Source organism: Pecten maximus, unplaced genomic scaffold (genome assembly GCF_902652985.1).
Source record: "Pecten maximus unplaced genomic scaffold, xPecMax1.1, whole genome shotgun sequence".
NCBI classification, from domain to species: Eukaryota; Metazoa; Mollusca; class Bivalvia; order Pectinida; family Pectinidae; genus Pecten; species Pecten maximus.
In genome coordinates, this window is record NW_022979523.1 from 138,322 (window position 1) to 200,533 (window position 62,212).

The 62,212-nt window shown below is 36.1% G+C and overlaps 1 protein-coding gene across 1 annotated transcript; it reads right to left on the bottom strand.

The window, feature by feature from the left end:
• Positions 1–8,769: 8,769 nt before the first annotated feature.
• Positions 8,770–52,807, bottom strand: LOC117318806 (multiple epidermal growth factor-like domains protein 10). The gene is made up of 13 exons (XM_033873762.1): positions 52,710–52,807; positions 36,580–36,786; positions 23,513–23,758; positions 22,104–22,202; positions 17,420–17,515; positions 14,673–14,768; positions 13,793–13,927; positions 12,533–12,628; positions 12,312–12,413; positions 11,636–11,662; positions 11,255–11,351; positions 10,904–10,944; positions 8,770–9,787 (listed from the first exon to the last, which is right to left on the bottom strand). Exons 1-13 carry the CDS (start codon positions 52,786–52,788, stop codon positions 9,702–9,704), a joined length of 1,407 nt encoding a protein of 468 aa, XP_033729653.1. The 5' UTR covers positions 52,789–52,807; the 3' UTR covers positions 8,770–9,701.
• Positions 52,808–62,212: the final 9,405 nt, after the last annotated feature.

Genomic DNA, 62,212 nt, shown 5'->3' on the forward strand with positions numbered 1-62,212 from the left:
GAGACATTAGGAAGAAAGTTGTTCAGAAAGAAGAGAAAAGATAAGATCCCAAATTTAGTCGCCTCTTACGATCATGCAATAGGGCAGCATGCACAATTCTTACGCCCTACCTGCAGGGTATTTATTTGTATCACCATGGAAATGTACCATCAATTCGCTTATGGTTGCGTAATGCATATCTTCCGTTATATCATTGAATGGGGGGGGGGGGGGGGGGGGGGGGGGGGGGGGGGGGGGGGGGGGGGGGGGGCGACCAAGTGCAATATTATTAGTTAACACAATATGTTTGATCTAAAATATCACCCGTAATCCGTTGCTCACTTATAAAATCTCTTTTTAGCGATACAAGCAAGTTGTTTGCCATTCTGATTCATTTACAAGCCATACATAACACACACATACTAACCAATCCATTTCAACAAAGTGATACAAATGCTACATTATATACTTATTACTTACTGGCACTGACACGGCATTAATGGCGACCAAGTGCAATATTATTAGTTAACACAATATGTTTGATCTAAAATATCACCCGTAATCCGTTGCTCACTTATAAAATCTCTTTTTAGCGATACAAGCAAGTTGTTTGCCATTCTGATTCATTTACAAGCCATACATAACACACACATACTAACCAATCCATTTCAACAAAGTGATACAAATGCTACATTATATACTTATTATTATATACTTATTACTTACTGGCACTGACACGGCATTAATGGCGACCAAGTGCAATATTATTAGTTAACACAATATGTTTGATCTAAAATATCACCCGTAATCCGTTGCTCACTTATAAAATCTCTTTTTAGCGATACAAGCAAGTTGTTTGCCATTCTGATTCATTTACAAGCCATACATAACACACACATACTAACCAATCCATTTCAACAAAGTGATACAAATGCTACATTATATACTTATTACTTACTGGCACTGACACGGCATTAATGTACTCCATTCTACCATCAGTATATGATCGTAGGTACGCCCTGAACTTGTCAACTAAACAGAACCAGAGGAAAACATCAATTGCAATATTTCCCTTCCATTAACAATGTTTCTGATTATTCATATCCAGTTAGGCAGTCGAATTATAATTATGCATGGTAGTCTATGACAGGTTGTGTAATGTAGTGTTTTTTATTTTAAAACAAAATGCAATTCATCACTACAATCGTTTAATGTTCGATAAAATCGCAAAGATAAATTATTGTCCTTTTCCATTGAAATTATCAGAAAAAGTATACTCTGTTTCACAAAACTCGTTTAAATTTGCTTCAGATAACGAAAAACACGAAAAAATGAACTACCGTCAAATACTGTAATTTCCTTGATGATTATACAAGGAAGGTTTCGTTTGACGGAAGAACTTGGTGAGTTGGAATACGTTTTGAATGTTTTGCGCGGTTTTGTTTTGTAACTGATTGTATTGAAATTTTACAGACTTTTAGAACATTATGTAATTTTCTTCTGGAAAATCTTGCATACTTTTCAGTACCCTACGTCAAAAAAATATTGCAAGTTTCATTTATACAATCAAGGCGCATTTATTACATGTCACTACGTAGGCAACAAAGCCACACAAGGTGATTGGTTCGTCGATTTCTGGAGAGCCAAAACAGGAAAAATAATGTAAAAGAGCAAATTATATTCCACCAGTGTATGGAATATCTAAAAAAAACTGAAAAGCTTTGCCGTGAAAATTCATTGATTAATCATGAATTCTGTCTGAATATCAAATTAGTCTGCATTCAACCATTTGTCTTTTCCCGAGCGTAAGTTATTATTGTGTGCAGTAGCGATCCTCTACGTATTGCCGTATTAAGTAACGATCTTCTTCCGATACATTTGTAAGTGACCATATCAGCATACAGTAGATGTGAATTGTGTACATGTATGTGCTATAGGAATATGATCATCATGTGTACATGTGGCAATTATCATGTTTATTCAGAAACACGTGTAAAAATAGTTTGCGTGAAATACACTGAAGATGAAATAACAGTATAAAATGTTTTACGTGTTTTGCGTATAAAGAGTTCCATCTCTGGTTGCGAAGATGTAGTTTAGAACGGCGGACGAACTAGTTCTTATGATGGTTTTGAATATTAGTAGAAGCTAAATTTTATTGTTTTATGGGCGAGACTTAACGTCCTTCTTCCGTTTAAAAGCCAAGTACAGAATTGTTCAAACTTGATTACACTGATCAAGGTTAGCGCCGACTCTAATTGGTTGATGGGCGGAGTCTGAATGTATTGATAAAAAGTGATTGGGTGTAGCATTGCCTCGGGCATTGTAATCGATGGCTTTTGCAGACTTTTTAACTTGTCAAGAAACTGAGCGTGCATCGAATTTCCGTAATTGATATGCAAAGATAAAGAGACACTGATACGAAAACTATCTGACGAACATTCAGAATACATTTTGAAATAAAGATATGACAAATATATTTGTATAAATTAAGAACGCTCCTGCAATCATCGATATAAAAAGGATAAAAAAAACCTTTATTATGGAAAGCCGTATGGGACCCCCGACTCCGTTCAAGATTTTAAACTAAGAAATAATAACACATGCGCGGAAAATGAAAAGCCGTGCAAGATTGGCGTACCGTTGAAGATAAGCCGTTGAAGATTTTACCGTTAAAGATTTGTGCCGCGTAAGATTTGCCGCGGAAGATATGCTGTAGCTGTAGAATTGCCGCAGAAGATTTACCGTTGAAGATTTACCGTTGAGTTAGATATATATCACTCGGCCATACTCGGCAGTTAAAGATTTTTGCCGTGTATGATTTACCGTTAACGTTTGTATTACCATTGAAGATCTTGCCGTTAAAGTTTTTACCGTTGAAGATTAAGCCGTTAAAGATTTTTGCCGAGTAAGATTTACTGTTGAAGTTATTAACGCTGAAGATTTTAGCCGTGTAAGATCTGCCGCAGAAGATATGCTGTAGCTGTAGAATTGCCGCAGAAGATTTACCGTAGAAGATTTACAGTTGAGTTAGATATATATCACTCTGCCATACTCGACAGTTAAAGATAAAGTTTGTATTACCGTTGAAGTTTTTTCCATGTAAGATTTGCCGTTAAAGGTTTTTCTTTTACATTTGAAGATTTTGCCGCAGAAGATTTTTGCCGTGTAAGATTGTCCGTTGAAGATTTTTGCCTTGTAAGATTTGCCGTTGAAGATTTAGTTCACACAGAAGGTACGTATCATGCGCATGCGCAATGACCTTGTATTAATGACTTAGATAATACAAAATAACAGAGACCTATATGTTTATAACTGCCTATTATAGGTCTCTGATAGTAATAACACTGGGAGTGATTTATCAAACACGAATATAATTGATTTAGGTAATTATGAATCGAACATAACATAGAATAAGTTGATGAGTTCATGAGATTATACATGTAAACATTTCCCTTTGTTGTGATGGTCACGTGCAGGTCGATATATCACACATAATTGCATTTTTTCCTTGACCAATCGCTAACTGCAGTACACATCGATTTTTATACCCCCGCAACGAAGTTAGGGGGGTATACTGGAATCAGATTGTCTGTCCGTCCGTCTGTAGACACATTTTGTCCGGACAACTCCTCCTAAACCGATGGACCGATTCCAATGAAACTTCACACACATATATATGATCATGTGTAGATGTGCATGCCACTTTCGTTTTCTCAAAATGATGGTTGCTATGGCAACTGGTCACTATAAACAGGTTTTCCGATAAGAACCATAACTTTAAGTTTGTCCGGACAACTCCTCCTAAACGGAAGGGCCAATTTCAATGAAACTTCACACAAATAAAGAGGACCATGTGTAGATGTGCATGCCACTTTCTTTTTCTCAAAATTATGGTTACTATGGCAAGTGGTCACTATAAACAGGTTTTCTGATAAGAACCATAACTTTTAGTTTGTCCGGACAACTCCTCCTAAACCGAAGGGCCGATTTCAATTAAACTTCACTCAAATATAGAGGACCATGTGAAGATGTACATGCCACTTTTTTTTTCTCAAAATTATGGTTGCTATGGCAACTGGTCACTATAAACAGGTTTTCTGGTAAGAACCATAACTATAAGTTTGTCCGGACAACTCCTCCTAAACCGAAGGCCCAATTTCAATGAAACTTCACACAAATATAGAGGACAATGTATAGATGTGCATGCCACTTTCTTTTTCTCAAAATTATGGTTGCTATGGCAACTGGTCACTATAAACAGGTTTTCCGATAAGAACTATAACTTTTAAGATTGTCCGGACAACTCCTCCTAAACGGAAGGGCCAATTTCAATGAAACTTCACACAAATATAGAGGACCATATGCAGATGTGCATCTCACTTTCTTTTCCTCAAAATTATGGTTGCTATGGCAACTGGTCACTATATTACTGGGTTATCTTAGTTAGCCTCTAATTAGGGTTCCAATCTACCATTGACTCGTGCAGATTGCGGGGGTATTAGTCAGCCATCTTGGCGACAGTTCTAGTTAATATTGCATGTCGATAATGAGAATTTGGTAAAGAAAAATACTTGTAAATCCTTCGAAAACGATATTAAAGGCCGAGATTAGGTCAATTTGTGTATGTTGGTGTTATCCGGGCCATTGTCAGTATCAATTAATTTTGTCCAGGCATGGCTTCAACAGCTAGCTCCCTAAGGTCTAATTTACACTGTAGGGGAAACACACACGTGTGCCTGTGGTCTACAGTATAGTGAAGGGACAAGTCCTGTCTGTGTTTGTGGACAAACCTCTGTCTTTATAGATGTGAATGCAAGAAACTAAAAACCATTAATCTTATTTATCTATTTCATCAAATGACATAATACTGTGGGTTATGATCTCACTAAGGCTGTTTAAAGTACTTTAAACTGACCTCAAGTGACCTAAATTATCTCCTTACTATGCCCTAGTGTTGACAGACACATACCAGCCAGGATACTGGAACTGGGCTAGCCTGGTTTGCTTTCAGATTAAACAATACGGCATTAAAACTGATTTATTTCCAATTTTGCACTCTGTCACTCTCACAATTGTATCACACTTTACAAAGTATAATATGAACTGTATTCAAAAATAAAATGATTTTGGAGTATAGCATAGTATAATTTCTTTACAATAGTTTTTGTTTATAATACGTCTTTACTACAAGTTGTGAGTGAAATTTCAGAAGATAATTATGTACACCACATAAATCTTTATTTTCTTAGACATAATACGCATTCAAATGATTTCCTCCCTTAGTGTTACATCAATAAATCCTAAAGAATAATATTGAACTATATGACATGTTGTTTGGTAATGTAAGCACACTTTTAATTCACAGTTATCATGGGGGGGGGGGGGGGGGGGGGTCATGTTGTAAATTACTGTACAGACCTGCGCCCCTCCTCACACCAGCCAGCTTTGGGTTGCTGACCTGTCACATAAATTTGGCTGTGTAGATTCTGCCCTGCAGGTAGGGCGTAAGAATTGTACTTGCTGCCCCCATTGCATGTCGTAAGAGGCGACTAAATTTGGGATATTATCTTTTCTCTTCTTTCTTAACAACTTTCTTCTTCCTAACGTCTCCCTTGACAATGCCTCACTTTTGGCCTTTAGTTGAGCGTTCGCCCTTGTCAGGAAGGCTTTGGGTTCTGTCCCCTGGCCGAGACATACCAGAGTCTTTAAAAATGGTAGTTGCTACTCCTGCTTAGCGCTGAGCATACAAGGAGTGGGACGACTGGTTCGCCCATTGTCAGTATAATGTGACCGGTTGAGGTGTCCTGCTGGGTGTCTTCGGCAGTATGCTTTAGTGAGGTAGCACTATAAATCGGCAAAAGTTCCGGCCTATCACAAGGAGACTTAACACGAACATACCGCAGCCTCCCAAAACATACATACGCACTCACCACAGGCATGCATGTCGCACGCACGGCGGCCGTCCTTAAATGACCTTAGCTGTTAATAAGACGTTAAACAAAATAAACCAAACCAAAGTGTAGATTAGATAGCCAATGTTTTGCCTGAACAACCAAATGACTACTTGTGATTGGTCAGTCAGCTTTTGTAAAAGTTATGATACGATGTGTAACGAATTATGCATCCTATCATATTACACACCCCACTCCTCCTTTATTTCCTGTACTATCAAAGGTTTAAGATCACCCCTTTTCCGGGGGGGGGGGGGGGGGGGGGGGGGGTCCGTCCTTTGGACGAGACGCACAGTTCTGAAAACTTTATCTATCTTTATTTGAACTTTTGGAGTGATTTATGGGGCGAAGCAGACTTTGAAACATGTACACTACGGTTCAATAGTATAATCAAGCAAATAAATCTAATGTATCTTTATGTAGGTATTATTTATCAATTATGGATCATGCACCTATTGTTTTGGTCGATATGGTCTTATTCCCGGTATAAAATAGCAATCAAAATATAATTTATTTTGAATTGATTTTCACACATTGAGACAAATAAATAACATTCATCAAATATGTTACATTTACTAGCGCGGTTCAGACCATCTGGAAATTATTGCATTTTGACCCCTCCTGCTAGTGTTTTAATTAATATACAGTGATAAATATGACCGCAAACAAGAAAATATTCTTCGTATAGTATTTATAATGTTTCAATTGGGTACAATATCCTTCAAATAATCCATCTTGATATATTGAAATAATAGAACAGTTCGAAGTCAAGGGATAAATATGAATCTATCTGCTACCGATTTAAAAATCGATGTGTACTACAGTTAGCGATTGGTCAAGGAAGAAATGGAATTATGTGTTATATATCGACCTGCACGTGACCATCACAACAAAGGGAAATGTTTACATGTATAATCTCATGAACTCATAAACTTATTTTATGTTATTTTCGATTCATAATTACCTAAATCAATTATATTTGTGTTTGATAAATCACTCTCAGTGTTATTATTACCTATAATAGGCAGTTATAAACATATATGTCTGTTATTTTGTATTGTCCAAGTCATTAATAAAAGGTCATTGCGCATGCGCATGATACGTACCTTCTGTGTGAATTAAATCTTCAACGGTAAATCTTCTACGGCAAAAATCTTCAACGGTTTATATCTTACACGGCAAAAATCTTTAGCGGCAAAATCTTCAACGGTAAAAGAAAAACACCTTTAACGGCAAATCTTACATGGAAAAATCTTCAACGGTAATACAAACTTTATCTTTAACTGTCGAGTATGGCCGAGTGATATATATCTAACTCAACTGTAAATCTTCTACGGTAAATCTTCTGCGGCAATTCTACAGCTACAGCATATCTTCCGCGGCATATCTTACGCGGCACAAATCTTTAACGGTAAAATCTTCAACGGCTTATCTTCAACGGTACGCCATCTTGCACGGCTTTTCATTTTCCGCGCAAGTGTTATTATTTCTTAGTTAAAAAATCTTGAACGGAGTCGGGGATCCCATACTGCTTTCCATACTTTATACATCGTAGTTAGTAAAGCACTAGAGGAAATGGTAGTCGTCTTCGCTGGTTATTTTCTATGAAACACTGTACTAGCACTGTGCCAAAAGTGTAATTTTCTTTTGTTTATGCATTTTCGTCCTTTTATTTAGTATAAACTTTTTTTATTCATACAGACAAGACAAAATACAAGAAATATCGCTTCAAGACTGAGCAGGATCTGGAAACAACCTGTAAAGCTTATGTTAAACCACTTCAAATTGAAATGTACAATATTGGGATGGGCAAGATCAGGAATGCCACAAATGTGCAAAAAGATTTTTTCCTTTTATTTCTCAATAGATTTTAAAAAATAAAAAAATTATATATTGTGCTCTGAAGGTACTCATTATGTCCCTGCTTGATAATACCACAGATAAATTAACGCTTGACACCTTCTGATATTGGCTACAGACAATTATACAAATATCATATTATTAGGAACATGTGTGAAATTGCTTGTGTACTCATCACTGTTTGTCAACATGTCATCCGATCACAGGTAAGTTGTAAATTGTGAAGTTATCACAGGTAATCTGTAGGGTTCCTTTGAACTGTAGCCAGGATACTTTAAAGTGTACCGCCGGAACGATTTGCTATATTAAGCTTGACAAATGTAATTTAGAATAAAGCTGTAAATGGCGACTTTAGTTTTAGAGTAATTGCGATTTCGAGAAAAACAAGAGGCCCATGGGCCTTAACGGTCACCTAAGATTTGAAATATTTCAGTTAATCTAATTTACCCTTTTTTGCCCCACCCATCAGTCCAAGGGGTCTGTCAGGGCCAACATGTGCATGCAATTAAGCTTTCATCCCATGCTGATAATTCTAAGAAAGTTGGAATGAATACTTACGGAAATCAAACAAATGACTGTCAAAAATGCGATTTCTCTATATAAACTATAGCAAAGTGAGACCCCAGGGTCATGGAATTCACAATTTTGCTAAAGCACTATAAGACCCTTCCATCTATGAAAAGTATTTGATTCTATCTTATATGGGTATTGAGAGGAAGAGTTTTGAAATTTCAGTCAATTTGACCTTTATTTAGCCCCACCCATCAGCCCCTGGGGGTCAGGGCCAACATGTGCATACCATCAAACTGTTATCCCATGCTGATAATGTTAACCAGGTTAGAATGAATTATAATACAAATCCAACAAATAATTGTCAAAAATGTGATTTCCCTATATAAACTATAGTAAAGTTTACCCCTTTCCTAGGGGCAAACGTGAGGCTCCACGGTCATTAAATTCACAATTTAAGTGAAGTTTTAGTCAATCTGACCCTTTTAAGCCCCACCCCTCAGGCCCCTGGGGGGTGGGGACCATATAATTCACAATCTTAGTTGACCTTCCGCCATAGAAGCTTTCTGGCAAATTTCATTGAATTTTATTAAGCGGATTTGGAGAAGAAGTCGAAAATGTAAATTGTTTACGGACGCACGACGACGGACAAAGGGCGATCAGAATAGGTCACTTGATACTTTGTTCACCCTATATCCTTCAGTCTTAAGTAAGCAACAACAAATTAAAATATCAGTTTACAAGAATATACGTATATGCAAGTCTGAATATTCTACTGTGTACATATAAACATATCAATATAACATATAAATACAATATGAGGATGAGAGGAAACATTTCACCCGGTCACTGTCCGTGGTTCTAATCATCTAATCATTAGTATACAAGAAGAATATTATATTACAAAAAAATGTATCTAAATTCAGACAAACGGGAGTGAACATACTTACATGTACACGCACTATATCGCTTACATACATCTAAACCAAAACTTGCAAACACTCTTGCACACACAAAAATGAAAAGTCACGCATGAACCGCTATGTATCGATATTGATTGTACAATGTAATAATATTATAAAACAGACACTATACAATATCGAAGGTTATTCATCAACTTTCTAACTTATGTGCGTACAATATTATTTTATTTTAAGACTGTTTTCCTGTTTAAAAAATGTACGTCTGATCAATTCATACAGAGCCAATATGAACTAACACCCCTCCCCGAAACTCCCACACAATGCACACGTAGAAATGCTGTTGAAATGTGCCTTCGGGTATCTTTTGTTTAAATGCAATTGTAAGGTCTGTATTTCTTTCTGTTATTATAATTGATCTGCTGTACACTAGCGATATTAAATGATTGGAATTCACTTGATGAATTCTGTCTGTGTATTAGGTGACCACCATTTCATAGACGTGGGGAGTCTCCTCTGGACGATGAGTAATAGATGTGTATCCAGTGTCCGGGACGGATTGTTCTAAGAGGGAAAACATAGATCAAAAGAGATACAGAATGTACAAATATATAATGAGCATAAAACATTTACCGAAAGAAATTAATAAAAATGCTATATAATTACCAGGATGATCAACATTGTTTAAAGTTATCCAAAAATAAGATAAGGAATATTCTGCATAAGTTACTTAATTTCCAATTGTTCTGTATCTTTTTAAATGCTTTATCTTGTGATTGTTTTTGGGATCATAAATTGTGATTAATATCCTTCAAACAACTAGAATTTTAAGCAAATGACTAACTAATATACACTTGCTACCTCTAATTTGTGGCCAGTTTACAGAGACAAAGTCTTTTAATTTTGGCCAATTTGAAGTCGCCATTGTTTCCATTGTGACGGTTGTTTAAAAACATGATGTCTTAGATAACAGGCCATCTTTGAATAAAATTGGTTTTAAAACCGATTATTTCTTAGCCATTACACAAAACCTGTTTACAGTGACCTGGTTACCATGGCAACAAAAAAAATTTACAAAATATAAGAACACCTTTACAAGGTCCCTAATATTCCTGTGTAAATTTATTAAGATTATTCAAACATAGTTTGAGAAGTCCAGACAAAATATCTCTTAGAAATAAAATAGTGTGTTTTCGAAAATATGATCATTGTATTTGCCATCCTCAAATCCCATTGATACTAATTTTGTAGTTGAAATTGATTAAACAGTGTTTGGAGAAGTAGTCTGGACATATCTCAGTCTGCGGCATCAAGGTCACTAAGTCCGGTATAAATTTATGAAACTTAATGGCTTTTGGTGAGATACAAGACACATTTTGCAAGGAATATGCGGTATACTTCTTTGCATATAAAAATTCCAAACATTGGTAGCAATTAAGTAGAGTATCGTCAAACGTAAACAGTTTCTGTTATGAAGTGTCCTTCGTTAAAATTTGATAATTTTTAGTCAGTAGTTCATTAGATATTAAATGATTTGATTTGGTGGATGCAAAATAAATAAATAAATAATATCGAAATCACAGAAATGTTTGCAATCGACCGAAAGAAATATAATAAACTGTGTAGTATTTGTCCTTGTGCTTCAAAAACATGTTTATTTTAACACTTTCCCCTTCTCACCTGTTCCCTTATCTGACGACTTCTTTCTGTTTTGTCTTTTTCTAAAAATAGAAATTATAACTGTGTATAAAGCTTAATCGACCCCTGAACAGCCAGAGGCAGTTCGAAGCTTGCATATCTTTATTACTTTACAGATAAGCAGAAAATTAAATATTGTATATTTTGGGAGAACTAGTATTTAACTCAAATATTACAACATTTAGGTTTCACACAATTTAGCTGACTTAATATCAAAAGTACTTGCTGTTTCGGAATATATACCGATGTGACAACAAATATTTATGTTTGATATATTTGTCGTATCCTATATAAAGAAAGTGTTTATGCCTTAAACTAAACTTAAATTCTTACCGAAGATGACATATCACCACTGCTGAGGCGATCAATGCAGCTACAAGCAGTCCACAAATAACAGCCAAAACAACTATTATAGTCATTTTAGAATCGTCTGTAATGCAGTAAAAGTCGCATTCGGTTAGCGCATATAAATACAACTGTACTAACATTGTTTTTATACTAACATGTCAACGATACAGTTTTTCTATATTGTAAACATACATTATACATTTTCTTATCTGTGTATAATGAAATACTAGATTCTATATGGAAGAAAATATGCAAATTTGGTACCGCGTCTTTCTGTTTTGAAAATATAGAATATCGGCGTTTATCACATGTTTGATTGCTTCAGTAATCGTAGGTGTTAAAGTCAACCGTACACTCGCTGTTTACCTGAGGACTCGCTTGTGTTAGGTGATTCTGGAAAAGAGATAAACGAAGAGTTGTTAAAGACTGTTATTAAAATAGGTTATTTTTTTTAACAAGCCTTTCATACGAAAACAGTCGAAACATATTAAAACAGCAAATACATAGATAAATAAAAAATATCAAAAATCGGCGATCTGTAAAGAACCTGTTATATAGGTTTGATAATTATATGACATATGTGTATAAAAAATGTGAAAGATATAGTTTCCTGAAAGAGTAGGTATATTTGGCGCAACGATGTTCTGTTTTGATATCGTTAATGATCGATCGAGGTTAATTACACGTGTGTTTGAAAAGGGAGACAGGTGCCCAAATGATGATTTATGTCAACCGAACAAAGGCTCTTAGCTATTTTCACTGAAAGAGCATCATGGTATGGAAAAAAACATTGATAAATATGTATATCTGCTTGATACATTGTACCGTTTTTCCAAAAAAAAATAAAAAAATTACTGTAAATGCAATAGCTATCTGTTTGTCTTCAATGTTCTTTCATTACTGCTAATATCGATGTTTCATACATCTTTAATTGTCATGTACATATTTCTTCTTGATTTAAACCCTTTTATATCATATATTACTAAAAGCGTGACCACGAGGAGGGACACAATACACGATGGACATCTACTCATGTACCCACCAGTGGATAGACATTGTCCATCGTCCTTTCTACAGATGTTGTCCGTACATGTGTCTGGACAATCAGCCCCACACACCACTCCGTACTTTCCAGGATAGCAATCTACATAGAAAACATATTACTATGGTTAAATGTTGACAGATGTCTTAATCTTTTGTAATACAGTACAATATACAAATTTGTTAGAGAAAAAACGTCATTATAATACTGTTACCGATTACCTTGGCAATGACCGGTTTCATGATGACACACGAAGTCTTTACACGTCACGGGACAAGCCAGGGAACATGTTTCACCAAAACTCCCTGTACCACAACCTACAGAAAAAGTAACGTTCAGATATGAGCTTTTTGGACACTATTTTTTATTCGATCAAATGACGTTTGTTTTGTAGATAATTGAGACATTTCCAAAGCTGTAAAAAGCAAGTCTGTTAGGTTGTACCATTCTATATTACATAAAAACAAATGATTTGTTAATTTCTAGCTCAAACGAAAATATTTCAGCAGAGTGGATTTCACTTTTTTCTAATAAAGCTCTTCGGAGGAAGGTTTGTGTCAAAAACAGACACATTCATATATACAGAAAGGGAACATATACTGTCATCCATAGGTCGCGATCAATCATCGGAAAATTGAATTTATGAAAAGACAACATCAACGAATGAAACACTTTCTTGATGACTATTAATCAAAACATGCTAAAGGCCAAATATTATGACTTATTGTCAGCCTTGTCAAAAACAAAATAAGTAGATGGCTGTTGTAAATTAGTAAAAGGCCTCAGACTACAATCCATTTCCCTCCATATTCTACCAAAGAAAAATCAAAATTGAAATATTTCAAAAGTTTGGTTTTTAAATCATGTTGTAGATCTATTCAAGCTGAACCTACGGTGAGCTGGACAGTATCTCATGACCGGCATTTAAGATAGATATTTCAGGTTCGCATGGTTTTTTGTTTTTGTATTTTTTTGTTGTTGTCTTTTTGTTCTTTTCTTTTTTTTGAATTTATACAAAACGTGTTACTTCTGCCGGAACCGTTAAAAAGGAAAAGTTTTTTTGGAAAAAATCCTTTGTAAGTTTACAAAGATATCGAAGAATAAGTGCATGAGACACATCATTCAAATTTTTTCAATTATAATTTTAAAAACGGGAATAACTTCATTCACTATGTTTTCAAAATTTTCAGCAAAATCAAAAGAAATATTGGAAAACTGCTCTCCGACATGTAAATGAAAAAAAATCTTGGATCTATTTGACAAAAAAAAAAATATTGTCAGCATTTTAAAAAGATAAGAAAATCATTAACAGCGACCATTGCAAGTGATAAATGGCGTATTAAAAAAACAACAAAAAGTATCAGGTTTAATTCGATCAAATACAGAAAGATTTCGCCTGGTGTCTACTATCACATATTGTATATCCTGTCTAAGTTTACTCACGCCCACCACACATATCCCCTCTCCAGCATGATACTCACTCTCGCTACATGTATTTCCTCTCCAGCCCGGCAAACATCCTGATGGCGAGCAGTTTCCTGTCATATAGTTACAGCCAGCATCCTTGCAATGACAATGTTTCGAACAATTAGCTTCGAAAAATCCTGGTTTGCATTCTTCATGAATAAAATAGATTAGAGATATTATGTCACAAAGATAAAAGAATATTGAGACAAAAATGGGTTTGTTATGATATAATTAATTTCGATATATTAACACATTGATCTTCGGACTGTATAATATCAACAAAACACACTGTAGTCCGCTTGTCAAAGTTATGTGTGTTTAGATTAAAAGATAAAAAGAAACCACCTATTACGTTTGCTCTCTGGTAACTTCTACTGACACAAAGCATTGTAGGCTATAACCGTTAGATATCACCATTAGTCACGCGGCAGTACATTTGTAAAGTTTTACGTAAAAAGTTGTCATAAGTTTTTATTACATTATTTTTTTTCTATTTTATGCTGGTATGAACAAAAAAAAAAGACTACGCCAATACGCTTAGGGTGCAATTCAGTTTTCCTTACATACAAGTATGATATTTCTATCAGAACTTAAATAAGACAAAAAAAGCGAAATACATGTATCTCTCATACATAAAACAAAGAATAGCAGACAGAATGTCCCCCTGGAAGAGTCCTCCCTCGTTATTAAAGATATCGGAGAGGTCTCATTACTCGTGATGTTTCTCCGCCATAGTAGTCATTCAAGTTCTTTATTTGTCTTTATTTTGCTTATTTTGATACATTGAACCACAAAATAATACGATAGATATAGTCAAACGCTTTTTTGAAACTGATGAAGCAACGGTGTAAACATTTATCGTTACTGGATTTTTTTTATTAAACAATAGCTCACCTTTACAGGATCCTGTATCCCGTTCACACAGCATGTCCTTACAATTATCGGGACAGTTCTGATCACAGTTAGGACCGTACTTTCCAGGAAAACAATCTGTTAAATGTAATGTCTCTCAATAGGAAATGTTTCTTTTTTATTGCATCTTATCGTTTGTTGTCACAGTATTTCCATCTTTATCGTTCCAATTGGTATAATACGACGACAAATAAGATCTCCAACCAAACTTAGTTTTAATTTTGATTTGATAATTTCTTGTACTTCATCACTCGTAATGCTGTGATTTGTTACGGTTGTCTATGATGTCATGTGCTATAAAAGTGAAGAGGGGGAGGCGTGGATAAATATGTGCGAATGCACAGCGTCAGCGTTTTACTGACGTTTCTTTAAGAATATGCTAATTGTTCCATTAAATTTAGTCACATGTGCGTAAAGTCCTTTATACAGTAACTATTTAAATCATATTTGCCGTATGAACGAAGTTTGACCCCTTAATGACTCATGTGGCCACAAACCACTCTTGATTTTCCTCTTTATTCTACCAAAGCGATAATAGATTTAAAACAAGATGCCCATGGGCCTTAATGGTCACCTGAATTTTGATATAATTTGGTGGATTTGATTCCTGTGACATTGGATATGAGGTCAATGTGTTCACTCCAGCAAGCTATAGGCAAATATATCGTTTCAATGTGTGTTGGTTCTCCAGAAGACGTTTAGAATATTTTAGCATATTAAAGCCTGGTGGCCGTAAATTAAGATCAAGGACATGCATATGCATCTGAACAATCGTTAAAGCCCTTTACCCCAGCATGAATTAGACCCAATATCAGGTTTCTAGGCTTTTTGATTATGAGAAGAAGTCGCTCTAAAGTTTTAGCATATTTGACCTCTATGACCATAAATGAAGGTAAAGGTCATTCATTGGCATTGATTTGAACACTCTTGATAGCTCTTTATTCTAGCATGATATAGACGTAATACCAGGTATCTAGGCATCTTGGTTATTGAGAAGTCATTTACATGTTGTGTTATATTTGACCCCTGTGACCTTGAATGAAGGTCAAGGTCATTCATTTTAACAATCTTGATAGCCCCTTACCGACGCTTGCTATACGCCAGATATAAGGTCTCTAGGCTTCTTGGTTATTGAGAAGACATTTTTGAAGATTTAAGCATATTTGACCCCTGTGACTTTACATGAAGGTCAAGGTAATTTATTTTAACAATTTTGATAGTCCTTAACCCCAGCATCCCACATTCTCAATATCAACTCCCTGTGTCTCTTAGTTATTTCGAAGATGTCGTTTAAAGATTCTAGCCACGGGGGTCAAACAGGCTAAAATCTTGAAATGAATTATTCTGAATAGCCCAGAGGATATTTGGTCCATGCTTGAATGAATGTCTAACAAGTTTGTTTGAATTAAATACCTTGGCCTACATTCAATGTCATGAAGGTAAATGCTTTCTAAAGTTTGTCAAAGGCGTGAAAAGCCCGTCAAATTGTCCATGACAATTTTTAGTTATATTAAGATGTTTCATTATTATCATGAAAGTATTACTGCTATTAAAATTGAACATTGGATACACGTCTTGAAAAAATTCTTAACCTACTAAATACTGTCTCAATTTCAGATAGACATATCATATATTGAAAACAGTTGTTGCTCATCGAAACAGTAATCGTTGACATTCCCACATAGACTATTCAGGCAATGTGCAGAACAAGTATGTTCACATCGAACTCCGTGCGTCTTAGGAACGCAATCTAAAGACAAATGCACGGGAATACTGATTAGTAATATATGTATTATCAGCCAAAGAGTGAACTTAGTCTTACCAACATGGCAACGCCCTAAAAATAAGCAGTGCATTTATATTTCCAATAATTTAGTAGAAATAGAGATAGGATCCTTTTCTAATTACATCTCCTAATGTATACAAACACGTACATTCAATGTTTGAATAACTGATTGGCTGAAAATCACATGCCATGAATCCGTAATCTGTAGCCCTTAAGAGCTTTCTTTTTCCTTATGTCTTCCTTGGCCATGCTTCACTTTTGGCCTTTAGTTGAGCGTTCGCCGCTGTGAGGAAGGCCTTGGGTTTTGTCCCCTGGCCAAGACATACCCGAGTCTTTAAAAATGGTAGTTGCTACTCCTGCTTAGCGCTCAGTATATTTGGAATGAGACGACTGGTTCGCCCATTGTCAGTATAATGTGACCGGGTGGGGTGTGTCTGCGGTAGTATGCTTCAGTGAGGTAGCACTATAAATCGGCAAAAGTTCCGGCCTATTACAAGGAGACTTAACACAAACATATTGCAGCCTCCCAAAACACACATACGCACTCACCACACGCATGCATTTCGCACGCACGAGAGGCCGACCTTAAATGTCAAGGTCTGCGTAGAATAATCAATTGATTAGATTGCTTTCTTAAACAAATTATATCTTCTGTTGACCCATTAACAAATATGCAATAAACCGAATCTCACCAATTTAAGTGTTTTTTTCTTCAAGTATTTTGTGCTTAGTCGGAAACATACCAGATCGTACCGTTATTTATTCCAAGCCTACTGCGTTAGACAGATCCATAATCAACGGGTTCATGGAAAAAAATTACATGGTAACTGTATTTTGTTATGAAATGAGAAAGTGGCATGTTCATTGACATTGTGGTATTTTCCAATGATGATTTGAAAAGTACATCATTAACAAGGATTCGTAATGTCTAACTGACTCATACCTAAACAGGACCCAGTGTCCTTCGTACAAAAACTGTCTTTACAATTCGCAGGACAATCCGAGTTACAGGAGATGCCATATTTTCCTGCAACGCAATCTGAAAGGAATAAATAACATTTTATAGAGTATGAAATGATTTATGGTAAACATTTACAATACATGTAATAGAGTTAAATTACATGTAATAGATGTAAGAGATTGGTGGTGTGCTACCTAAAACTATACCAAAGGAGTAATCTCCCCTTCATCACAACACCCTTTTACAACAAGCCAGAGACAGCGGTCTTTGTGTTGCAGCAGGCAGGTTTTTGAGAGCAATTTACCACCACCACCCCGCCACCGCCATTTTTTGCCTTAAAATTATAACCTAATATGTAATTAACATTTTTATGCTAGAAATGTTTTCCTTGATGTTTACCTTCATTGTACTTGATGATAAATGATGATTAATCAGAACTTTGGAATAATAGGTGCTATTGCACCAACCTTTTTGGTTTTAAATGTACTGTGACGGCTTAGAACCCCTCCTTTGTGGCAAATCAGAATTATTCAATATTAATATGTTCATTACTCATACTTATGATTCTAATTGTAACTCAATTTTGAGGTAATTGGCCTGAGAGGTTTGATGACTCATGCATATGATTGAAGTAGTAATTCACACTTGGGGTAATTTGGTTTGTTTTTGTTTAACGTCCTATTAACAGCTTGGGGTAATTGGCCTCAAGGGGCGTCCTTGGGCGAAAGGGTTTTGATGACACGCGAGTGGTGCGAGAACATGTTCTTGCTAAGTATCGCCCAAGCAACGAGAACACGGTCGAGAACAACAAAATGGCGTTCACCATAACAAACGAAGGAACAACAAACTTGAAAACACTGGCAATCTACCAAATCATGGACGATTTAATTGAAGTTGACGACGAAAACAGAGAAGAAACACCGTTGCCATTAATGACTATAATGGGCTCACTTGTCAGCAAAGAAGAAAGACCTAAAGTAGCTGGATTTGTTGAACACGTTGTCACGGGTATGTCCAATGCCGAATTTCGTAGACATTTTCGTATCAGTCGTGACGTTTACATGCATTTAAAGACGATTTACATGACCAATTACTAAAGAACTATCGTGAGGGGTATCTACCAATTGTACCTGATACACAGCTGCTTATATTCCTATGGTATTGTGCAAATCAATATAGTCAAAGGGAAATAGCGGTGCTGTTTGGAATCGGTGAATGGGCCGTCAATATGACATTAAGACGTGTGTCTGATTTGTTGTGTGAACATAAAACTAAATACATCAGTTGGCCAAATGCAGAACGTGAAGTTGAAATTGCGGAAAGTTTTGAAGACATGTCGGGAATTGGCAACATTGTGGGTGCGCTAGACGGTACACATGTTCCCATTGTCAATTGCCCAAGAGGCGACAACGATTATATCAATCGCAAAGGGTTTCCATCTGTACAGCTGCAGCTGATAGTGGATGACAGATTACTGATAAACGATGCATACGTTGGTTGGTCATTTTATAAAGAGGCTGAAGCTGGCAGGAATATTACTGCAGGGAAACTAGTTATTGGTGATGGTGCTTACCCTCTACGTAACTGGCTGATAACACCTTACAGAGACAATGGTAACTTAATACCCCCACAGAAGAAATTCAACAAAGCGTTGTCTTCAGCAAGACAGTTTGTCGAAAGAGCTAATGCACATTTGAAAGGACGGTTCCGCAGGCTACATAAGTGTAATGCAAAGACGTTGAAGATATATGCAAACTCACAATGTCATGCTGTGTGCTACACAATCTGTGTATTATTTGTGCAGATGAAATCAATGAATTTGTTGACATAAAAATGGTGCAAAATGTCAACAATTACATGAACATTTTTCAAAACCTGCAAAATGGTAAAAATGTCAGAGCCCAAATAACTGCTAATTTGTCATTATGAACTGTAAACTCTGTAATACAACAATGTATTGTATTGTGTCACATTGTGTAACAGTTTCCAAGAACAAGATCATTAAACAATTCTGCTATTATTGTGTAATTAGTCCTTTTAGTATTAGCCAGCAAAATGCTGAATGTCAGAATCATTCACCTCCAATGGCTTTGGCGTTGAACTTTAACCCTATGGTCAACTTGCATTGACTTCTTGGTTGATTCCAATCCACTGTCATCAGTTTCTTAACAATTGTTTGCCAATTAAGATACAAAACATACATCGACATTTGAATTGATGACCTTGACCTTTGACCTTGGGTCAGTTGACTTCTTGTTCGATTCTGATCCACTTTGCCTGATGTCATAACAAATTTGTTTTAGCTAAAATATACAAAACCTTGACTTTTGACCTTGACCTTATCCTGATGAACTTTGATCAGTTGACTTCTTGTTTCATTCCGATCCATTTTTCCTGACTTCTTGTTTGTTTTCCTCCAATGCTGATTAAGATATATGTGTGGAGTTTGAACGTTTGGCTTGCCAGAACTCATTTATCACAGAGTAAAGAATTTGTGGACAGACAGACACTTTTATAATCGGGGGAAAATAGCGAGGGAATACTCATAAATGATTTGGAAAAGTGACATGAAACTGGTAAGCTTTTAAATTTTATTTATTGAAATGATTCAACAATAACATGTACAAAACAAAACAAAAAATGAAAAAATAAACAAAATATATTGATGGACGGTCAGTAACACTACTGCTTTATCAATTGAAATATATGTATGCAACTTATTTAATATATTAGGCCAATGTGTATCTGAATGCAAATATTAAGTGTTTACTCCAAAAATACAAAAATGCTGGAATGCCAGGAAAGAGTGCAATGTATACAGCTATACATCCCATGATACTGTCATGTCCTGCCTCAGCGACACAAAACAAAAACGAAACTCGTATACTGTATCTGGTAATTATAATTTCACCACTATATCACAGTCATTACTTTTATTTAAAGCGACAAAATCATATCACACTTTTATCTCTCTGACATCACAGATCTACAAAAAAGGTATATCTGATTGCCATATATCATAATGTTACCACTATAACAGTCACTATGCTTTATTTAAAGCCATAAAATCATATATCACAGTTTTATCACTCCTACATATTGAGAAAAAAATTGTACATGGTCATCAGAACACCATACATCATTGTTGGCCAAAAAAGAATACACCCCACCCGTACAGGAATAAGATCTTCCCCCACCAAAAGTGAAAATGCTTCCGCCGGCCAGGTACACAGGTCTGTGCCAGTGTTGGTTACCGGACCGGTCCGTACACGTGTATTGTTCGGAAATAGGTTTAAAGCTAGTTTGGGGAAATGAACAAGGTGTAGAAATCTGCTAAATCATTACATATATCTTAGTTATCACACGGACGTTGTTTTCTAAACGTGATTTCAAGTTTTATAACAGTCAATAAACAACATGTAATCGCCGGTTCTCACCTCACCTCATAGTTCCGCCATCTTTGTTCTGCTTACTCCCGCTCCAAAGGTGGTGTGAAAATTTGTACCGAGAACAGTGTTCCGGGTTGATGTTCTCGGCGTTTGGGCGAGATTTCGATACGGGAACATTGTTCTCGTTACAACAACATCTCGCCCAAGGACGCCCAAGGTGTTTAATCACTCATACCTATGATTGTAATGGTAACTCAATTTTTGGGTAATTGGCCTCAGGGGGTTTAATGACTCATACATATGATTGTAGTAGTAATTCACTCTCGGGGTAATTGGCCTCAGGGTGAAGCAACCATTGATAATATGTTGTTAATTGTTGACGTCGTTAAAATTGAATAAGCGACATTTACATTCATTGCAGTGTCTTAGTATCATTTGTCTACTTATTCTAGCCACAAACAGAGCAGATTTTGGGATTTAACATAACATTGTTTAAAATGCATTCACTTTTGTGATATGTTCGTTCATATGATAGAAGTTGCTGCACCAGGAATGATTTTATCAGGAATGTAAGAATATGATTATTTTGTGTCTCTGCGTATATAACTAATTATAATTGTTCATATTCGGACATGCATTAAATATAAATGCGAGGTTGGTCTTTTAATTATTCATTAAATTACAACACTAATATCCCGTTTATCACATTACCAGATCACATCTTTTTATGTGATATTAAGTGTGACGTGTTCTAAGATCGTTGATTTGCCTGATGTTAGCAAAATATTACGGTAACTCTACCCAGAAAAGACAGTAATAAGATAAAGCGTTATTTCTTGTGTATTGCATTAATTATGTTAAACATTAAAAATGTCTTCTGAGGGTTATCTGTTGAAACAATCGTTCTGACAAAATGTTTCCAAAAAAAAAAAAAAAAAAAAAATGGACTATACTATACATGTCAAATCCAAGTTAAGTTTTTGTGTTTTCCTGTGTACGCAGCGGTGCCGACATTTTGTTCAAATGCGAAATATGAATGGTGCATTATTCTACGCATGGACAAGTAAAAATAATTCACTACCAAATCCAGAAATATGTATCTACATATGTTTGCGTTCGATAAATTGAGTGTTCCATTAAACGCTCTTGTCGCATTAATTACAAGTCAATGGTATCAGTAGCCCTGTTTAAATTGGTTCACTCGTTATCTTATTATATTACAGGTATATCTATATTTTCTTTTTAAACTTGTATATGTGCATATAATGGTAACTTACAGAAACAGTCACCTGTTGTTGTGTTACAGTTACCACCATAACACGCCCCTGGACACTGATTGTTACAGTGTCCGTCACCGTATCTCCCTACTTGACATCCTGTTTGAAAGACAAATTAAAGCGCGTTAGTACATACATTTACAAGCGAGTTTATTTCCTTTTCCAACCAAATTGTTTTTGAATTAATCATCATCTACAATACTCCGATAACCTTATTCTATAAGAAACGTAGTATAATGTAATCCTGCCTCAATATATAATAGCTTAAATCAGGTACCGCTAGGGAACAAATAATTATGACATTGTTGTTAACATCTGTAGTGGATGGACAGATGACCTGATAATATGATTTGGAATTCTATGGTCCTCTCAGGTAATGAAGGAGGTTTTTTTTTGTGGCACTTTAGCCCTATATTGATTTTGAAATATTGATCAAATAATTTGGATTACATTATAATTAGTTTAGATTGTAAATGTTCAGTCAGATTTGACAAGCAAAGAAGGGGAGATGAATGTTTGAATGTTAAAAGAATGTATCAACTAATCTTAATTAGACTATGGTCTCTTGATTGTTAATAATTTTGTTCTCCTTTTCCATAATTTGTTCTCAAAGAAGTGTAGCTTATTTATAAGAATGATCCCTACCAGTGAAACTTTGGAGAGTGTAGTTTTCTGTCTGCCCATCTTGTACATACATGCAAACGCATTCAACTGTATATGTCATAATGCCAAAGTCAGTCAGCACTCTAGTGACTTCACTCCTTAAGGGATTTTGATCGAATTTCTCAAACTGATTTTGAATTATTGATGAAAAAATTTGGATTAATTAGTTTAGATTGTAAATTTTCAGTCTGATTGACAAACAAAGAAAGGTATTGTATTATTATCATACTCATGAATATATGGAATAAAGTGAAAATCCAACACAATTTCCACCATGTAGAAGGTTTACGGACTTTGAGGGCGCAGGATTTGCGTCCCCTGTACTAGGTGGCGCGGCGACGCACTTGGAGGGAGCGCGAAGCGTGGATATGGCGAGAGATATGAGCATGAACTTGTTCTATCCAATCACGGATACAGATATTAATAGCTAATTTATTTTTGCATGTTCAGCAATAACTCATCAATCGGTGTATGGTGCTGATATCAGCGAAGAGTTCGGGATTTGTTCGAGCTAAGGCACATTAATGACCCGATGTATACGAAAAGACATTTTCTGGAAAAACAGATAGATTTTTCCCGAAACCTTTGTCGATGCATTTTCTTTCTTAGCATGTTTAGCAGTTTAAGGCTAGGAAAAAACGTTATATTATATTTGAAATATGAAATTGAAGAACGGAGAGTTTTTATATAGCATTACTTCACCAAATCATTTTATTTCAGCCAATATTAAACAGAATCATACTCACCAAACACCTGCACCTCACACAACATCAGAATAGCGTCATCACTATACCAGCTGTATCGTTTTTGGTTGTTTCTATAGTTGTACACAGTCACATACCGCCCTACATACGGACACTGGTGTGTCACCACCAATTGTACAGCATCTCTAGTACTACTAGTGTCCTCATAGCACAGGTCACCGTCTTTTAACGTGTTGGTGGTATTGGATACATAAAGCTGATATCCTGCCAATGTGTGCTGGAAATCATCTGGAAAGTAAAACAAAATCAGCAGGTAGACAACCACTTTAAAAGGCATGGATGATGATGTCAATGTAAAGGTCGAATGTTATCAATCCAAATCTTACATTTTAATTGGGTTTTTGATATTTGGTATTCTTCGTGGGTTCACGAATAGCAATTTGCTAAGCATCACAAAGATAACTTTCTGTGAGGTGATTTTTTATTTTCGATACATCACGTTCCCATCACGCCATTCTCTGCTGGTTGTGACAGGAAGTTGTTACTGGTTCTGGTACAATTAATCAGTGGAAATGAAAGAGTTATGTTGGGAACTTCCCCGCGACACAATGAATACGTATATGGTACCCAGGACTTATTGAAACTTTGATAAACGAGCGGGTGGTCAGGTGTGAACCCACTTAACGACGGACGAGGGTAGAGAAATCGAGCCGACAAAACTGACATCTTGGAAGTACATTTTTATATTCAGTACCCATCGCTTTTACAATGTAGCACCTTTAGATACACTTTTAGGGTTTTAAAGTATCAGATTATGTTAAATCTGTCAAACATTGTCGATTCATACTCAAGTTCAAACGATACTCATCAAAATTATCAAAATTATACATATATATTCCATATTGGATAAAAACACAAAATATAAGATAAGTATATAATCTTTACAACAGTAAGGAACTTGTCTATTTGTCAGTCAGTCTCCCTTTTTGTCTGCCTGTCTCGTTAGTATTCCTTATTGCAGAAGGAAAAGTGTGTAGTTAAGTATGTCCTTAAAGAAAATGTTCGTCTAACCGCTCTAAAATATGATCATTAATATAAAATTTCTTCCGGGAAGAAGATATTGTTAACTCAATGTCTTGAATTTCAAATTATGTTCAGTATAGATAGAATGAAATGATATACTTTATGAAATACTACTATAAGAATTAACAAAAAAAATGTATCAGGACAAAGGGAAATATTGGTACTATGGTCAACTTCACATTTCACTTGCTTTCAAATATTCTAAACAAGTATGAAAAAGTCACAATCAAACAGAAAATCCGATAGCGGAAAATACCCTGGCGCATTACATTGTTTGATACATTCTACTGCACTATACAATACACTGTTGGTACGATTTCTAGCATATTTTGTATGTGTGTATTGAGTGATGTATAACATTGATGTTTTCAGCATATTGTGCGTTTGTATGGAGGGATGTTTGAAACATTGATGTTTTCTTACATATTTTGTATGTGTTTATGGAGTGATGTGTATAACATTGATATGATTTCAAGCAAATGTTGTATGTATGTATGGAGTGATGTGTATAAGATTGATATGATTTCTAGCATATTTTGTATGTGTGTATGGAGTGATGTGTAAAACAGTGAGTGGCATATATAGCTATAAGTGGATTATAAAAATGACATATATAATACATAAATTAGAAAACATGAATGTTTTTCAAGCAAAGTGTTTGAAGGTGGATTGGTGCATATGTGATGCAGTTTGTGATTGATTATGCAGTAACTGATTTGGTTTAGATGTGTAGGAGTGAACAGTTTATATGAGCAAATCATATATATAATGTATGTTTATTGTATTGTTGAAAAATTGAATATAAAGTAAACTATAAAAAATATATACTGTTGGATACATTATAGTTACCTTAAAAAAGACCGTTAATCACATTCTATTTCACAATAAATACGCTTTGATGATCCGGAAAATATCTAGGGGCTTATCAAAACAGGTACCATATACCTTGCAAACATCATCATCTTATTCTACAGATTGTAAGAAATTAAATTGAATTAAACATTTTAAAGACATTTTTAAATACATAAGAATCACACACACAAACACACATCGATTCCAATATGTATGGTTTGCTATCATCATAATCATTATATCATCTTCACTGTCATCATAACCTATATTTTTCATCATCATAATCTCATCATCCTACTTAAACATTAAAATCATCATCATAAAAATAATCATCATCATAATATCATCATCCTACTAATCATCATCATTAACATACTCATCACCATCATCATCATCATAAACATCATAATCATCCTCATCATCATCATAATCTCATCATCATCATCATCATCCTACTAATCATTATCATCATAATCATCATACTCATAAACATCATAATCTCATCATCATCATCAGTCATCATCATAATAAAGTTCATCATCATCATGATATCATCATCATCATAGTCATCATCATCATCATCATCATCAACATCATTATCATCATCATCATAATAAACTTCATCATCATCATCATCATCATCATCATCATCATAATCTTATCATAATATAATCATCATCATAGTCATCATCATCATCATATCATCATCATCATCATACTCATCATCATCATCAATTTAACTACAAGGATAAATACATACAAACCATACATACTCCTATACCTGTATACATATTCTAATAAACATACAGCCATCCCACACATACATACATATGCAGTTTCCTGGTAGCCTGATCAATCCTGTCGAGGGCTCAGCTTCTGTGTTGGTCATATCAACTCTTGCCACATCAACTGAGTCATCGGCACCATTGACCAGGCCCCACACTGATTGCACCGTTTAGATATAGCATATAACACACAAAACATACATACACATTCAAAACAATATACGTATACCCACATTAGAGGCTACCAGGAAACTGAATATGTATGTATGTGGGATGGATGTATGTTTATCAGAATATGTATACAGGAATAGGAGATTGTAAGGTTTGTATGTACTTATCCTTGTAGTTAAATTGATGTTGATGATGAGTATGATGATGATTATGGTTTTATGATGATTAGTATGATGATGAGTAAAATAATGATGATGATGATTATGATGATGACTATATATACATGATGATGATATCATGATGAGATTATGATGATGATGCTGATGATGTAAGGTTTATTATTATCATAATGATGATGAAGAAGATAAGATTATGATGATGATGACTATGATGATGATGATATCATGATGAGATTATAATGATGACTAATGATGATGATGATGATGTTATGATGGTTATGAGTATGACGATTATGATGATAATGATTGCTAGGATGATTAATGTGACTATGATTGTGAAGATGAGATTATGATGAAGATGACTTTGATGATGATGAGATTATGATGATGACATGATGATGATGATGATTTTATGATGGTTATGATCAAGTATGATGATTATGATGATAATGATTCGTAGGATGATTAGTATGATTATGATGATGATGATGATGAGATTATGATGAGGATGACTTTGAGGATGATTATGATGTTTATGATGATGATGATGGTGATGAGTATGTTGATGATGATGATTAGTAGGATGATGATTATTATTATAATGATGATTTTAATGTTTAAGTAGGATGATGAGACTATGATGATGAAAAATATAGGTTATGATGACAGTGAAGATGATATGACTATGATGATAGCAAATCATACATATTGGAATCAATGTGTGTTTGTGTGTGTGATTCTTATGTATTTGTGTATTAACTGATCTTTTAGCGGGAGGGGCTAAGGCCAAGGTTGTGAAGCGTGAATCGATCCCTGATCTTTCTCAGTTGTTACAAGAAGATCAAGGTCAAGGTCATCGAGATAATACAGTACCACCAAGCACACCTAATACTTCATATTATGTGCCAAAGATTTCCCTATTTTCAGGATCTCCACAAGTTCCCCATGGAGAGGTACCGTTTGAGCAATGGATCTATGAGTTTGCGATGTTACATCGAGATGGAATTTACAAAGATCAGGCTATTTGCCAAGCCGTGAGAAGATCTTTAAGAGGTGAAGCAGCAAGTACAGCTAGAAGAATGGGATCTTCAGTTACATTACAACAGGTGTTGGATAAAATGACTGGAAACTATGGAAACATTGCTGCTGCAGAGGATTTGCTTGCCAAATTTTATTCTGCTAAACAAGAAGATTCGGAGAGTGTGACATCTTGGGCCAGTAGACTTGAAGATATTTTGGATAAAGCTAGAACCCGATGTGAGCTTACCCAGTCTCAGGTCACAGAGATGTTACGGACTAAGTTTTGGCGTGGACTTAGGAAGTCGCTGCGTGATGTTACTGGTCACAAGTTTGATACCATTCAGGACTATGACAAACTTCGCATTGCTGTTAGGCAGATAGAGCAGGCCGACGCCTCACCAGAGAAGCCTAAACCTGGTATGGTTGCCATACCACACAACGAGGACATTAAATAAATGAAGGCTTTGGTAAAGGACCTTACGACTGAGATGTCCAATCTGAAATAGGATTTAGTATCATTACAGAAGAATAGGGAGTCAGGCCATGGTCGTCCACCTGCACGTGGATCTTATAAGGTACCTCAGGACTATAGAAGGCAGGACAAACCTTATAGAGGAGATAGTGATAGACCAGTATGCTGGAGATGCGGACAGCCAGGACACATCAAACGAGATTGTCGAGTGAATTTAAACCATAGCAGAAAGTCTTTAAACGCTCGGACGCCTACAAGCCTTGGGCACCAGTAGGCAGGATTGGACAACAGAGCCCTATCATGCAAGATGCTTATGATGGTACAGGTACAGCACTGGTTCGATATTGCAGTGAGGAACAGTTAAAGATTTCTGGGGTGGATACTACCGCATTGTTGGACACTGGTTCCGCGGTCAGCACTGTAAGTCGTAACTTCTACGACAGTCACTTGATGATTTGGATATATCGCCCAGTCTTATTCAGTACCATTATAGAGGAAATGGCGTTGTTCCTGTGACCATATCTAACATCACAGCCAGGAATGTTACCATACAGCCTCGTCCGGTGCTGTGTGAGATTCAGCCAGTGAAAGTCGAAGGATGTTTGCATGATGTGGACACATCTTGTGATACTGATGATTCTGTAGGCACGTATATGGAAGCCTTGATACGACAGATGAAGTTTGATGATAGATTGTCTGAAGAGGAGTTTAAAATTAGTAAACAGGTGATTTCCAGTTTCCCCGATATATTTTCTAAAGGGGATATGGATCTTGGACACTCTAATGCTATTCATCACCGTATTGAGCTCACAGATGAAGTGCCATTTAAATAAAGTAACGTTGCTGTTACACTACAAGCTAGTTACCTCGCTGTTGGTCACGCTATCTGGTTCACAATGGAGGTCGAAACTATATCACCACGGGTCGCTGGACAGGTCAGGATAGGGTGATGATACAGCAGTCAAATACGTATCCAATAGAATGTACTGGCTTAGTGTCCTAGCTAAAAGCCCGGAGCACTAAGATAACTGGCACTACTTACGTAGAGATATACTGACTCCGTTAAAAACAGAGATGGTCTAACACACGTGTTGTCTGATTGCCGGTCAGGTGTGAAGAGACGCTTACACGGTTCACGGGGTTGATCTTTACCTGACACGGGCCAGTTGACCGTCACGCACTTCCGGCGGCGTAAACAATCTGGTCAACTCGGCCCGAGACACTACATTCCTCCCAACTTTATAATGAAAGTCCTTGATGGTCGGAGGCTTCGTAATGGTAATATAAAGATCTTCCGAGTCCTGATCAAATTCCTATATAAATTGACTCTGCACACTAAAAGCGTTGCCATGAAGTCACTCTGGGTACTACTGTTGTTTGGTTCCTCCAAAATGGAGGAATAAGTAGGGATACAATCCCTTTTGACAGTAAAATCCTAGGTTAAGGTTTGGATTGTCTCTAAAAAGACACACCATCCTGTAAAATACATGGGTGTAATCCTGACCTTGATGGCAATGATATGATAAAACACACCATCTGAGTTTACCAACTTTTCTATTCCACCAGTAGTACTTAGATTCTCCTTGTCCAGGTTCTGATCCATCCAGTAGATATTTCCGGATAAACTGGAGGTCTGCATCTTTTCCTAATCTGGAGCTGTTTGTCTAGAAGCGCTATATCGAAACTTGATCCATCCGTGTGATATGTCATCTTTAAGTCCACTGTCATGTCTACCACAATCAGGATGTGAATAGTCAAGGAAAACCGAGGAAGCCGTATTTACCTGATGACTCCCCGGAGTTTGACTTGCAGAAGGTGGTTGGCCAATACAAATGGCCCTGTCATCTTTAAGCCGACTGTCATGGCTACCGCAATCAGGGTGTGGATAACCAAGGAAAACCGAAGTAGCCCTATTTACCTGATGACTACCCGGAGTTGACTTGCAGAAGGGGGTTGGGTCGAACTGGCATCTTTAAGTCCACTGTCATGGCTACCACAATCAGGGTGAGGATAGCCAAGGAAAACCGGAGTAGCCCTATTTACCTGATGACTACCCGGAGTTTGACTCTCAGAAGATATACTGGCATGCATGTTCAGGGGACACTCAAGGAAACTGGTAGGCTTACTTTCTTTACCGGCAGAGTTACACACGGAACCAGCCGTGGCACTTTCGTACGGGCGTTGATCGCTAGCAGGAAAACTGTCATGAGTGCCTTAACATCCAAGATAACTGTCATGTTCACCTGGAGGGTGAACAAGGTAACTCGAACAACTCAAGAATGAATTGACCCCTGGCATGAGTGTTGAGTTGATTGTCCATTTAGGAGGCTCTATAGGGCTAGAGTCCCCTAACCGGTCTTGCGGATCTAATGTGGCCACATTGTTGGTACCTACAAGGTACCCCTTATCACCGCAAGTCTTACTTCCCGTCAGGGCGGTTACGTCGTCTACTTCCAGTGATAATTCGCCCCACTGTCTGTCGGCACGCTTACAATAATTGCAGCCTCCACAGGGCAAGTTTTCAGGCTTGATTCCAGCTATGTACGATGGGCATGGAGTCAGTTCATCCGGGATTCTGGAAAGCGCGTCCGCATTTCCATGTTTGGTTCCGGGTCTGTGTTACACAATCATATGGTATTGAGAAAGTTCTTCCATCCATCGTGCGAGCTGTCCCTGCGGCTCCTTAAATCGTAACAGCCATGTTAGACTTGAATGGTCCGTCCCGACGGTAAACTGTCTACCTAAAAGGTAGTATTTAAACTGTCATGTAAATCTCACAATACTAAGCAGTTCCTTCCGAGTGGTGTAGTATCCTTTGTTCGGTTGTAAGAGGGAAAATGCTAAAAGCAATGACTCTCTCACTCCTGTCTTGTATTTGATTAAACGCCCCTCTAATTGCTACATCCAAGGCATCTCTATCTAAGATGAATGGATCCTTTATACGTAGTATCGGGCAACACTAAGATGGGAGGTTCTGTCAGCGCCACCTTCAGTCTCTTGAAGGCCTGTTGCTGTTCCAAGTCCTAATGAAATTTGTTCTTTCCTGTGAGATTATACAAGGGTTGAGCTAACTCGGCGAAATCCTTGAGTAAGGTACAGTGATAATTCACCTATCCGAGAATCCGCTCCATATCTTTAGAGGACGCTGGTAAAGGGCAATTAGCTACCGTATTGGTGTCTGTGTCAGACATCGCTATCTGGTCCTTTTCGGCTATTCGACACTTTTTTGGTAATGTCTGAATCTTTCCAACGTTTCTCTCAAATTATCGAGGTGTTCCCTGAAGGTGTGTCCTAATGCTAGGATGTCGTCCAAAAAGACTGTTTTCCAGGGGAGACCCCATAATGCGAGATTCATTGCACGAGAAAATGTGGCGGGAGCGTTAGTCAGACCAAAACCTATACGAACATGTTCAAATAATCCGTATTTTGTAAGAAACGCTGTTTTCTTTCGGTCCGTGTCCTTAACCTTGATCTGCCAATACGCGTTTTTGGCGTCCAGTTTTGAGAACCACGAACTTCCAGCTAGAGTGTCCAAACAATCCTCAACTAGTGGTAATGGAAAGGTGTCCTTAACAGTGACATCATTGAGCAACGCATGGAGCTGTCCTTTTATCGAACGAATACAGGTGCCGACGCCCACTCCTCCTCCCCAGCGAATGATGCTGGCGTACGCCGCATTCGCTGCTTTACAGGCTTGGCGTCGCTGGTGTCTACTGCATGCTCATTTTTGTCCAAAAAAACTCCCGAGATCAAATTCATTCTTAGCGAAAACGTCCGAATAATGACGGAGAAGTTCAACTAAGTCCTTATACTGTGGAGATGCTCGGGTACCTTCCCAGTATCAGTTGAGGTTTTGGTTTAGTCTGACTCGCCAACATCGCGATATGTTATTATATCATTTGTATGCCTCTGAATAGGTCTGGCGCTTATATCAGAGCGAATAAAATCCGCTGTTTCGGGTTAAAATAACCCCGAACCTCCAAAGCGTTAGCTAGTATTTCCCCTTTCTTATTATAATGGTCCTAAAACTGTCGCCTAAATTTACCAAACAAACGACGGCTTAATATTGGCATTACGAACTGTACGGGGTACTAGAAGATCCAGGTTCCCATTAGACTTATTAGAAAACAATTGGGTTGGATTTGTTTTTATTAAAAAAATAGGCTTACAATAATCACGAAATTCCACCGTAAAAAATACTCCGTATTATAAAATAACACTGGAATATGTGGTTAAGAATAATGTTGTGCAATAAAAATGATACAAATTTAATCCTCGTATTATAAAATAACACGCAGGAACGGTATCATGAATTTGTAAACCACGTGACTGCTGGCTGAGGAACAATTCGATAAAATCGTAATTGAAACCACAGAAAAATCAGGAAAACTGCGCGAAAATTGATAAACACAGGACTCATGAATAAACATTAATTTATCAATTACTAGCCAATACTGCTGACACCATTAAAGTAACGTTGCTGTTACACTACAAGCTAGTTACCTCGCTGTTGGTCACGCTATCTGGTTCACAATGGAGGTCGAAACTATATCATCACGGGTCGCTGGACAGGTCAGGATAGGGTGATGATACAGCAGTCAAATACGTATCCAATAGAATGTACTGGCTTAGTGTCCTAGCTAAAAGCTCGGAGCACTAAGATAACTGGCACTACTTACGTAGAGATATACTGACTCCGTTAAAAACAGAGATGGTCTAACACACGTGTTGTCTGATTGCCGGTCAGGTGTGAAGAGACGCTTACACGGTTCACGGGGTTGATCTTTACCTGACACGGGCCAGTTGACCGTCACGCACTTCCGGCGGCGTAAACAATCTGGTCAACTCGGCCCGAGACACTACATAAACAACGTCATCGTCGCATTCCTCCTGCTATGCTCAGTGAAGTGCGTAATCACCTACATCAACTTTTGGACATAGGAGTTATTCGTCGCTCTCATTCACCATGGGCCTCTGCAGTTGTATTGGTACGGAAGAAGGACGGACGACTGCGGATGTGCATCGACTACCGTCAGTTGAATCTTGGGACTGTAAAGGATTCTTATGCTCTTCCTAGGGTGGAGGAGATTTTAGATTCTTTATCAGGATGTGATTATTTTTCTACACTGGATATGAAGAGTGGTTACCATCAGGTCGAACTTCACGAGGAGCATAAGTCAAGGACTGCTTTCACCATCGGACCGTTGGGATTCTATGAATTCAATAGGATGCCATTCGGATTAGTGAATGCACCAGCGCCTTAAGATTGATGGAAGAGTGCCTTAGGAAGCTCCATACCACCATTTGCTTTGTCTATAAAGACGACGTCATAGTGTTTTCCAAGACATTCAGTGAGCACATAGAGAGGTTAGAGTTAGTATTTGAGAAGATAAGGCACCATGGATTAAAGCTAGCTCCACAGAAATGCTCTTATTTCAAGAAGAAAGTGAAGTTTCTTGGTTTCAAAAGATATTTCACTGTTCTAAGCCCTCTGGTCCGGAGGATTTGAGACGTTTCTTGGGATTCTGTGGCTACTATCGTAAGTTTGTGGAAGGTTTTTCTGCCATCGTGAAGCCACTGAACGAGCTATTACCACCTACAAGGAAGAAATGCCATTCTACTAGGAGCAAGACTGCATCAACTGTATGGAAATGGGAGAAAGAGCAGGAAACAGCGTTCCAGACCATGAAGAGTGCTTTATCCTCACCGCCTGTTCTTGGATATCCATTATATGACATCCCATTTGAAGTACATACAGACGCCAGTGGACATGGTCTTGGGGCGATCCTTTACCAGCAGCAGTATGGAAAACCGCATGTCATTGCTTATGCAAGCAGAGGATTGACGAAATCCGAACGGAATTATCCTGCCCATCAATTGGAATTTTTAGCTTTAAAGTGGGCAGTGACTGACAAATTTACGGATTACCTGTACGGAAGGAAGTTTACAGTTACCACCAACAACAATCCACTGACATATGTTTTAACGTCTGCCAAGTTGGATGCGACGGGACATAGATGGTTGGCTGCATTATCCGCGTTTGATTTCAACATCATCTACAAGCCAGGAAAGAACAATACAGATGCTGACATTATGTCTAGACTGCCATCCCACATTGAGGAGTCTACATCTGTTAAGGATATCCCTTTGGATTATGTCAAGGCTATTTGCGGTGCAGTACAACAGCCAGTATCCTGGATTGAGACCGTTTCCATGTCTACTTCAGTCATTGATGAGCAATTCATCGAGTCTGGTCAGGATATTCAGGAGATGACTTCTAGAGATTGGAGACGAGCTCAGGATAGAGATCCAGTACTCCGGCAGATGTTATTCTATGTTCGGAAAAACCAGAGGTCATATAGAAGACAGTTAGATCCTGATCAGCAAACTTTGTAACGTTCCTTTGACAGATTAAATATCGATAAGGGGGTGATTTATCGAGAAGTCATAGAAGATGGTACATCAAGAAAACAGCTGATATTACCTCCTGCTTTTCGGAAACAAGCCTTATATGGACTTCACATTTCTGTCGGACACCCTGGACGTTATAGGACGATATAGTGACCTACATACGGGCACTGGTGTGTTATCACAAGCAGTACGGATTCTTTTTCACTGCTCGTGTCCTCGTAACACAGGGCACCATCTGTTGCCGTGTTTGTCGTATTGGATACATAAAGCTGGTATCCTGCCAATCTGTGCTGAAAATCATCTGGAAAACAACATTATAAGCAGGTTGATATCCACCAGTATTAATTTCAATGTAAATGTCGAATGCTACCAATCTTACATCTTCATTTTTTATATTTTTATAACCATGTGCGTTCACCAATACAAATGTATAACAACACAATATCAAAATAATTATATTCCAACTTACAATGCACTGTTAGGTACATTTTAATTCACCATACAATTTACTGCAAGATAACATTCAACTTCACCATAGAATTCATTGTAACATTTTTTCTACTTCATCATACCATAGTATCATCATACAATACATTGTATCTATTGTATTAAATACATTCTGCTTCACCATACAATATACTGTTGATACATTCTTCTTCACCATAAAATAAGTTTTTTGTTGGATATGGAATTGATTTCATTCCAGTAAAGTTAAAAAAAAAAAAGGTTACTAACTCTAGTGAAAGAAATTCGATAATAAAAAAATCTCGAGGCATGTGACATGTTTCTACCACAATAATATCGGCTTGTTTCAAAAGGAAACGTGGCCAACATTTATTTCACTTATGCAGATAAGGTGTACAGGTGACGGCCGGGACCCAGTGTTGTGACGTCATTCGATTATTAATGACGTAAATAACCACTCGTGGAATATAACATACAGTCTGCACATTAATACATTGGCTTGAGAGTGGAATAACACAGCGTATTGTAGTAGAATTTCTTCTTCGCCATACAATTCATTGTTAGATACATTGTACTTCGCAATACAATTCACTGTTAGATACATTCTACTTCACCATCAAATTCATCGTTATATACAACTTACCTCCCCTTACGAGCTAGATCCATTCTTTTCCGCTATACAATACACTGTAAGACATATTCTACTTCACCATACAATACACAGCTAGACATTTTATATTTGACGATAAATACGCTTTGATTATCGAGAAATAATTGAGGAGCATATTATAACAGGTAACATACCTTGAACAGTCATTCACTTTTTTCATAGATAATGTCGTTTATTTAAATAACACACGTACCTCTTATAAACCCGAAATAACAAAAACATAGGTTCTATAGCACCAGCTGCTTACAGTATCTTTACTTAGTATATAATCAAGAGGAAAATCTTTCAATCTGTATGACGATTCGAGTTTCCCAATTGTTAGTCATAGATAGTAACATTTAAGCTTTCAATACTTACAATGCTAATATATCCCAGTTGAATCAATGTTCAATGACTTGGTATTATGATTTCCGTGACGGTATCGAATGCTAACGAACAAATGAACAACGCAATGGTTACAATTGCAAAGTTTCCAGTTCGAAATAATTAGATCAGTTGGTAATATTCTATTTCCTTGTGACATGAAACCAGACATGTTCGATGTTTGTCTTGCATTCTCATATTGAAAATTTCACATACAGGTGTACTTAAATTGGACCTAGATGTATATGGTGTTGTCGATGGAACCGAAGAAACTGAAATTCCTGGAACACATGGTCTCATTCTCTTTGACTTTTCAAGTGTCAAAATCAATAGCTTAATAATTTATATTGCTCTTTTTTTCGACTTTGATTTACCATGGCAATTCGCTAGAACATCGACACCCTCTGCTGTTTTTCGACTATTGTCTGGAGACAGAAGATTTCGCGATCTTTTACTTGCGTATATAGAAATGTAACATTGTTTTTTACGGTACAAATGTTATTGATGTCTTAGTGATACAAATTAAGTTACCATTATAACATAATGTATCGCTTTGATGAGTTTTGTAGCGAGGCTGACCTAATCGAAGTAACTTAATTCTAAGATCGAAATATGTTTGGTATATACACTACACTCACCTCTGTAGTATATTTTGATCCACGTAATGGTTGTCAACTCTCCCAGATCAACACGCCACCAGACCATTTTGTGACCAGACGCTGTATGTGCACAGCACTTATTATCTAAGTTTGTATCCGTACAGCCATCCACAACTTTACTTGCTACATATATACCACTCCCCTGGTCACTACTTTGTTTTGCTGCTTTATTTAAGGCGACGCTACCTGCAATAAACAAAGCATTTATTGATACTAAATACATTACTTAACGATATTTTAACGTATCTAGTCATGGTATTTTTCCCTACCTGCAAGCTATGATAAATGATCTTAACTTAAATTATAATATGACAATTATTCTTCTGTTATATATATGGTATATATATTTATTATTTATAACCATCCACATGTGTACATGTCTCCCTTTGTGAAACTCTCCTGTAAATAAGTTAGTAAAAGTTAGCAAAGGAAAGAAAATGGTTGCCTGATCTCTCACTGCCAAGCTTAGATCGAGTTATTTCGATGTATTCCCCAATCGTCATGCCGTAATCTACTATATGGTGGAGAATCTAAAAACGAACTAGTATGTAACATTTTGGAGTGACTCATTTGTTTGTTAATATGTGATAACAGGGAATTTGTCTGTATCGTGTTGCCGCCCACGTGCGTCCACGTGGTGTGGAGGTGGCGGAAATGAGGAGAATAGTAGTTAGTTACTAATCAACTGTAAATGTGACATTTAAATAACTAAAAGCATGTGTTAACAATGATTCCGCCAAGTGTGTTACGGACTTTAGAGACATACAGTCTGGATTTTTCAGTACTGAAATTTTCATTTTCCCTGCTAGATAGTGAGGAAGCAGTGTCCCTTCACCTCTCATGGGAAAAACCTGTCAAGGTTACTAGACCTGTATTGAATTCAACATCCAACACTGGTAAGAAAAAACGTCATTCGAAGAAAACTAAATTTCCTTCGCAGAAACGACATGATAAGGACAGGGCTGAGAAATGGAGGAATTTCCATTTTAAGCGAAGTCCTGGAGACGCTAGTGCGAGTTGTGACACATGTGCAGTAAAACAGGAACTACCATCTGATGTGATACCACAGAAAACAAACGTTCAGTGAAGACACAGACAGAGCCAGCTCTGAAAGAATTTTTTTCTGTACAGACTCAGTGTAATTCTGTGAACATAGTTAAGGCAACTACAGCTACATGTACTAGTGGGAATTATATTTGTAACACGTCACCTCATCATCGACAGTCACAGCATCAGGAAACACCAACTGAAGCAACATACCAGAAAACGTGTTCCGATGGCAGGACTTCGACAGCCTCAACTCTATCAAACAAAAAAAATTCTGGTCTATCACCAAATAACTTCTAGGGAAAAAGTCTGATCATCTAATCCCTCCTCTTACTGAAAACAACCAAATTATTAACGACGATAAAAATAAAGCAGAACTATTCAACAAGTATTTCTCCGATCAATGTACAATTAATGATACTGTCGACAAACCAGTTCTACCTACCATAGATGCAAATGTTAATATGCCATATATCACTGATATTCAAACTAGTCCAGATGAAGTATGTAAACTATTGCGGTCACTTAAAGAGGCTTACCCGCAGACGGACCGGTAAACGGCACATCTCCGATCACTAAATAAACTTCAGTACACGTTTCTATGTGACAAAATTAGAGGCTTTCCGACTTTATTTCTTGAAAACAATTACAGAACATGTATTTAAAAGACGTTTAAAAACTCAACCTGAGAGGGAAATGTATGGAAAATAACGGAAAAAATCTTCTTTGTAATTCGCCGCTGCCTTTGAAGTTATCACTGTGCGGCACTGTGCACGTGCTTGTTTCTTTGATGTGTATATCATAAATTAGACTCCACTTTATAGCGGGGACTTATCGCGGGTTGCGATTAAATAAATAATATTAAAAAATGAGGTTTTAATATCACTTTTCAGCGTTTTATAAGGAAAATAAAATGAAAAACTCAACAATTCCAACAATCTGTTATGTGTAAAAAATCTTTTTCTATTACCCAATTTTTCTGATCTCTCTGCGGGCAAGCCTCTTTAACACAAGCAAATCCACTGGACCTGACGGCATAGGAAATTTTATTCTAAAACATTGTGCAGAATCCCTTTGTCATATATGGGCGTATATATTTAATCTGTCTCTAAGCTTAGGCTCCTTTCCAGGCATATGGAAAACGGCCCAAGTGTGTCCAATCCATAAAAAGAATAGCAAATAAATAGCAAAAAAATTACCGTCCTATATCTCTGCTTTCAAATATATCAAAATGTCTCGAAAAAATAGTCTACAAACGCAATTATGAATTTCTTGTCGCAAATAATATCCTCATAAAAGAAAACTCTGGTTTTAAAAAACACGACTCTACCGTTAACCAATTACTTAAAATTATTCATAAAATTTATAAAAGCATTAACGATGGGAAATAAGTCTGTTCTGTATTCTTAGATGTTTCGAAGGCTTTTGATAAGGTATGGCACGAAGGATTAATATACAAACTAGAAAACATTGGTATCAGAGGAAATCTACTTAAATGGATTAAAAGTTATCTTACCAACAGAAATCAATTTGTTATTTTAAATGGCCAATCATCAGAACGCATGTACATCAATGCGGGTGTTCCTCAAGGCTCTATACTAGGCCCTCTTTTATTTCTAATATATGTTAATGATATCAATATTGGAATTCTTTCCGACACTAATCTATTTGCAGATGACACATCTCTCTCTTCTGAAATTAATAACCGTGGCTCTATCGACAATCTAAATAACGACCTATCTACTCTATCAAGCTGGGATAAACGACGGTTGATAACTTTTAATGCAGCTAAAACAGAACTAGTTTTGTTCTCCAAAAAACGTGTCTTAAACTACCCCGATATTACACTCAATAATGTTCCTATTCAACACTTCAACACGCATAAACACCTTGGCATATCATTATCTGGAGACTTGAGCTGGCATGTGCATATATCTGACATTGTTGCTAGGGCAAATAAAATACTAAACATGTTACAGTCATTAGCATACTTAATCCCTCGGGGCGGTTTAGAGAAACTCTATAAATCTTTGGTTAGGTCTATTCTAGAATAAGACAGTATACTCTTTGATAATTGCAACCAATACGAATCCGACCTTATTGAAAGTGTCCAGCGAAGGGCAGCTCTAATTTGCACAGGAGGGTATAAAGTTACCAAATATACTAAACTTCTATCTGAACTAGGTTGGGAGTTACTTAGTGACAGAAGGAAAAATTCTCGATTAAAAATGATTTTCAAAATCAATAAAATATGGGTCCTTCATATTTGGAATCCATCTGTCCACTTCTTTGTCATCGCACACAAAATTACAACTTCAGAAATTCAAACACACTTCTACCTATTCCTTCCAGAAAGTCGTTCTATCACCAATCTTTCTTGCCCAGAACTATAAGAAACTGGAACAACCTACATGAACATATTCGGAACAAATCAACGCTTGAATCTTTTTCACAAGCCCTATCACAACTCTCTACTCTAGTTTCAAATGATTTATATATTTATGGTCATGGGAAAGGAAAAATCAATCATTGTAGACTAAGAATGGGTCTTAGCGCCCTGAACAAACAAAGATTCTTATACCGATTAAATAAATATTGTGACGACTGTACAGATTCCCCCGAAGACGAAAAACATTTCTTTTTGACCTGTCCAAAATATAACAACTTGCGTATGAAATTGTTAAGAAAAACTTGCAACGAACTGGCTCCAATTGTAAATCCAGATCTAATTGTAAATCTTATGCCTGATCTCCTTTTAAACATTATATTGCATGGCTCCGACAACAATACCGATTCCCCAAACAAAAACATTTTTGACTTTGTATTTGATTATATTGTTGATTCAAAAAGGTTCTAATTTCATCTTATAACACCTCCCCCCACCCTCCCACACCTTCACTCTCTTTGCTTTACCACTTTTCCTCTATCCTCATCCTTCCTCTCCACCTCATCTTCTTTATGTTATGGAATGTATGTGTGAGTGAGAGAGCGTGTGTTATGATTACGTCTTGTACATACTGTATTGTTTTATGTGTTGAGGAGAGCATCTCGTAGCCCTAGGGCTGTTTGTGATCCTCATTAAACAAATAAAGAATTAGAACACAACTCTATCATCTTATCAGATTTCCACAAGTGCCCCTATTATTGAACCAGAGGAAACCTGTTCCATAAATTCCAAGGATCTCTGTGCATTCCTGATAGGAAAAACTAGGGACTGTAAAATATCCGTCAATAATGGAAAAAGTACTCGGACAGTCTACCAGACCAATTTCTAGCTGATTAATGAAAATGAAGGATGTGCAATGATGACAATGTTTTAATTCCAGTGCAGATACCCTTTATATACCAACGTTCAAAACTAGCCTCATTGTCATATTGTATATAGTGACTTTCCTTGATAATTCAATGCTGACATTTAAAGTTTTTGAAAAAAAATTGAAAAGGATTTTTGTTTGATAGGAATATGTTTTTTCTAGTTTGTCTTACTCTTATATAGATCTTCTGAATTTCAGAGACATTTGTATCTATAGAATTTGTTGACAATTTAAGATTAGTTTAAAAAAAAGTTTAACCAGAGAGACATTTAGAAGTTTCAAGTAAGTTGATAAACCTAATTTAATTGATTATATATTACTCTGTTTCATTGTTATCTCACAATACACACTTGGATGGTTATTTTTTTAAAATTGGGGACCAATTTTTGTTTTGTGGGGGGATGTTATATATATGGTATATATATATTATTTATAACCATCCACATGTGTACATGTCTCCCTTTGTGGAACTCTCCTGTAAATAAGTTAGTAAAAGTTTGCAAAGGAACGAAAATGGTTGCCTGATCTCTCACTGCCAAGCTTAGATCGAGTTATTTCGATGTATTCTCCAATCGTCATGCCGTAATCTACTACACTTCCTTCTTTGTGTTTTACAAATATTATCCTCTTTATTGCATTTGCGATATCCGACTATTTTGGTTGCTTAATGCATATGAATATTATCTCCCGTATCAATTCACGTCACATTTCAAACGCACACAAAACATTCTAAAATAATTCTTTTACCATTCATCTATATGTACCATTTTGTATTGTTGTATAGAAAAATAATCAGGTGAGAAGAGAAATGGTATGTGTCCCCGTTTATGTTTACATTCTCATCGAGTTCGTTCTATCCCATGGATAGCGCTTATGAATAATTCCAGCAGATTACTCGCGTAAAGTTTATTTTCCTTCTGTAGTTGCTCCGAAATATGATTTTTTATTTAAATATATTACGTGACATTTCTACCAACCGTGCCTAGAGTAGCTAATATTTTCACTAAAAAGCGATACAACTAAAATATCGAAACATCTATTACTTTGTAAATGATTACATGATGAAAGAACTGAAGATCCTGGAAATGATCATTGTTGGCCGTTACGAAACAAAACATCGACACACTAAAACAATCATTATGGACCTCTCTAATCAGGAAGTATAACATAACGTATCACACATTCAGTAATATCAGCTATCTACTTGTACGTTACTTTGTAATTATTAGTTTTTGTTTTTATTTAAAGTCTCTACTTTCAAATCTGACAGTATTAGATATGAAGAATAGGATCAGGATCACATCATTCATTACAATATCTGTCTCGTCATCATTTTGAGTGTAGTTACGAATACACATCAACAAGGAAGTGAAATTTACAATGTTTTATTTTCAAAATATTCCTACTTGAAACTAGAAATTGTTGGCTAAAAATTTGACGGGCTTTTCACCTACTTAGCATAAATGACCTTAAGGCTTGGTATTTCCAAACGTAAAAAAACTATTTTAGAACACTTGATAGGTCATCCACATTCTAGTTTTGAAATAATCTGGCATCTGAGATGAAACGTTTCAACAAAGGAGTTGGACGAGGGGAGATAACCCATACAGCACATTGTACAAGTTATCTCCCCTCGCACAACTCCTTTGATTTTTTAACAAGAGGCCCATGGGCCTTAACGGTCACCTGATTTTTGAAATATTTCAGTAAATTTGAATGAAAGAATGAATTTAAAAACAAATAAAACAAATGATAGTCAAAAATGTGATTTCCCTATAACTATAGTAAAGTTTATCCCCTCCCATGGGGCAAACGCGAGACCCCAGGGCTAGGAAATTCACAATTATGGTAAAGCACCTTAAGACCCTTCGATCTGTGAAGAAAAATTAATTCTACCTTAAATGGGCTGTAAGAAGAATATTTTAAAAATTTCTGTTAATTTGACCCTTTTTGGCCCCGCCCATCAGCCCCTGGGGGTCAGTCAGGGCCAACATGTACATACCATCAAACTGTCATCCCAAGCTGATAATGTTAACCAAGTTAGAATGAATTCCAATAAAAATTCAACAAATGATAGTCAAAAATGTGATTTCCCTATATAAACTATAGTAAAGTTTACCCCCTCCCCAGGGGCAAACATGAGACCCCAGGGTCATGAAATTCACAATTTTGGTAAAGCACCTTAAGATCCTTCCATCTATGAAGAGTATTTGATTCTAACATATCTGAGAGTAGAGAAGATTTTTGAAATTTTTGTAAATTTTACCCTTTTTGGCCCCGTCCACCAGCCCCTGGGGGTCAACTAGGGCCAACATGTACATACCATCAAACTGTCATCTCATGCTGATAATTTGAACCAAGTTAGAATGAATTCCAATACAAATCCAACAAACAATAGTCAAAAATGTGATTTCCCTATATAAACTATAGTAAAGTTTACCCCCTCCCCAGGGGCAAACGTGAGACCCCAGGGTCATGAAATTCACAATTTTGGTAAAGCACCTTAAGACCCTTCCATCTATGTAGAGTATTTGATTCTACCATATCTGAGAGTAGAGAAGAAGATTTTTGAAATTTTAGTCAATTTGACCCTTTTTGGCCCCGCCCACCAGCCCCTGGGCGTCAACTAGGGCCAACATGTACATACCATCAAAGTGTCATCCCATGCTGATAATTTGATACAAGTTAGAATGAATTCTAATACAAATCCAACAAATAATAGTCAAAAATGTGATTTCCCTATATAAACTATAGCAAAGTTTACCCCCTCCCCAGGGGCAAACATGAGACCCCAGGGTCATGAAATTCCCAATTTTGGTAAAGCACCTTAAGACCCTTTCATATATGAAGAGTGTTTGATTCCACCTTATCTGAGAGTAGAGAAGAAGATTTTTGAAGTTTTAGTCAATTTGACCCTTTTTGGCCCCGCCCCTCAGGCCCCTGGGGGGTGGGGACCATATAATTCACAATTTTGGTTCACCCTCAGCCATGGAAGCTTCCTGTAAAATTTCATTGAATTTGGTTCAGCAGTTTTTAAGAAGAAGTTGAAAATGTAAATTGTTTACGACGCACGACGCACGACGCACGACGGACGACGCACGACGCCGGACAAAAGGCGATTGCAATAGGTCAACTGAGACTTCGTCTCAGGTGACCTAAAAATACATAGCATATAAAGGGAAATATTCAAAATGGCATTTCGCGTTAACGGCAAATTTTACTGAAAAAATAGGGACAGTAAAATCATGAGAATGACATACTGCGTAATACTTCAAAAGAATTTTGGAAAAAGATTGAAAAATGAAGATTTTTAAAAAATAGACAAATTTAACCCCATATTTTTTTTTTATTTGACCTTTGACCCGAAAACGTTTTGTAATAAATGTTAGCGCCAGGCATTATCTACAAATAACATAATCACATGACCTGTAGAATAAATCCTTTTTTAGTTATGGTCATTTTAAACTTTTTAATACATGACGTCATGGCGGCCATATTGGATTGTGAATCGACCCCCATGATAACAAGTCTTGGTCAGTACCATCTCATAACCATTTTGTCAAAGTTTATGTTGAATCGCACTGGTGGAATTTGAGAAGAAACTTAAAATGTGAGTTGTAGGCATACATAAGATATAGAGAGAAATATTCAAAATGGCGTCCCGCGTTAACGACAAATGTTACCAAAGAACTAAGGACAACAAAATTATCAGAATGACATACTGCATAATACTTTAAAAGATTTTTTTGAAAAAGATTGAAAAATGAAGATTTTCTAAAAATAGACATATTTGACACCATAGCAAACTTTTTTTATTTGACCTCTGACCTGAAAACTTTTAGTAGCAAAAAGTTAGCTCCAGGAATTATCTACAAATAACATAATTACATGACCTGTGTAGAAGAATATTTTTTTTAGTTATGGCCATTTTAAACTTTTCAATACATGACGTCATGGTGGCCATATTGGATTTTGGACTGACCACATAATAACAAGACTTGGTCAGTACTATCTCTTTGTCATTTTGTCAAAGTTTGTGCTGAGTCGCACTGGTGGAGTTTGAAAAGAAGTTTAAAATGGAAAACGATTTTTAATATAGAATATATAGGGAAATTTTCAAAATGGCGTAATACATTAACCGGGAGTGCTATTAAAACACCGAAGGTATCAATATCATCGGAATGACATACTCTATTGATCTGTAGAAGAAGTTTTCAAAAATAGTAAAAATTGAAAAATTTCTAAAAATAGCATAACTTTGACCTCCAGCGAACTTTTTTTTATTTGACCTCTGACCTGAAAACTTTTAGCAGCAAAAAGTTAGCTCCAGGAATTATCTACAAATAACATAATTACATGACCTGTGTAGAAGAATATTTTTTTTAGTTATGGCCATTTTAAACTTTTCAATACATGACGTCATGCTGGCCATATTGGATTTTGGACTGACCACATAATAACAAGACTTGATCAGTACTATCTCCTTGTCATTTTATTAAAGTTTGTGCTGAGTCGCACTGGTGGAATTTGAGAAGTTTAAAATGTAAAACGATTTTTAATATAGAATGTATTGGGAAATTTTCAAAATGGCGTACTTCATTAACCGGAAGTGCTATTAAAACACCGAAGGTATCAATATCATCGGAATGATATACTCTATTGATATATAGAAGAAGTTTTCAAAAATAGCATAACTTTAACCTCCAGCGAGCTTGACCTCTAACCTCAAAGCCGTTATTATGTAAAAGTTGGCCCCAGATGAATCCTACATGAATATACATTTGAATATTTTTAACCTCATACCGTTTTTGAGTTGTGGCCATTTAAGCAAAATAAGCTTTGACGTCATGGCGGCCATTTTAGAATTTTCGACCTACTTAATTTTTTATTTCCTGCACCCCTTCAAATCATTCTATAATAAAGGCTGAAAAAGAAATCTGAATAACTTTAACCAGTTTGGCGTTACAGTTTCTACAAAATGAAATGCAGAAGAAGAATAATATTAATAAGAAGAAACAGAACAAAATCAATAGGTTTTTTCACCACAAAGTGAAAAGCCCTAATAAATGTTTGGACAATCTAATTAAAATATAGATGCTCATTCTCACTATGTCACATGAACATCTAATAACATCGCATGAAGGGTCACGTTCTGGTGACCTTTGCTATATTTCACTGCCAGCGCGAATTGTCAATTTGTCGATGTCATCTATCTCACCCATTCATCACATGCATCTGAAGCTAACCGATTCAGTACATAATTTATATACAGCTATATGCTTCATTGGACCGAATGACTTGAAACAAATTAATAGATTATGCAAGCTACATGTATACACTCCAGTCATGCAGTTACACACTTACGGATTTCTGTTTAACCAAAAACGTGGTATAAGTACTACTCCGATGTTAACGAAACTTAGGTATACGTGATCAGTATAACACGTAGTTTAAAAAATGGGAAATAAAAAGACGCACTTCTGGGTCAGGCAGGGGACTTTGTATTGCTGTTGCAATACTATCCATCCTTGTTTCTTTTGATTTGACAAGGGTACAATTATAATATGACAGGTACATTACACAATATGTACTTGACATATACCCATACAGGATTGTACTTAGGCCCTTGTCACATATGTACACACAGGATTGTACTGAGGCCCTTGTCACATATGTACACACAGGATTGTACTTAGGCCCTTGTCACATATGTACACACAGGATTGTACTTAGGCCCTGGTCACATATGTACGCACAGGATTGTACTTAGGCCCTGGTCACAAATGTACACACAGGATTGTACTAAGGCCCTGGTCTCATATGTACGCACAGGATTGTACTAAGGCCCTGGTCACATATGTACACACAGGATTGTGCTAAGGCCCTGGTCACATATGTACACACAGGATTGTACTAAGGCCCTGGTCACATATGTACACACAGGATTGTACTAAGGCCCTGGTCACATATGTACACACAGGATTGTACTAAGGCCCTGGTCACATATGTACGCACAGGATTGTACTTAGGCCCTTGTCACATATGTACGCACAAGATTGTACTTAGGCCCTGGTCACATATGTACACACAGGATTGTACTTAGGCCCTTGTCACATATGTACACACAGGATTGTACTTAGGCCCTGGTCACATATGTACGCACAGGATTGTACTTAGGCCCTTGTCACATATGTACGCACAGGATTGTACTTAGGCCCTGGTCACATATGTACGCACAGGATTGTACTTAGGCCCTGGTCTCATATGTACGCACAGGATTGTACTTAGGCCCTTGTCACATATGTACGCACAGGATTGTACTAAGGCCCTGGTCACATATGTACACACAGGATTGTACTAAGGCCCTGGTCACATATGTACACACAGGATTGTACTAAGGCTCTGGTCACATATGTACACACAGGATTGTACTAAGGCTCTGGTCACATATGTACGCACAGGATTGTACTAAGGCCCTGGTCACATATGTACGCACAGGATTGTACTTAGGCCCTGGTCTCATATGTACGCACAGGATTGTACTTAGGCCCTTGTCACATATGTACGCACAGGATTGTACTAAGGCCCTGGTCACATATGTACACACAGGATTGTACTAAGGCCCTGGTCACATATGTACACACATGATTGTACTAAGGCTCTGGTCACATATGTACACACAGGATTGTACTAAGGCTCTGGTCACATATGTACGCACAGGATTGTACTAAGGCTCTGGTCACATATATACGTACATGATTGAACTAAGGCCCTGGTAACATATGTACGCACAGGATTGTACTAAGGCCCTGGTCACATATATACGTACAGGATTGAACTAAGGCCCTGGTCACATATGTACGCACAGGATTGTACTAAGGCCCTGGTCACATATATACGTACAGGATTGTACTAAGGCCCTGGTCACATATGTACCCACATGATTGTACTAAGGCCCTGGTCACATATATACGCACAGGATTGCACTAAGGCCCTGGTCACATATATACGTACAGGATTGTTCTTAGGCCCTGGTCTCATATATACGTACAGGTTTGTACTTAGGCCCTGGTCACATTTATACGTACAGGATTGTACTAAGGCCCTGGTCACATATATACGCACAGGATTGTTCTTAGGCCCTGGTCACATATATACGTTTATGGTTGTACTAAGGCCCTGGTCACATATATACGTACAGGATTGAACTAAGGCCCTGGTCACATATATACGCACAGGATTGCACTAAGGCCCCGGTCACATATATACGTACAGGATTGTTCTTAGGCCCTGGTCTCATTTATACGTACAGAATTGTACTAAGGCCCTGGTCACATATATACGCACAGGATTGTTCTTAGGCCCTGGTCTCATATATACGTACAGGGTTGTACTTAGGCCCTGGTCACATATGCATGTATAAGTATTGTACTTAGGCCCTACAAACATTCTACTTCCTTGTAATACAAGAAATCAGTATCTACACTATTTAACAGAATTCTGTCTGCACTAGGCGATAATTCAAAACTGCCGATATTTAAATAGCGGACGAATTATGTTAGGATTGCAATCTAGCATGTCATAATCGTTTCCTTCTTGAAAGTTATCTAAGGTCAAGCGATTTGACAATAATGCTGATCGAGTTCAAAAATCGATTGTATTATGAAAAATACCAAAATGCAAAGCGAATGTTGAGAAATGTGATTCCAATCTAATATAAACAACCACATTTCATCATAGAGTTGTAAGTGTATTAGTTCAGGCTTTTATATTTATGACATCTGAAGAAATGTGCATGCAGGTACATGTAAAGTTCGAAACGAAACCAAAACCAAACGAAATCAAACGAAACAAAACGAAATCAAACGAAACGAAAAATGAAAACATAGAAAAAAAAAATTCAGACTTTACAAAGTGTCCTATTCTCATCGGTGTTAAAACTACACACAGGAAATAATGAATTTATCGCAATATTCACTCAGTTTTTAAAAAAAATATAAAACAACTATTTAGGTAATATGCTTAGTCTAAGATTTATTGGCGTGCAAATCGCGTAATGTATTGGTGCCCGGTCGATCTAAAATCACGCAACATAAGTGATTGTAAGCAACTTCTTTTACGGTAGGACAGTTAGAGTTCCGGCTTAACGCGCTGTTCCCTTGTTGCTGGTGTTTGGAGTGTAGACAGAATGGAAGCATCAGAGCAAACTCTGTTTCTGTAACTTTGATGAACTGTTAATAATTCTGGATATGTTTTAGACAATATTGAAGTACTTGATTAGTTAAGTGGAGTTCGTATGGTTCAAGGAATATATTTTATTTTATTTCAGCTTTGGTCGGAGATTTCGTAAAACCAAATTATTCTTTTCATGTGGATGCTTGAAGTAATGCTGATCAAGTTGAAATACGTTAACTTGTAAGATCAACGTCCCTTCATTTTGAAAGTAAATCTAGTTGGCTATCAATGATTTTTAATTAGCAGGTGGTTAGAAATAGTGTATTAGTTTATGATTATAAATTTATTGAGAAGATATTTCACCAGTATTTGTGATTAAACACAATTTGTGTACACACAATACACTACGCGATTTGTATGCCTATAAATAATGGATTGATATTATATTCTGAATCAGACATCGACCGAAATCTTACAAGTGCGCGCACAAAAATGAAGCACGAGTGTTTCAATTAATCGTTTACGACTGACATCAAGTCCGTCCGATAGGACTCAAATTGGTGTCCCGTGTGATTATGTCTAACTTGCACGTTAAAGATTCCTCGGTGGTCTTTTGGTGTGATAACGCCGCTCCTGAGGATAGGGTATTTAAGGCCAATATTTAATATATTTCGAAATATCTTTAAGGTGTTTAGATGGACGTCAAAAACCTTGATCAACCCAATTCAAATTCTCGTCCGCTGAAAGGCAAAAAAGGTCGCAATAGGTTTTTTTTTTTTTTTTAATTTTTGAGATACATTTACAAAAATGTCCTCAAACATGATGGCTAGCATTTGCCATACTTCTTTCTTCCGATTGCGGCGGATTTATTCATGTGTGTTGTTTTTTCACCGATGAGAATGGGACACTTAGGCCTTTGTAAAATCTAATATTGTCTATTTATTTTTCCTTTTTTTTCAATCTTTTCATTTTGCTTGATTTTGTTTCGTTTCGTATGATTTCTTTTTGCTTTCGTTTCGCACTTTACAGGTACCCTGTGCATGCAGGTGTACACACATAACATAACTGTGTATGGTGATGTTAATGTTATTTAGTGACCTTATAAAAATACACAAAGATAGGGGTTTGCGAAATAAACATTGTTGATCGAAATTATTGAGATATAGCTCGTATGTTACCGGCTTTATAATGTTGAAACATGCATATGTTGATAAAATCTTATAATAGAGAGAGGCAATTCCTAATATAGTTGTTTTGTACGTTTAAAAGGGAAATTAATAAAAACAATTCTTGTTTACATTCTGTGATGCATTGCTAAAAATAATTTAGTTTGGTTTGGTTTATTTTGTTTAACGTCCTATTAACAGCTAAGGTCATTTAAGGACGGCCTCCCATGCGTGCGACATGCATGCGTGTGGTGAGTGCGTATGTGTGTTTTGGGAGGCTGTGGTATGTTCGTGTTAAGTCTCCTTGTGATAGGCCGGAACTTTTGCCGATTTATAGTGCTACCTCACTGAAGCATACTGCCGAAGACACCCAGCAGGACACCCCACCCGGTCACATTATACTGACAACGGGCGGACCAGTCGTCCCACTCCAAGTATGCTGAGCGCTAAGCAGGAGTAGCAACTACCATTTTAAAGGACTCTGGTATGTCTCGGCCAGGGGACAGAACCCAAAGCCTTCCTTACAGGGGCGAACGCTCAACAAAAGGCCAAAAGTGAGGCATTGTCAAGGGAGACATTAGGAAGAAGAAAGCTGTTAAGAAAGAATAGAAAAGATAAGATACCAAATTTAGTCGCCTCTTACGATCATGGAATGGGGGCAGCAGGTACAATTCTTACGCCCTACCTGCAGGGCAATTGCTAAAAATTATTTTGCTAAAAATAAACCAACAAGTGTTGGTCCAGATCATCGAGAGTGAATCAACAGTTACTTAGTGACAGTGCATGTGTCTATATTTCATTTGAACAATTGGTTGGCTCGGACTAATGCATATAATTTATGTGATATTATTTTGTCACGTGGATGTCTAATTTATGAGTGTCTGTTTATTTCCAAATATATTGTTTTATCGACTTGGCACCTATGAAAGCTGGTTACATATTAAATTCAAATTTAAGATACTTGTATAATCAACGGCAATAATAATTGAGCATAAAAACGCCGGGACCCATCTGTAAAACCAATAAATGATCGGTAACCATGTATTAGTGTTTTGTTTTCACTGTCAAGATCATGTCGACGTTAGTAATCGGTCAAATATTTATTATCATACCGATGATACAAACCTTTTGATTTTCTTCTGCCAATTTACTGCCAACAGGAAAAGTTATCTCGATTAGATTAAAACATCGGGTCTTAAAAACCAACACTATCATGACACTATTGCGATTACTTTGATTAGATGGTGTTTATACCATGACAGGGATGATGTATGAACATCACCTGTCACATTAATTCACGACACGTTTAAAATGCATATATATAAACATTACCCAAGATAATGTAGGTCTCAAATGATTTATTAACTTGTACCAGTTTCAGTACCATTTCCTTTTCCATCATCTTCCCCTGTCTGGGGTTTAAATTCTAATTACTAAAATAGGACAAAATGATAGTCAATGGTGGTAATAAAATGTGTTGACAATTAGTTAAAGTAATTGAAAAAAATTCAATACAAGTTAATAAAACAGTAAGCGATCAAAAGTCAACCGTCCCCTTATGAAGGGAAAGTGAGGAGATGAGAAAGTCATTTGATTGGCGAGTATAAAACATTCTGTTTTATTTGGGAAAAGGAGATGATGGGTGGAGAGACGGAATGTTAAGAGAGAAAGGAAAGCAGATATTTACAAAGATAAAGTACTGATAGGCTGCCACCCAATGTAACCCACTGTGAGGTATGAATAAAAATATACAAAAGAGGTGTGTGGCGTTACATGGTCGAAGAAACTAATATCATTTACTAAAAATTCGAGATTTGCGTGTTAACAAGCTATAACGTTGATTGTAAAAATAAAAATAAAATAAAAAATAAAGCAAATATGTGACTCATATTAATGTTAAAAAGTTTTTATATACTTCCCGTTGATATATGAAATTATATATAACTTATTGTTACTGTTGGGCCGATGACAATGATTAATGCTATACCGATATACATATGTATACATAGTGATATATCGTTGTCATCTCACATTATCTTTGGTTGCATCTTGAAAGGGACTTAGGAAAAGGTCAAAGGTGTTATTTATATAAAATAAACACATATAAGATACTTGAATTTAAATGTATTGCATGAACGATCTGTCAACATTTCGAAAATTTCCTAAAAAAAACCAATAACTCCATAATATTGAAACAGTCATTACTTCATAAAAAGTTACATGATTGATAACATTGCGATCCTGGAAGTGATTAATGTCGGGTATTACGAAACAACATACTCAAACACTCATTTTTGACCTATTCAATCAGGAAGTGAAATTACCTACATCACATTTAGCAGTATTGACTATAAAAATGAACGTTATTTAGTTTTCACTTGTTTAAGTTTGTATATTAAGTACTTACTTTCAGATCTCACAGTATAAAATATCACGAACAGGACCAGGATCACATTCTTTCCTAACAATATCTGTCTCGTCCCCATTCTGAGTTTAATGGCGACTCTCCACATCAACAAGGAAGTGCAATGTACGTAGTTTAAGGTTCATATTTCAAATATCAAATGACGGTTTTTGACGAGGTGTATTTGATAATGACAAAACATACTTGTGCCAAAATATTGCGTCAATAGCTATATACAAAAAATTTACTTCATTGCAATACACCAATACAATATATACACACTTGTCAGAGTTTTGTTAACACTAGGTGTAAAAAATTGTCGATATTTAAACCACGACATTAAAATGTTTAGATTGCAATCTAGCTGGTAATAATTCCTTTTTGAAGGCTGTCGATTTGACAATGATTTTTATTCCTGCATTGCGTCGAGTGTCCTTATAAAAATGACATACTAAAAAACGACTATTTTGAATTTAACTCTAACGTAAACAACCATAGTATATCTTAAATTATGAAGTTGTATTTCATTGCCTTAATTGTTCAGGCCTGTCTATTTATTACATTTTGTTCTCTGATCTTTGCTTAGATATGTTTAATGTGCATTCGGATTGTACCAGTATCTTATATAATATCTAACTGTATACGGTCCTACTGTTCTCTGACTTTATAGGGCCGTGTACCCAAGGTCTGCTCTAATTTGTTTAGTTTATAACGACAAAGTGACAAAACCAAACAAGCGGCTTTTGCAAAATGGACAAAATGTATTAGGGTTAGGGTTAGTGTGAAAGAGTTTGTCATTGCCATGGCTGCCAATTACTATTGTGACTTTAAATTGATTGAGCATCCGCCTTACTCGCCTGATCGCGCTCCATCAGACTTTAGGGGGCAAGATAACCTAAATAGTCTACTACCGAAACAGTGCTTATATATGAAAACCAATAAAACGGACTGGAATTAAAAACAAAAGCGTCGTGCGACTTGTGGAAGAGACTAGGTGATAACACGGTTACGCAGGATAAATAGACTTTGAGTTAAAGAGAAAAACGATAATTCATTAATTAAGTAGAATATATAAAATCATTTGGTTTAATATGTTATAGAGTCGAATGAGTGGAAATGTTATTATTGTGTATGTTTTTTATAACCTATATATTTTTTTTCATTATTTTCTTTAGTCAGGAAGTTTATAATTATCTACATTTTACATAAAGCAGGAAGCCTTCTCCTTATTTCAATTTATATATTACTCGTAAGTACTTACTTTCAGATGAAGCTGTATTAAATATGAAGAACAGAACCAAGATCACATCTTTTCTTAACAATATAGTCCTCGTCGCCATTTCTGAGCTTAATGACGACTCCCTTTCAACAAGGAAGTTACACGAAATCGCTAAAGGATTAAGATCAAATAGAGGTTCGAACCAGATGTATTTCTTTATGACTATACAAACACGTCTGAAATAGCGACTTCGACCTACATGTATATGAACGTTATACTACCCATGCAATACAATCTCACAGCAGGTACACGTCTGTTTCCAGTAGGCGTGCATAAACAAATGTTTAGTTTGCAACCTAGATATTTAATATCATTACTTGGTATTTACCTTGCTGTTTGAGTGTGGTGATTTGACAATAATTGAATATCCCTGCTTTTAATTCTAAAAGGCTACTGTTATTATGAAACGTACCAAATTACAAAACGGATATTATTGTAACATTGCAATTCAAAATTTCTAACTATTTACGCTGATGTAAATGTGCGTTCTGATTGTAACATTATACTATGTAACATCTAACTTTATATAGTGATATGCATTAGCGTTTAGATTTCTACCATTATAATAGCTAACATATCACTGTCGGAGATCATAGTTGAGATATATCACGTATGTTACAGTACTTTAATTTTTCTCACACGCATATTTTGACAGTTTCATATAACAAAGGGAGACAACTCCTTATATAGCAGACTTGTATATCTAAAGGGACCAACCAACCAATTGTTTTCCCATAGACTTAAGTGTTAACGTTTTGGAGTATTTCGTTAAAGTTCTTGAATTCAATATGACAATTATGGTTTATAACAAAAGTTTAAGGTCTCATCTAACACCTAATCACAAAAGAAAGTTGGGTCCTTCAGCTCAAATTTTCTCCAGGGTAGCCATTTTTAAAATGGGCGAATTTCGCGGTAAAAATTCTCAAAAATCTTAAATGTTTACCTGTTTATTATTATTACCTGAACTTTTGCGAAAAAAAATCAATCGGAATTACGAAATTAATATCAACATTTCTTATTGATAGTTGCCTATCAGGCTACATATCTATTTTCTCGCTTCATAACATACTGGCCAATCAGTGGCTGTCAGATATTTTATCCTTGGCTCAACTTTCTATACACAGGGGCTGTTTCAAAAATATATTTTTTAAATTGGCTGGTGTATCCCTAAAAGAGAAACACATATGATTTGATATTTACATTCTGTGTTGAATTTGCCTATATGTCGTTAGTTAACCTAATAAAATAAATAATCTACCTTTAAGTGTTTTATTTTTATTGTCATGATCGTAATGACGACAATTGTCTGCCATCTAAATATTATTTACTCATTTTGTCGTTTATCATGAGATACTAACAAACTGATTCTTAACTTTATGGGAAACTCACATTTCCCGCGTAATATTCATTTAAAAATATTATCAAATCAAACGGAGTTTTGTGAGGAAATATTGTGGATAAGTTTACTGATATTCTAACAGCCTAATCCGTGTTTTTCTAAGGGGTATTCGTACGCTTAGTTACCAAACATTTCTTATTTAGAACTTGCAAGATGACTTCTAAAAACCTAGCAATGGACATATCTGGAAGCAAATCATAATTTTAATGAATGTTATGGGTTAATCCTGATTGACATATTCTTCGATCTGAAGTAGTTTTGTCTGTAATTATTTAACACTCTGCATTGCATAACATCTAAACTATACCCGTTGCTATTGATAATTTTCAAATTTTTCAAATATAAAATATCGTGGTTATTTTTTTTTTTTTTTTCAATTGACTATTCAATCAATGTGATCTGCTGTTTTGGAATACAATCTCTCATGCGTCGTTCGTTAACTTTTCCCTTCAATCCGATATATTGTTCAAAGATTGCAATGTTTTCAATAACCCATGAAAGCGCATGGAGGACTAGCTGCCGAGATGCTACTTCACATAAATACACATTCTTATTGCGGGGATATTTATTTTCTATTTGCGTTAGAGTTTATTACTCGCATTTTTTTCTATACACCAACATCAAAATTTGAATAAAAGAACAGACAATACAAAACTTAAGAAATATTAACTTTACATATTTCAGTCAATATGACCCATTTTAGCCCTGTACATCAGGTCTTGGATGTCAGTCAGCCAAGTTTATACCCTCAAACTACGATCCCGTTCTGATCATTTCAAACAAGTTTGAATTATTTCCAATGACATTTCAACAAATGATGCGCTGTAAACTACAGTATATCTTAATTCAATTCCAGTAGAAAACGTCACTTTTGTCCACCGAGTATACTAGGGATGGGGACCATAATTTTCCTACAATTGGCTGGCCTCTAGTAAAAAAAAATACTCAAAATTTCATTCAGAAATTGTTTCATGTGTTTCTTAGAGAAGTGGAAGAGGTAACCTGTTTACCAACTGACGACGTACGACACATGACTACGGAAAAAATGCTATTAGAATTGGTCACTTGAGACTAAAAAACAATAAATACTCCAATAAACATTTTAAGGCGAATAATTAGTGCAATTTCCTGTAAGTTATTCTTTGTATAGAATATTAGTTTATTAAATGATTGTCAGTCATCGTCTAAGCATCAATTCAATTTCAACAAGATTCTATTGACGTTTAATACATCAAATGGATTTGATATCAGGCTAAGCCTTACATGTAAGTCCTTTCAAATCATTACAACAAAATTAGCATTGACATGTATGCAGTGGTACCTAGTATTACAAGTAAGGGGAGAAATTTATTTTAGAATGTAGGAAAAATTTGTTATATTATTGATGTTCATACTATTGATGCAGATTTGCTGATGAGTTGCCATGCGAATTGGGAAACAGATAGTACAGTTCTTGTCTAAAAATGTCGACCATTTGTCCAATAGAGAGTTAAGACAATTCTTCCTAACATCTGCATTTAATGGTATTTCATGTAAGCAGATTTGTTTTAATATTTTAGTATCTAGGATAAATTTTACTCAATATTTCACTTATATGATATATATATATCAATATTGTTATGAATAAACATTGTAATGTACAAAACACAACTGTTGTCACGTAACAATGTCCATCTCATCAAGTCTGTCAAAAATTAATATCGTTGTTGTTTCATTATAATACACATCATAATATAGTTTGGCGCCATAGTTTCATTCAAGTAAAAGTTGAGTGCCATTTATGATCTTTTAGTTTGTTAATGTTAGATATATACATTAAACATTCATTCAGAAAATTGTGTAGATTATAGTGATCATGAATCAATACAACGATTTGCTTTGATACAACAATGTCATAGACTCAATTTGAAGTGGGCATAAGTTGAGCATTTTCATTTTCATGATTACACCTACATGATGCTGATTCGCTCAGGTGGTCATTGTATTGATATGTAACCGGCATTATTTCTGAATTGACAAAGAAGCATATTATATTTTCTAATGCCTTGATGTTTTAATACACTAGTAGATTCTACTAAGTTATCTTAAGCCTGAAGTGATTTTGAAATTAATCTATAATGTCGATTGTAGAAATATTTAATGGGAGTAGATTACATTTTAAGATTGTTGACAAAAAAAAGTTTCAGCATAATTTTATATCTATATACTGGGGGAATTAAACAATCTGCTATTTCTCATAGGGTATCTGGCACTTTCATTCTCATTAAGATAGAGTTCAGCAATATCTCTTAGATATGTTAGACTTGTGTGGTTTAAAATCTAATACGTATTAACTTATATTGGTTTCGTCTACAGCTAAGATACTCAACACCAGTTTCTGCATGAAGCTGATTGTGTGATGTCCATTTTGTCAATCTTGTTATTATTTTTCGTGCCTCTAATTGAATTGATTCTAAGATATTTTGAGTTTGCTTTGTACAGTAATCCCATCCAATGATGCCTGTGAACTAAGGCAGAAATGACTGTATCATTAACAAAGAATATGGCAGGATTGGTAAGTTCTCATTTTCTCAAAAAAATCTTTTTTCGGTGGATTGAAATCGATATCCCAGTCTTTCCGCTTTATTCCATGGCCTCGATTTATAACCTAACTTTAAAAAATAAACATGATATTGGAAAATGGAAGAAATCATTTAATGATGAACACATCCGTATTCCAATTAGAAATAATAGATTTTCAGGTTTTGTTATTATGACAATATGTCACGGATATTTTCCTTGGTATAACATTTATGTGAATTAAAAAAAAATATATTCATATAACACTGTTTTGACATATACATATGGTTGAAAATAAAACGTAAAGAAAAAAAAAATATAGCATTGATGTATGTATACGATATATATAAATACCAGATAAATATATTGTAAATCAATGTAACATGTATAAGCATGGTTATCAACATGGGAATATAGAAGTATTGGAAAAACGTAGTTCTTACTCCAGTGAGAGTAGGGATATAAAATATATATAACACAAGTAGAACATGATTATTCGTAGTGATTTACCTTATAAAGAGGGTCAGCGTTTATATTTGTATAATAATATATGAGGCAATGCTACTTGTCTTAAAACCTGTGCTGTATCGCTCAGGGTAAACTTGATGAATACCGGTCAGCACTCTGATGAAATATGCAAGTAAATTAAATAGTGCTGATATAAAGCCTGATTCTGTTTGAAGCAATATTAAACGTGCTTCAAATTCACACAAAATATAAAGAATTATAAAAATGTAAAATAATGATAAAATGAATGTGATTAAGATTAAATATCTATTAAAATATAATGATAGAAACGTCCAACTGAGAACAGCAAATAACAAACACCGACAAAAAGTGATATGTCAAACATCAGTTAATAATTCTATAAAAATGTTATTGGCTTAAGGTTTGATGAGTAATATTTTGTCATCTGATTGAATACATGACTGAGTTAAATGTTCCTCTGTATAATTAACAGCATCATTACTTCCTAACGTTAGGAGTGAGATGCGTGATATTTAATGGCTAAAACAATCAGGTTATGTATATGTGAATTATGATTGGTTGTCGTTGGGCCCTTGGCAAACATGTTAACATATGGAAGTATTAAGATATTTTCAGGATAAAATGTCACAACCGCCAAAGCAAGCTTAAGTATATAAAATAGTTTCCTTGGATGATGACGCTTTTCACTTGATAGTTAAAACTTAATACCGCTGTAACATATCGCAATGTATAACAATTCAAGAGTATGATTCTTCGGTAAACAATTTAAGTGAAAGCAGTAGATTTAAGAACTTTCCTTAAACTATGTTTAAAATACATGTTTTCCAGTACACGCCGATGGTATCCAGGTACCCTTTAATCAGTTCATGTACACGTCAGTGGTACCCAGGTACTCATTAATCAGTTCATATACACGTCATGCTGGTCACAGGTACTCATTGATCAGTTCTGTAAACGTCAGTGGTTCCCAGGACCTCATTAATCAGTTCATGTACACGTCAGTGGTATCCAAGTACTCATTAATCAGTTCATGTACACGTCGGTGGTATCCAAGTACTCATTAATCAGTTCATGTACACGTCAGTGGTATCCAAGTACTCATTAATCAGTTCATGTACACGTCGGTGGTATCCAAGTACTCATTAATCAGTTCATGTACACGTCAGTGGTTTCCAAGTACTCATTAATCAGTTCATGTACACGTCGGCGGTATCCAAGTACTCATTAATCAGTTCATGTATACGTCGGTGGTAACCAAGTACTCACTAATTAGTTCATGTACACCTCGGTGGTATCCAAGTACTCATTAATTAGTTAATGTACACGTCGGCGGTATCCAGGTACTCATTAATCAGTTAATGTACACGTCAGTGGTATCCAGGTACTCATTAATCCGTTCATGTACACGTCCCCTTTGGTCCCTTGGGGGTCAGAGTCACCATTTATGCAAAATCTGTTCCCCTTCCCTAAAGGATGTTTCTGACCAAATTAGGTTCAAATCCATTAATAACTTCATGACATGTAGCGATTTAAAGGAATCGCCACAATTTCCCCATTAGCCCATTTGGCCCCTTGGGGGTCACAGTCACTATTTATGCAAAATCTGTTCCCCTTCCCCCAATGATGTTTCTGACCAAATTGGGTTCAACTCCATTCATAACTTTATGACTAGTAGCGATTTGAAGGAATTATCTCTATTTCCCCATTAGGCCCCGCCCCTTTGGCCCCTTGGGGGTCACAGTCACTATTTATGCAAAATATGTTCCCCTTCCCCCAATGATGTTTCTGACCAAATTGGGTTCAAATCCTTTCATAACTTTATGACTAGTAGCGATTTATAGGAATTACCTCAATTTCTCCATTAGGCCCCGCCCCTTCGGTCCTTTGGGGGTCAGAGTCACCATTTATGCAAAATCTGTTCCTCTTCCCCCAAGAATGTTTCTTACCAAATTTGGTTCAAATCCATTCCTAACTTTATGACTAGTAGCGATTTAAAGGAATTACCTCTATTTCCCCATTAGGCTCCGCCCCTTTGGCCCCTTGGGGTCAGAGCCACCATTTATGCAAAATATGTTTCCCTTCCCCCAAGAATGTTTCTGACCAAATTAGGTTCACATTCATTCCTAACTTTATGACAAGTAACGATTTGAAGGAATTCTCTCTATTTCCCCATTAGGCCCCGCCCCTTTGGTCCCTTGGGGGTCAGAGTCACCATTTATGCAAAATCTGTTCCTCTTTCCTAAAGGATGTTTCTTACCAAATTGGGTTCAAATCCATTTAACACTTGATGACTAGTAGCGATTTAAAGGAATTGCCTCAATTTCCCCATTAGCCCCTTTGTCCCCTTGGGGGTCAGAGTCACCATTTATGCAAAATCTGTTCCCCGTCCCCCAAGGATGTTTCTGACCAAATTAGGTTCACATTCATTCCTAACTTTATGACTAGTAGCGATTTGAAGGAATTATCTCTATTTCCCCATTAGGCCCCGCCCCTTTGGCCCCTTTGGGGTCAGAGTCACCATTTATGCAAAATCTGTTCTTCTTCCCCCAAGGATGTTTTTGACCAAATTGGGTTCAAATCCATTAATAACTGTATGACTAGTAGCGATTCAAAGGAATTACCTCTATTTCCCCTATTGGGCCCCTAGTAGCGATTTGAAGCAAATGTTGACGGACGGACGCCGCACCATGGCATAAGCTCACCGGACCTTCGGTCCAGGTGAGCTAAAAATGGCATTTTTTATGAAAAAAAATAAAGGTGCTAAAGATTTTTATAATATATTTAGTAAAAATGATGTAATTCCAACTGGTAGAAAAAGATGGGAGGAACATTTTGAATCAGAGGATATTGATTGGAGAATAATTTTAATCTTCCTTTTTCTGTTACTAAAAATACTAAATTACATGGTTGCAATTTAGGATTAATCACCATAATCTGAATTCATATTTATTTAAAGGGGGATTATCTGATAGTCCTTTATGTAATATTTGCAAAACTGAAATTGAAACATTGGAACACACTTTATGGAATTGTGAAAAAGTACAAATTTTACTACAAAACTGTTAAATAACCTGTTTATCACATTGGAATTTAATAAAAAAAATAATTTCTTTTTGGTCTAACTGATTTTGGCATAAATAGGAAAGTAGATAATATGATACCCTTGACTATCAAACATTATATCTATCAATCTATATGTCGTCAGAATAACCTTGATATTGTAGCTTTAAAAAATTCTTTAAAAGATTTGTATCTCACCCAGAAATCTATTGCCAGAGGTAAGAGAGAAAACTCATTCAACCAGTTTAGAAAAGAATGGACCAAATGGGAAAGACTCACTGGAAATATTTAATTACAAAAAAAAATTCCAAAAAACCTTAGGATATAAATTTAGAACAAACAGTCCTACCTTGTTTTTCTGTGTTTGTTTCTGTTTTGTCTATTCATATTTTGTTTGGCTGTTGTTAATATATATCCAGGTATTGATTAGATTTGTATTAAATATAATATGATAATGGATGAATGTGTTGAAATGTGTCTTATGTCATGTTTAATGTATAAATATGTTAAAATTCTGAAGAAAAAAACCCACTAAATTTATACCAATATGTATGTTACTTCTCATTTACATCAAAAGTAAGAGGAAAAAAATGCAATCAATATAAGCATTGGTTAAAGATATCTTTATTTTTTGTACGTTTCTAATTGAAATGTAATGAATTATCATTTCATAGATGACATGAAGCTATTTTCTTTAAACAATTTCTGTAAACTTCAATA

Bases quoted from the DNA above. Each gene is read 5' to 3' on its own strand.
- LOC117318806 (XM_033873762.1), bottom strand. From the start codon at position 52,788: ATGGGGACGAGACAGATATTGTTAGGAAAGAATGTGATCCTGGTCCTG. The intron at 23,759-36,579 runs GTGAGTGTAGTG...TTTACTTTCCAG, and splicing joins GATCAAAATATACTACAGAG to ATGATTTCCAGCACACATTG. The intron at 17,516-22,103 runs GTAAGTTACCAT...TATTCCTTTCAG, and splicing joins AACAACAGGTGACTGTTTCT to ATTGCGTTGCAGGAAAATAT.